The sequence below is a fragment of the Miscanthus floridulus genome, chromosome 5 (assembly GCF_019320115.1).
Source record: "Miscanthus floridulus cultivar M001 chromosome 5, ASM1932011v1, whole genome shotgun sequence".
Taxonomy (NCBI): domain Eukaryota; kingdom Viridiplantae; phylum Streptophyta; class Magnoliopsida; order Poales; family Poaceae; genus Miscanthus; species Miscanthus floridulus.
Genome location: NC_089584.1, coordinates 133,281,542 through 133,332,823, shown reverse-complemented (window position 1 = coordinate 133,332,823; position 51,282 = coordinate 133,281,542). Strand labels below are relative to the sequence as shown.

Sequence of the window (51,282 nt, the reverse complement as noted above, 5' to 3'; positions counted from 1 at the left end):
CGTTTTTTGCACGTGTCAAAATGATCAGAGTGGGCTAATCGACAGGTGGAAAGTTACTGTATACGTTGACAGCCGATGAAAATCAACTTGTAAAGATGGTTGCCAATGAATGGTGGTGATCGATGGAAAAGTTGATTTACTCGGGCGTTGCCAATATGGTTGGAGATGTTATTGTCGATGCCGATGAAGGGAGGCTTGAAGACTACTGCCGATGAAACAGGAAGTATGCCGATGGAAAGGAGGTTGGTGAGATTTCCATCGTAATTGAGGCGGACAGGGAAATAGATAGGAGTTGATTTCCTTTTCTATATTTGTTAGAGTATGATTCATGTAAAGAGTCACGTGTTTCCCTAGATATGGACTTGGTGTCCTAATTGTATTTTGGTTATGTCTCTTTAGATCAGGGTATAAATATAGATTGAGGGGCAATGTAATGGATATAGCAATCAATATCAAAACCAATTTTTACTCCTATTTGCATCTACTTACTTTTCGGCGACTTCGTCAATTTGCATATTTTTTCTTTTTACGAGTTCTCATTGATTCGGCGAGTTGCATCGCTTCAGTGCGACCTTCGGCGATTCTCGAGTTCCACGTGAGTACCTCTTGGCCGTGACTTCTGGGCGTATCGCTGTTGTCAGGACCAAAGTGCTTGTATCTTCATCCTTGTCGATTAACAGGTCAAATCGACTGGCACGCTTTGGATATCGATTCAGGTATTAGCCCTTTGTGTTTGCAGATCAACTTTTGCATCAACACATCTTTTGGCACGCCCGGTGGGACCAATCAATCTGATCAATATGTTTAATTCTGAGATCGATTCAGGGAACATTATCGCGGTATCAGAAGAAGATCTTAAGGAAGAGCAGAGGCAGGCTATGAAAAAGGCTGTAGAAGAATACAGGCAGCTTTGTCTGAAATCGTTTAGCCTAAACAAGAGTGGACAAGTCATCCAGAAGCAAGATTTGCCGTTGCCTCGGCAGGTTACCTTTGACTCCAATCCTGGTAAACTTCAAGAGATGGTTAATTCTGCAGTGAATCATGCTTTGATTAATCATTCCAATGTGCTGTCCAATACTGTTCATAATGCTGTGGTTCGAACTCTCAAAGAAGGACAAGCGTCACCGCATTACGTTGGGCCTGCCTATCACCAACCAGAGCCGGCATCTATCAATACTACATCGGCTCCCTCGGCCGTTGTGGGTACAGAAGTTACTTCCCCTCCAGTATCGGCAGGCTTACCTAATATTCAATCTACACCGATACGATCAGATCAGGTACTACCAGGAGGACGAGTTCAGCTTAATACAGATCTATTGGCATCAGCTATGTCAGGCCCTGTGTCTCAGAATAGCCAGATTCCTACTAATTGGTGGGGATATGGTATGCCTCCGGAGTCATCTGCTTTCAATTCTGGGTTACCTCAAGTGTTTGATGCAGTAGGAAAAGCTCCTATACCATCGGCTGTTTCGCCGATGGCTCAAGTGCCTCAATATGCCACAGCAACTACTGTGCAACCAACTCCAGGAGGTTTCCAGATGCCTTTGGTTCAAACACCCAATTCAAGTCCATCGGCAAGCTTACTGCCGATGCAGCAGAAAGCTCCTACTATGAGTCAAACTGGGGTTCGGTTCATGCCTCAAGCTGGTTATAATTATCCAACAATGTCAGCAAATTACCAGCCATCGGTAAGTTTTGTACCGATGAGTTCTAATAATGGTTGGTCAGGACAGTTACCTGCTCAACATACAGTTCAGCAAAATCAGCAGGTTGCAGGGATTCAACAAGGTCATATGCAAGCTGGTTTCCAGAATCAAGAATCGGCAGCTCAGCCGATGAATCCTTTCCAATAGGTTAATGGACCACAAGTAATGGCAAATATGCCGATTGCTGGAGATCGTGGGCCACAAAGATATGTGGAGGGATATCAGCAAGCCCCTCCTGTAGAAATTCAGCCAGTTCGTCAGTAGGAAGCTGATGCTTTTTGGGCCGATAAGATAGCAGAAATTATGAAGGATCAGTTTGGGATAAAGCCCAAGGTCAATACTTATTCTTATCGGACTCCATACCCTCCTGCATATGATTTAATTCCTCTCCCAAATCGGTACAAGGTACCAGATTTCACTAAATTCTCTGGGCAAGATGATACATCAACAATGGAACACGTCAATCGCTTCATTATTCAATGTGGAGAGGCAGCTAGCAGAGATGAATTAAGAGTTCGATTATTTTCATCATCTTTGTCTGGATCGGCATTTACATGGTTCATTTCATTACCACCAAATTCTATTATTACTTGGGTTGATCTAGAAAAACAGTTTCATAAGTATTTCTTTGCTGGAATCTATGAAAAGAAGCTTATCGATTTAGTAAAATTGAGACAGCGTAATGATGAATCGGTAGAAAGCTTTGTGCAAAGGCTACGAGACGTAAAAAATAAGTGCTACAGCCTGGTGCTGGATGATCGGCAGCTTGCCGATCTGGCTTTCCAAGGGTTATTGCCACATCTTAAAGACAGATATGCTTCTCAGGAGTTTGAAAGCCTCTGTCATCTTGTGCAAACGATCTCTAATCAAGATACTAGGGTTTTTGAACCTAAAAAGAATTGGAGTAAAAAAGTATCATTTGTTGAAGAAGTAGGAGATTCTGATTCTGATGAAGAACCAGTTATCGGCTTAGCTGAGTGGGTTAAGAATAAAAAACCGATATCTTGTCCCTTTGGCTAGAAAGAGCCAGAAAAGTTTACCTTTGATATCACCAAGGCCAACAAGATATTTGATCTTCTGCTTCAAGAGGGCCAAATTAAGCTGTCACCTAATCATGTGATCCCATCGGTAGAAGAGTTGAAGAAGATCTTGTACTGCAAATGGCACAATGCAACTTCACACAGTATAAATGAGTGCAAGGTGTTCAGGCAACAGTTACAATCAGCTATTGAATCTAGGAGAATTAAGTTTGGTACTTCCAATGCCTAGAAGCCGATGAAAATTGATCAACACCCTTTTCCAGCAAATACGTTGGAGGCCAAAGGGAAGACCAAGGTATTGACATCAGAGGCTGTTGAGAAAAACGCATCAGTGGATCCCCAACATCGGATAACTACCGATGATGCAAAAAGTAAGGGTTTGCTAGGAGAAAGCAGTAGTTCCAAAAACCCTCCTCGACCTGGCATTGTGATTACTCATCGAAAGCAGCAGGAGGGTTGGCGTCAGCGTAATGACCGATATCGACAACAGCAAGAAGAGAGACGTCAGGAAGAATGGTATCGGCATAAAAATCATTGGAGGTGCCCATTTTTCATCCATTGCTGGGAAGAAGATATTAAATTGCCAACTGTTGAAAATTGCCCTGAGTACAATGGTTATTATGGGGTCAATCGGTCAGAAAGGAGGTTTCAACCTGGCAATCGGGGTTTATTTATCAATGAGCCGATCAGAGGCAGAGCATCAGTGCATGATCGGCTAGGGGGCAGACTTAGTGTACATGAGAGGCTTGGTAAACGCGCTGGATATTTTCCAAGGAATCAAGAGGAGCTTGAGGAGATGGCAAACGCAAGAGTTCTCGATGAAGAAATATTCTACAGGGACCCTAATATACGCCGTGTAGAATCAACTAGAACTTGTTATCAGCCGGTTTGGAAAACCAAGTTTCCTCGATGGTGCCCGGAGGGTCTGACAAAGACACAAAAAAGGAGGATGCAACGTGAGCATCAGGAGGATTTATACCAAGAGGAAAATTTCTCCAATGAGAGGTCCGGTCATCAGCAGTGGCAGGTAAAACACAAAAATAAGGGTCCATCGGCAGATGTTAATATGGTATTCATGTTGCCGATGGAGTTTTTGGCACTATCTGATAATGAGAAAGGAGTTGTTCTCTCTGATCAAGTAGCTCAGTTGACACTAGATCCAATGATGGCTGTTTTTGAGAAACCTACCGATGACGAGAGACAGCATCTTAAGGCTTTGTTTGTGAAAGGCAGAGTTGATGGGCAGCCTGTATCTAAGATACTTATCGATGGAGGGGCTGTAATTAATATTATGCCTTATGTGATGTATCAGAAACTTGGTAAGGGAGATCAAGACTTGACCAAAACCGATATGATGCTGAAGGATTTTGAAGGCAATGTGTCACCAGCTAAAGGGGCAGTATGCGTTGAATTGACTATCGGCAGCAAAACCTTGCCAACGACATTCTTTGTTATTAATGGCAAGGGTGCATATAATTTGCTTCTAGGGAGGGATTGGATTCATGCTAATTGTTGTGTTCCTTCTACAATGCATCAATGTCTCATACAGTGGATTGGGGATAAGATTGAGGTTGTCCCTGGTGATTCTTCTTATATCATCGCATCGGCAGAATCAGATAGTTATGAGCGAACTAAATGCATATCAGGAGAAGTTTGGGAAAAAGAGTTCCTTAGAGTTGCTGATTATGAAATTCCACCGATCCAAGCAGTCGGTTCTGAAGAAGAGTTTTAATAGATAGGTTTGCCGATGATGGAAAATTAGGTCAAGGGTTCACATCGGCAGATGATTTAGTAGAAGTAGATATTGGTGATGGCGATAGGTCAAGACCTACTTTTATTAGTGCTAAGTTAGATTCCAAGTGTAAGCAGCGAATAACTGATTTGTTAAAAGAGTATAAAGATTGTTTTGCTTGGGATTATACTGAAATGCCTGGATTAGACCGATCGATAGTTGAACATCGGTTACCTATCAAATCTGGATTTCGGCCACATCAGCAGCCAGCGCGTCGATGCAACCCTAATATACTTCCTGACATTAAGGCCGAAGTAACTAAATTAATTGAGGCAAAGTTTATTCGGCAGTGTCGATATGCAGAGTGGATCTCTAATGTGGTTCCTGTTTATAAGAAAAATGGAAAACTTCGTGTTTGTATTGATTTCAGGAATCTCAACAAAGCCACACCGATGGATGGCTATCTAATGCCGATTGCTGATTTGTTGATTGATGCTGCAGCCGGACATCAAATTATAAGCTTCATGGATGGTAATGCAGGTTACAATCAAATATTCATGGCTGAAGAAGATATTCCCAAGACTACTTTCAGATGTCCAGGTCATGTGGGGTTGTTTGAGTGGATAGTCATGACGTTTGGTTTGAAAAATGCCGGCGCTACTTATCAAAGAGCTATGAACTTTATTTTTCATGAATACATCGGCACATTAGTGGAAATCTACATTGATGATGTAGTGATTAAGTCTGGAGATGACACAAAACATTTAGCCAATCTACGAAAGATACTGGAGTGCACAAGGAAGCATGGATTGAAGATGAATCCTAATAAATGTGCATTTGGTGTATCGGCAGGTCAATTCTTGGGTTTTATGGTGCATCAGCGGGGCATCAAAATCAGTAGGAAGTCTATTGATGCAATTAATAAGGTGGTTGCTCCTGCCAATAAGACTGAATTGCAATTTTTGATCGATAAGATTAATTTCATTAGAAGATTCATATCTAATCTGTCGGGTAAGATCAATGCTTTCAGTCCATTACTTAAATTGAAAGCCGATCAGGAATTTGTATGGGGAGCTGAGCAGCAGTTAGCCCTCGATGAAATTAAGAAATATTTAACAAATCCTCCAGTGCTAGTTCCACCTCAACACAGGAAACCCTTCAGGTTGTATTTGTCAACTGATGATACCGTTATCGGTTCAGCTCTTATTCAAGAATTTGAAGGGAAAGAACGTGTTATTTATTATTTGAGCAGAAGATTAGTGGATGCTGAGACAAGGTATTCGGCCATCAAAAAATTATGTCTGTGTTTATACTTTTCCTGTGTCAAATTAAGACATTATTTGTTATCTGCCGAATGTACGGTCATATGCAAAGACGACGTAGTCAAGCATATGCTGTCGATGCCGATATTAAGTGGTAGAATCGGCAAGTGGATTTTGGCATTATCAGAATTTGAACTACGTTACGAATCGACTAAGGCAGTTAAGGGGCGAGTTATGACTGATTTTGTCACTCAGCATTGTAATACAGTGGACTCTCTGGAGGTTGCTCCTTGGACACTTTTCTTCGATGGGTCTACATGTGGTGAAGGAGCAGGTATCGGCATTGTGTTGATTTCACCTCAAGGAAGGAAGTATGAGTTTTCATTGCCGATTGTTGCTACATCGACAAACAATCAAGCTGAATACCAAGCCTTGATAAAAGGGTTAGAATTGCTAAAGGAGATACGTGCCGATGCTGTTGAAATCTTTGGTGATTCTATGCTAGTTATAAATCAATTGGCTGGGATTTATGAATGTCGAAGTGAAGTTTTAATTTCGTATTATGAAAGATGTTTGCAATTGTTGAAAGGGTTTAGAGATTTTCGTCTTGAACATATTTCTCGACTGCATAATGAAGAGGCTAATCGACTAGCTCAGCATGCTTCAGGGTATCAGCCTATTCAGGAAGTGCTAACATCGGCAGTCGATACCGATGACTGGAGAAAGGAGATTGTCGATTATTTAAAGGATCCATATAAAAAGGTTGAAAGACGTATAAGGTTCCAAGCTACCAAGTATGTGCTCCTCGATGATGAATTATATTATCGAACTATAGATGGAGTTTTACTCAGATGTGTTAGCAGTGATGAATCGAAAAGTTTGATGGGTAAAATTCATGAAGGAGTGTGTGGGGCGCATCAATCGGCTTTCAAGATGAAGTGGATGATCAAAAGGAATGGATACTATTGGCCGACTATTCTTGAAGATTGTTTTAAATATTTTAAAGGATGTCAGGGATGTCAAAAGTTTGGTAATATTCAAAGGGCGCCTGCATCGGCTATGAACCCTATAATTAAACCTTGGCCGTTCCGGGGATAGGCTATCGATCTCATCGGTCAGATTTATCCACCATCAAGCAAAGGACATAAATTTATTCTGGTTGCTACCGATTATTTCACAAAGTGGGTTGAGGCAATTCCTTTAAAAAAGGTGACATCGGCTAATATGATCGATTTTGTGAAAGAGCATATTGTTTACCGATTTGGTATTCCTCAGACTATCACTACCGATCAGGGTACTATGTTTACATCGGGAGAATTTGATGAGTTTGCTGTAGGTATGGGAATTAAAGTTTTAAATTCTTCTCCATATTATGCTCAAGCTAACGGTCAGGCCGAGGCTTCTAACAAAGGGATCATCAAACTCATTAAGCGCAAAATTAAAGAAAATCCTAAGAGGTGGCATACAGTATTAAATGAAGCCTTGTGGTCATATCGGATGTCATATCATGGTGCAACCAAAGTAACGCCTTATCAGTTAGTATATGGACACGACGCAGAATTGCCTTGGGAAATTAAAACTGGCTCTAGGCGAATACGTTCTCAAAATCAGCTGACAGCCGATGATTATGATATTCTTATGAAGGATGAGTTGGAAGATGTGGCGGGTCATCGGTTAAGGGCTTTAGTTAGCATCGAAGAAAATAAGAAAAGAGTAGCCATATGGTATGACAAGAGGGTGAAGGTAAAGGAGTTTGCCGATGAGGATCTGGTCTGGAAATTGATTTTACCGATTGCGACTAAAAGTTCAAAGTTTGGAAAGTGGTCTCCTAATTGGGAAGGTCCATATCGGATAAATCAGTCTGCTCCTGGTAACGCATATATTCTAGAAACCCTCGAAGGGGTTGTGTTTCCCAGAGCATTAAATGGAAAATATTTAAAGAAATATTACCCTAGTATCTGGATGGATGCATAAAAGTATAAGTGCCGATAACAGTCCTATCGGCTAGAATTATACAAGGATGTCAATGTCTCATAAAGTGCCGATGCAATAGACAAGATTTACAAGTTTAACAAGGATTGGATAGCCAATATCGCACGTAGGCGAATCTGGTCGGCTTCCTTCATTTCTTTGATGTCTTCATCGGCAGCACCCTCCACAGGCCTGAGTTTTTTCTTCATGGCCAAGGCTTTGCGAGCTTGGATGTCTCTTTCTTGCTGAAGGGCCTTGATGGCATCGGGTAGCTGGCTTTCTTCTTGTTGGGCATGAGTTAGGGCTGCCTCGACTTCTTTCAATTCAGCCAATAGAGCCATCTTCTTTGCTGATAAATCTAAGATTTTCTGCTTAAGTTCAGCGCCCGAAGTCTACAAGTGACCGATGCCCTTGTGCTTCTCATCGGCAATCTGTTTCAGTTGTAGCATCTCTTCTTTGAGTTGAGCCTGAGCTGCTCTATCGGCAATGCGTTGAGCAGCCCGTTGATATTGCAGTTGGTGGCTTTCTAAATGGGCTGCTGGGAAGAGTGCTTCTTCAACATCAGTAGGGACCTGGCCACGGATTGTTTTGAAAATTGCCTTTGCGGGGTCCGAGTCCTCTACCAGTTGGGCGGTATCCTGCTGTAACAAGTCCAGGAGAACTTCCAACTTGGACTTAATTTCTGCCGATATTGTTCCCAGTGCAAGGGAAGAACTTGTTTCCTCTCCATCATCGTCGGAAACGTCAATGGCAAAGGAAAATAGGCTGTTTGGGGAGTCTTGTTCCTGAGAAAAAGAAAAGGATGTCAGTTAAGGATAAGTATGAATATTATAAATCGACTAGGTCAATCGGCTTACCTGTTTCAAGGCAGTTTCCTGTACTTGGCTGGAGGAGGTAGCCTGGAGTATGCCGTGTGGAGGATCGGCTGAACTTGCCGATGGGATATCCTCTGTGGCCTCATCGGTGGTTGGTCCTTGGGGTATGATGACCGATGTTATGTCCTGTACAGGAGGATTAACTGCTTGCTCAGTTGCATCGATTGATTCTGGCCGGCTTGCAGACGTTGGGGCAGATGGGGGGATCGGCATGGACTTCTATCGTTTTGGCTGTGCCTTGGCATCTGTTAAGGCTTTGCGCTTTGCTTGGGCCTCAGCAACGGTTGGCTGGGGGGCATCGGCACTTGTTGGTTGAGGAGCTTGAACATCTGGTACGCTTGCCGATGTACCCATTTGTTGCTGCAAAACAAGTGTAAGGTATGATATTTAACAGATAAAATGTAAAATCAAAGGAATACCTCTGAAGGATTGTCAGAGGTAGTAGTGCTTGATGTCGGAGGAATTGCCGATGACGATCCAGCAGCGGCTTTTACACCCTGATGATTAATGTTAATACAGTTTGTGATCGGCATGAGTAGAAATAAACAGGGTTGTTACCTTGAATGCCTTGATCAGGGTTGTAGTGGCAGCCAATGGAGTGGCCCTAGCTGTAGCCAATTTGGACTTGGAGGTGATGGTCTTAGCATGGGTCTTCGGGTGAGTCAAAGCAGCTAAGGTGGGGGCGTTGTAGCCGATCGGTGATATCGGGGAAACAGGCTGAAGATTGAAGGGTTTCCCACTTTTGCTCACAGATGGTGCTGGGTTGTTAACCTGTCACGAGAAAGTTAGTTACCGATATATGAAAGGAAAAAGCAGAAGGGAGTTAAAAGAAACTTACTGCGTCATCAGGAATGGCGTATTCAGGGTCGATCATGTGCCGATATGAGTGAGCAGATGTTGCAAACAATTGTTCCTTCCACTCTCGCCACCATTGCTTATATGATTCGGTGATGAAAGATACTGGCGTCCAGTTGGATATATCGACATCTGTAGTATCGGCATCGGGGGAAAGTCGCACTACCCTGCTCCAATCTGTTCCGCAAGTGATTGTTTCTCTGGGTTTGATCACATCGGCAAAACAAAGTTTGATTGGCAGTTGCCCAAAAGCCAATTGACGGGATACTGCCGATGGATTGTAAAATTCATACGTGATATTGGTGTTTTTCCCGCTACCGAATGTGTTTACTGGGATTGCCCTGGGAGTAATGATGGCCATCATGAGTTCATTATCCTGATTCAGAGTGTCATCGGCAAAGTTGAAAAAGAAGGGGGAATCTGTTTTCTTCGTCGATATAAGGTACCCAGGCCCTATGATCACGAGAAAGACCATTGTAGAAGCTTTGGAAGAATCTGCCGATCTGGTCTTCATTGGCCTCTGTTCCAGGGAGGACAATTATGGCTTCACCAAAATTGAGGGGTGAGCGTGTTGCCGATTCCTCATCCCCAAGCACATGGTCTTCAGCAATTTCTCGTGGGAATTGTTGGGCAAAGAAGTCCCATTGCAAACGCTTGTGCAGATGGGCATTCAGCCATATGTTGATAAACCACCACGGGCCTCCTAAGTTGCCGATGGGTTCGCCAAGCAAAAGTTTCTGAGACACTTGATGAAGAAGATGATAAGTGGAGCTCAGAAGGTATCGGCCAAGAGGGAACCTTACACCATTGGCCAAGAGTTCAGCCGCGGGGAGGAAGGCGTTGGTTGGTCCTACTGATCGACCGCAGAAGATAAATTTTTCTAACCACATATTCAAGAATGTGGCATGTTCCCTCTGGTTAACTGTCCCGATCCTCTGGCATTCTTGAATGTATCCCGTCCAACCGCCGATGTTGCGGGTATTCACCCTATATTCAGATTTTTTGCCATAGATGGAGCCTTCATCGGCAGTTGAAATGTCCAAGCCAGTGAGCATGTAGACATCGGCAAGTGTGGGAGTAGCTGGGCCATGTCCAAACATGAAAGTGTTTGTTGTGTCTGACCAGAAGTAAGCAGCTGCAATCATCATTGACTCGTTCTTTTGCATATCAGCAATGGATAGCCTAATGCATTGGTCTAGCTTCCGTTCTGCCCAGTGTACTTGCATCGGCCTGTTGACCCTCAAGTACCAATCTTTCCACCCTTTGGTGGTTTTGGGCCAAGATCGGAATGTATCTTTCCATAAATTCAGAGAGAAATTTTGGGCTCTAAAGGAGATTCTGTTAACCTCTGCATTAATCAGATCAGTTGGATCTGGGTTGCCCATTGGTCCTAGGCATTGGACATGCGGTTGACCGGTTGGAATAACTAATTTATTGCGAAGTTCCTAAGTTTAGAGGATTCGAAGAACAGAGAAAAAGAGAAAAATTACCAACTGTATGAACTCGCAAAGACCAGAGGAATCGAGGTAAAAAGTAACGGAAGTGGAATGAACCGCAGGGACGTCGAAATTGATTGCCATTATCTTGAGGTAGATGGGGGCACGAGCTGGAGACTCGAGGTTGACGCTGGAAAAAAGTTCTTGTTGGTTGAGGTCGCGCAGTTGTTCGTCGGAGTCACCGCCGGAAAGAGAGAATGCCAAAGATTGGAGTCTGAGGGTAGAAAACGAGGATTCCGGAGAAATCTATTTATAAGCCGTTTGGAGTAGGGGTATTTTGGACTTATCTCTATGCCGCGCGCATGTAGGTCGAGATGGTTCAGATGGATATGGTAACTGTTCACGCGATAGTCAAGGAATTGTACAGATGATTTGATGACAAGTAATCATGATTTGGAGGAGATCTCGGTACAGGATATTTTAATTCTGAAAATGGCGGCATTATTATGTTAGGATCTTGCCGATGGATTATTGTTTCGGTATCTTAACCATAATCAGGGCAAGAGTGGTTGGAAATTGTGCGATATTTACTGAGGTGCGTGAATCAGAACTAGATTTGATAACAAATCAAGTTTTGGCTTGGAGGATGAGTTACGGTAATTGGGCGAAGGCAAACGTTATCTGGAGTAAATTTCGGAGCATTAATGGTTTTATACTCCGAAATTGGGGGGCATGTGTTGACAACGTTTTTTGCACGTGTCAAAATGATCAGAGTAGGCTAATCGGCAGGTGGAAAGTTACTGTATACGTTGACAGCCGATGAAAATCAGCTTGTAAAGATGGTGGTGATCGATGAAAAAGTTGATTTACTCGGGCGTTGCCGATAAGGTTGGAGATGTTATTGTCGGTGCCGATGAAGGGAGGCTTGAAGACTACTGCCGATGAAACAGGAAGTATGCCGATGGAAAGGAGGTTGGTGAGATTTCCATCGTAATTGAGGCGGACAGGGAAATAGATAGGAGTTGATTTTCTTTTCTATATTTGTTAGAGTATGATTCATGTAAAGAGTCACGTGTTTCCCTAGATATGGACTTGGTGTCCTAATTGTATTTTGGTTATGTCTCTTTAGATCAGGGTATAAATATAGATTGAGGGGCAATGTAATGGATATAGCAATCAATATCAAAACCAATTTTTACTCCTATTTACATCTACTTACTTTTCGGCGACTTTGTCAATTTGCATATTTTTTTCTTTTTACGAGTTCTCATTGATTCGGCGAGTTGCATCGCTTCAGTGCGACCTTCGACGATTCTCGAGTTCCGCGTGAGTACCTCTTGGCCGTGACTTCCGGGCGTATCGCTGTTGTCAGGACCAAAGTGCTCGTATCTTCATCCTTGTCGATTAACAGGTCAAATCGACTGGCACGCTTTGGATATCGATTCGGGTATTAGCCCTTTGTGTTTGCAGATCAACTTTTGCATCAACAACGTCGTTATTTAATTTTACAGTATTGTTATCTTATCGTGCGATCCTTATGTTTTTAGTACAAAAATTTAGTTGTTCCATAGCTACGCACGGATACGAACCTAGTGATGTAAAGATTCTAGCGCCTAGTCATCCAGGCCTCTTGCTTGGTTTTAGTTTAATTTGTGTTCTTGTTGTTGCTCGTCCTGGGGCTACTAGTTCCATTTCATTTAGTGCGAGCTTAACCCTGATGGGGTTGAGGGTCTCCTCGGCCTGGCTGGACGTTCTTGTCGTGTTCTCGGACCTATCTATAAAAGACGTACCCAGTGCAGAGAGCTCTTGCTCTGTGCGGGGTCTGGGGAAGGGTGTCAGTGGCAAACCTTACCCTCGCATATGCAATGCGAGGAGACCGCGACTCGAACCCGGGACCTTTCGGTCACAGACGGTAAGACTCTACCACTTGCACTATCCATCGTCCACGAAAAACTTGGCAGCTATGCAGTGTCTGGGTTCACATCAGCCTTGTTGTAGCCCCTCTGAGCTGGCTGGAACGCCCGCATAGGGCTCGTTTGGACGTGAGAAACGGTTTCATTTCTGACGTGAATCACCAGAAACGCCTCCAGATGATTTTGTTTTTTCGCCCGAATTCAGAACAGTCGTTCCACACTTTCTTCAGCAAATTTGGAAACAGGAAAGGGTAGTTTCACATAAAAGACATTTCAGTTTCTTGAATTGAACATCACTAATCGGACATGCGCGTATAAGCTCTAAGGACTTTGTATCGGATATGGACACGTGGATCCGGTCTTCGTATCATAACCGAGTAGGACACGGACGTGTAAGCTCTAAGTGGAGTATGATTCATATCGGACGCGGACGCGTGAGCAGGATCAAGATTTGGTATCGCTAGGTAGATAATAACTTTAGAGTCTTTTTAGACGTAGAGATAATCATTTTTTTAGTGCAACAAATTTAAATGCGTTATATTTAAATTGATCTTCGTCCAAAAAGTTACTAATTTTTTGAAAACATATTTTTATTTATATGATTTCTTATGAAAATAAACATCATCCTGCGAATCAGAATCCAGCCTACTAGCCAAACATTTTTCTAAAGTAATTCTGATTCGTCACTTGAAACGTTTCTTAAAAGCTGGATCCGAAACGTTCGTACGACTCTGGATTTCTACGAAACGCGCCCAATCAGCAAGCGCGTACAAAAATTACGTATGTTACAGTAGCATGCGACGTCACGGCGACACACGATCGCATATGCAAATACGGCAATAGGATCTATCTCCACCTGAGCCGTTACAGCAGCATGCGACGCCACAGTGACACACGATTGCATATGCAAATACGGCAATAGGATCTCCACAGTCCTGCAACTGCAAGCATACTGATACAGTACATGCGTCTCAAGTGGTTCGGTTGGTTGTTAACCATGCTCCTCAATTCAGTTGGCGACTTACGTACAGACAACCCAAACATGGCTACTAGGAATCCAACCCAAGTTGACGGCTGAAGAAGATCACTGAATCCGCAAGATTCCCTCCTGGTCCTGGAGCAGGAAGTCAATTGCGCGAAAACGAAGCCGCGGAATTGCCATCGTGTCTGCATATATTGAAGGGAGAATTATTTAGTTGGCACCGAAACAAATCAGTGTTTTGTATTTGACCCTCGAAAATTTAAACTTTCTTATCTGGCATCAAGTTGAAATTTCCTTTCATAAATGGCACTGCCGTCCATTTAAGACAGTAACAGTGTTCAAGTGACTGGTAAAAAGACATGAATACTCTTGTTTGCAGCAGAAATCAACGGTGCCAAATAGGGAAGTTCAAGTATTTTCGTATGGACGATATTGCCGGAGCTCTTGCGCAGCCCCGTGCCATCGCCCTGGCGACCCGACGCATAGACCCCGTACCAACGTCCTCGCATCGCCGCCCTACCGACTGAAGGAGGCGGGACGATGGCGTGTCGCTGCCCCCACGGAAGCGTCTAGCTCGCTTTGCCGCAACCTCGCTAGTGCCACGCGCTGGTCATCGCGGTCTCCGCGTGCCGCTGTCCGCGCGAGGTCTGCCGGCACCACAGCGCCTCACCATGCACCGAAGCCGCTGTCGTGGCCCCGCACGCGAGCTCCCAGCTCGCTGCCGCATGCGAGGTCCGCTCGTGCTGCTCCCCGTGCGAGGTCTTCCCAACTCCCCGCACCAATTCCGACTCCCAACTTGCTCCCAAATCCAAACGAGAAAAGGCCCCGTGTCTGCCTGCGCCTCGCTGCGGTTTGGTTGCGCTCGCGCCCCCCGAATCCTCTGGCGTCCCGCCGCCGCCATGGACGACAACCACGACCACGACCAGGACCCCGACACGTCGCCATCGCTGGCCGCCGGGGGGCGGTGCCCGTGCTGTTGCTCCTCGTCGTCGGCCGTGCCGTGTTGGCGGTCCATGAAGCGGAAGCTGGGCACGGAGAAGGGGAAGGAGAGCAGGGAGGCGGGGGACGACGAGGCGGGCCTCGCGGCACGGGTCGAGGCGGAGGACGAGTGCGCGGCGCTGCGGGAGGCGGTGGTGTCGGCGCAATCCGCGGCGTCGGCGCTGCAGGCCGAGGTCGAGGAGCGCCTCGCCGCGGCCAGCACCGCCAGCGAGGCCATGGCCATGATGCTCCGCCTGCAGCGCGAGAAGGCCGAGGTCCAGATGGAGCTCCGCCAATTCCGCCGCTTCGCCGACGAGAAGATGGCGCTCGACGCTGCCGACATCGACCAGCTCCGCGCGCTGCTCGCGCAGCGCGCGCGCCGCCTGGTGCGCCTCCGCGCGAGGCTTCGCGAGTACAGGCTACAGTTCCTCCACCTCGGCATCCCTCTTCCCGAGGGCGAGGGCGAGGACCTCGTCGCGCAGAGCACCGCCGAGGAGGAAGAGGACCTCCTCCTGCTCGAGGGCGAGGACGGCTACGTCGATGGCGATGGCAGGTACTACCCTGAGCTCCGCTGCAACGATGGGGAGTACTACTACGAGGACAGGAAGGAGGAAGAGGATGCGGTTGCCCTCAATCTGGAGCGCCGGATCTACCGCCTCGAGCACCATCACAAAACTCGCCTGCCAAACTTGTCAGGGCATGAACGGGGTGAGGGAGAGAGGAAGGGGAGGCGATGGGAGCAACTACGACGACAGCTGCATGGGCGGCGTGGAGGTAGGTATAGGTGTAGCGGCGTGGGAGTCTTGTGTGTACAGGGGTACATCGGACGCAGGGAAAAAAACTGACATCGTCGAACCAGTCAACTAACAGATTGATCGATGAAAATGGACGGCAGTGCCATTTATGAAAGAAAATTTCAACTTGATGCCAGATAAGAAAGTTCAAATTTTCAAGTGCCAAATACGAAACACTGATTTGTTTCAGTGCCAAATAAATAATTCTCTCTGTATTGAAAGGTTCCTTTGAGCCAACCATCCGGATTAGAGTTTAGAGACACCTACCTGACTGAGACGGACCGATCGGTGACTTGTGCGTCCGGGCACAAAATTACAAGGTGTCATAGCAGCTGCAATACTACCGTTTCTTTCGCTGTTACCTGTTATGATGACTTGTGGTTTTGGTAGAGATACTCCTTGTATTAACAACCGTTGCTTGGACAAAAAGGAGACTCCAGGACTCTTGGAGCATGCATTTGTTTTGTTTGTGCTAAATTGCTGATGGCTAACTTTGACCGACCAAGGAAGTGAAAGACAACTAGCATACAAAACGCCAGTGCACACTAGCATTATTGGCCCCGTACGCTAAGCCGAAATACTATTCCGATTGATTCGTTGTGAGAGAAAAATATTGTTCCAGCTGAAAAAACAGCGATTAATAAAAGACGAGGAAAAAACACAGTGCTAGAGTGGCTGAGAAAATGATCATAACAACAATGTAAGTACCGTACTTTGTGATCACCAAAAAGGGGTACATCCTAGAAAAAGGAGCGGGAAACACTAGCTGGAACATAAGAATCTGCAAGGACATTGACGAAAAAGGATAAAGTACAACTTCTATAACAATTAAATCTTCAGTAACAACTCAGAGTGAAAAACAAACTTTTATCTAGACAACAAACAGGATTCACAACTTAAAATGATATGTTCCAACAACAAAGTATTGCATAGTACATGACGCCATACAGAATAAGACAATTATAATTAGTAAACAATAGAAAAACATAGTGAGCACTTCCACAGCAACAAACCAATCAGCTGCCTTGCATAAATCAACGTGTAAATTGAACCATTTATGCTATATATATCCAAATGAGTTTCCAAATTTCTAAGGCCTTAGTTGAAACGTTTTCTTGTTTCTGGCGGTGAGATGAGTTCCAACATTCATTAACCCTTAAAATCACTCTGAGCAGAGGAAGCAACTCGCACAGGTGTATCACCAAGATTGCTACATGTTGGGTTGCCACATGACTTACTGGATGGTATTTCCTAATTTACACCTTCCCAATCAAGATCAATACCTGATGCTTTAGTGCCTCTGCAGCCTATGCCTTCTATTCTCCTTCTGGTGACTGGTTATGCATCTCGTGCACTTCCTATGATCTACACTTCAACAGAAATGGAAATCTCATATTCTCATGCACTTGGATCTTGGAATAAACAAACCCTTAAGTTAACTTGTATGACATTGATACAAAGCAGCAAATAGACCAGACAAATGATTGTATAAATAAAATGGCTCTCTTTTCCAAGGAACATTATAGTAGATTATAGTGCCAGATACCACTATTTAATGCCAAACACCAAAGCCAAGAAAAAACGTTACCTCTGTTAGATGTATAGGAGGTGTATATGTTTTCCCTCTACTTGGAGGGCTTCTTTGCATATGTACATTGTGTATACTTGCCCTCTTGGGCCTTGCAATAGAGCTGGTCGGTCATCTTCTAACATGGTATCAGAGAGCTAGGTTTTCTTACCTCATACCAATCCCACCGATCCGTGCAAGCCGTCGCGAACCCGCGCCGCACGCTCGCGCGCCCCTGCGCACCGGTCCGCCGACGGGGAGGAGGCGCCGGAGCCTCTGCCTCTGCCGCAGCCGCCCGCTAAGCGCGGGCGCGGAAGGCCCCCGAAGCCGCGCCCCGCGGACTTCCCGCAGGCGTGCCCGGAGCTGCCCCCATCGGCGCGCCTGGAGCTGTCGCGTCCCTCGCCGCCGCGCCGCGTCGGCCGACGAAGAAGACGACTGCGCGCCGGCCCACCGCTGCTCGCGCGGCCCTCCCGCGCCACCGCGCCTGGCGTCTGCGCGTCGCTGCCTCTCGGTCGCCGTCGGGGAAGGAGGCGAGCGGGGCGCCCGGGGCGGGTGCGCGAGTCCGCGGCTCGCCTTCGACTGCGGCTGCGAGTAGCTACTTCCCAGTTCGCACACTTTTGGTCCAGTGAGCCGGCCGGCCCTCCTCTCCTCTCATTCTATTAAAAAAGAAGAAGAAGAAGAGAGGCTCGTTCTCTCCTCCATGGCGTCCCCCGGACGGGGACGCCCTGGCGCTGTTCCGGTCCCTCGGTGCCCCGTCATTTTCAATGGCACCAATTGGGGCGATTTTGTTTTCCATATGGAGGTCCACATGGATGGGCAGCTGCTGTGGAGCTACCTCACGGGTGAGCGGATCTGTCCTCCCCGTCCTCTTCTTCCCACGCCGCCCACATACCCGCCAGATGCCGATGATGATGCCAAGAATGCTTTACTTGAGGCATTTGAACTGAGATGGAGAGCTACCAGTCTGATCTCGGTGTCTATGAGACTTGGCTGCGCGAGGAAAAATCTGCTAAGGCTATCTTACTTGCGAGCATGGAGGTCGATCTCTCGTTATCCCTTAGAGGTCTTGCCACTTCACACCTTATGTGGGATCACCTCCGTCGCAGTTACGAGATTCGTAACGAAGCGATGTACCTTGCTGCTGTTGAGGAGGCTCAGTCGCTTCGTCAGCTTGACTCCACAGTTGAGGCCTTCCACCGTCAGATGACAGCTGTTTGGCATCGCCTGGACAGTTTGGGCGCTGAGTTCTGCGGTGGTGGTACTTGCCGGTGCTGTGACCGTCATCGGGACCAGAGAGACATTCTTCGCCTTCACGAGTTTCTCTCTCGGCTTCGTCCCGAGTTCGAGACTGTTCGAGCACAGTTGCTGACTCATCGTCCGCGCCCATCGCTCTCAGAGGCGATGCCTGAGTTACGAGCTGAGGAGACACGTCTTCGAGCTGGGGGTGTGACTTGTGCTCCGCCGCAGCCCTCCGTCCTAGCAGCCACACCTCCCCAGGTCTCTCCGCCTCCGTCTCAGCCCTCTCCTGTGGTGACGGGGGCACCTTCTGGTGTTCAGTGTGGCTACTGCAAGCTCTATGGCCATGAGGAGAAGGATTGTCGCAAGAAGCAGCGCGATCGATCAGGGCGTCGTGGCAGACGCTCTTTTCAGGGCTCTGGTGGTTCCTCTACTTCATAGAGCACTCGTTCCGTGTCTGCAGCGGAGCAGGAGGTTCTTGCCCTGTTTCGTCGCCTCACTACTACAGCTCAAGCCTCCAATCACGGGACTACAGCTCAGGCTTCTAGTACCGCTCCTCCTCCATCAGGTATATCATCCCCGTGGTTCCTCGACTCTGGTGCCTCTTTTCATATGACACCTCATGCAACACACTTGTCCTCTCTATCTTCCCCCGATCCACCTATTTCTGTTCGCACCGCAGATGGCACTTCTCTTCCTGTTGCTGGGAGAGGTGTTCTTTCAACCTCTTCGTTTAATGTTCCTACTGTTTCGCATGTTCCTAAGCTCACTATGCAACTCTTGTCTGCGGGTCAAATCACTGATCATGGCTGTCGCATAATCCTTGAGTCTGATTCTTGTTGTGTTCAGGATCTCCGTACGGGCCTTTTGGTGGAAACTGGGCCTAGGTGTCGGGACTCCCAACGCCTCTGGGAGCTTGATTGGTTGCGTCTTCCTTCATCCGTTTTGGCTCCCACAGCACCCAGTTCTCCAGCATCCGTGTCAGCTGCTTCGTCTACCACTTCTTTTGCGCAGTGGCATCGTCGTCTTGGCCACCTCTCTGGTTCTAGATTGTCCACTCTTGTTGGTAGTGGTGTGTTAGGTCCTGTTTCTGGTGACACTACTCTTCATTGTATGGGTTGTAAACTTGGCAAACAGTTGCAACTCCCCTACCCTTCTAGTGAGTCTAAGTCCCAGAAACCTTTTGATCTTGTTCACTCAGATGTATGGGGTCCTGCACCTTTTGTTTCAAAAGGAGGTCAATCATATTATGTTATTTTCATTGATGACTATTCGAGATTTACCTGGATTTATTTGATGTCTTCTCGTGGTCAATTTCTTTCTATTTACCAGCAATTTGCCACCATGATCCGTACCCAGTTCAACTCTCTCATTCGAGTTTTTCGTGCGAATTCTGCTGGTGAGTACATCTCCACTGCTCATCGTTCCTACCTTGCTGAGCAGGGTACTCTTGCCCAATTTTCATGTCCTGGTGCTCATGCTCAAAATGGTGTTGCTGAGCGCAAGCATCGCCACACTCTTGAGACTGCTCGTGCTCTCTTGATCTCTTCTATGCTTGCTCCTCATTTTTGGGCTGAGGCGGTTTCTACAGTTGTTTTTCTTATAAATCGCCAACCCTCTACTTGTCTTCGGGGTTGCACTCCCTATGAGCGTCTTTTCGGCACCCCTCCTTCCTATAGCCATCTTCGTTGTTTTGAGTGTCTGTTACGTCCTACTTCCACCTCGTGAGCGCACCAAACTCACTGCTCAGTCTGTTGAGTGTGTTTTCCTTGGGTACAGTACGGAACATAAGGGTTATCGCTGTTATGACCCTGTTGCTCGTCGGATGAGGATTTCTCGGGATGTCACCTTCGATGAGTCCCGGCCTTACTATCCTCGTTCCCCTTCCGGTTCTTCTGGTACTGCTGAGTCCCTCTCATTCCTCACTTTACCTGAGTGGTATCTTCCGCTGTCTCTCCATCCTCTTCACCACCTCAGGTATCTTTTACTCCGCCTCCACCACCACCACCTACTTCTCCACCTTCACCACCTCCTACCTCTCCACCACCAGTCCCTCCTCCACCATCATCGTTGCGTCCTTCTCGTGAGATCACTCACTACTACACTCGTCGTCCGCGCCATGCGCCACCACTTGACTCTTCTCCGTCCGTCCTTGGACCTCATCCTGAGTCTCCTCCCCGTTATTCTCTTCGTGACCGCAGCACCCTTCGTTCTCCCGATTGCCTTGGCTTCACAGTTGCCGTCTTGGCTGAGCCCGCGACCTATCGGGAAGCTGCCGTTCACCAGGAGTGGCAACATGCTATGGCTGAGGAGATTGCTGCCCTAGAACGTACTGGCACCTGGGATCTTGTTCCTTTGCCACCTCACGTCACTCCTATCACTTGCAAGTGGGTGTACAAGGTAAAGACCCGCTCGGATGGCTCTCTTGAGCGCTACAAGGCTCGTCTTGTGGCGCGCGGCTTCCAACAGGAGCAAGGTCGTGACTATGAGGAGACCTTCGCTCCTGTCGCGCACATGACTACTGTTCGCACTCTTCTTGCAGTTGCTTCTGTTCGTCAGTGGTCGATATCCCAGTTGGATGTCAAGAACGCCTTCCTCAATGGCGAGCTGCGAGCGGAAGTCTATATGCAGCCACCTCCAGGATACTATGTTCCTGATGGCCTGGTTTGTCGGTTGCGCCATTCTCTCTACGGCCTCAAGCAAGCTCCTCGGGCCTGGTTTGAGCGTTTCTCCTCTGTTGTCATCGATGCTGGTTTTACGCCAAGTGATCACGATCCTACTCTTTTTGTTCACACTTCCCCTCGTGGTCGTACCCTTCTTCTCTATGTCGATGACATGATCATCACGGGCGATGATTCCCAGTACATTGATTTTGTGAAGCAGCGTCTAAGTGAGACATTCCTTATGTCTGATTTGGGTCCCCTTCGTTACTTCCTTGGTCTTGAGGTCACCTCCACATCTGATGGTATCTCTCTCTCTCAGGAGAAGTACACTCAGGACCTCCTTTCCCGTGCTGCCCTCACTGATCACCGCACTGTTGATACTCCTATGGAGATTGGTGTTCACCTACGACCCACTGATGGTGTACCACTTGCTGATCCTACTCGCTATCGTCAGCTTGTTGGGAGTCTTGTCTACCTTGGGATCACTCGTCCTGACATTTCTCACTCTGTGCATATCTTGAGTCAGTTTGTCTCAGCTCCTACCCAGCTCCACTATGCTCACCTCCTTCGTGTTCTGCGATACCTTCGTGGAACTATCTCTCGGCGCCTTTTCTTCCCTCGTTCTAGTTCCCTTCAGCTTCAGGCGTATTCTGATGTGACTTGGGCGAGTGATCACTATGATCGCTACTCTCTCTCTGCCTATTGTGTTTTCCTTGGCTCCTCCTTGATTGCCTGGAAAACCAAGAAGCAGAATGCAGTTTCCCGCTCGAGTGCTGAGGCTGAGCTACGTGCTATGGAGACTGTGACTGCGGAGGTGACATGGCTACGATGGCTTCTTGAGGATTTTGGTGTGCCTGCCACTGCACCCACTCCTCTCTTCTGACAGCACCGGTGCGATCAGTATTGCTCGAGACCCAGTCAAGCATGAGCTCACCAAACACATTGGCGTTGATGCTTCCTACATGAGATCGCAGGTGCATGATCTGGTTGTGACGCTCCACCATGTGCCTTCAGAGGTTCAGCTAGCTGATTTCTTCACCAAGGCACAGACCCAGGCTCATCATAGATTCCTACTCTCCAAACTCTGTGTTGTAGATCCACCATGAGTTTGAGGGGGGGTGTTAGATGTATAGGAGGTGTATATGTTTTCCCTATACTTGGAGGGCTTCTTTGCATATGTACATTGTGTATACTTGCCCTCTTGGGCCTTGCAATAGAGCTGGTCGGTCATCTTCTAACAACCTCATCATTTTACTTAATCGTCACATTCATGTTTTATTAATGTGTCATTCTTCATTTCTTCTTCTACTACTATAGTACTATGTGAATATGCAATTATGTCATGTGAGTTTATTTTTGGGCTTCAGGGTCATATTTAGGTATATTGCAACAAGCTAAAGATAAAGTCATGGTGATGGTACATTTTGTGTGAGAAAACAAAAAAAAAACTTCAAAATAATTTCACATCTGCAGATGAACAGATGGAAACAAACACGCTGATGAAAACTGGAAGTAAATACATGTGTAAATAAATTGTTGACTGTTTAATAATCTTCAAGTATCATGAAAACATGATTTAGAGCATCTGGCTCATAAGTCATAACACTGAACATATGTGCAAAACAACAAATATGCTAAGCTGATGTGCAAAGCCTGCAAGCCTATCAAAAACCTCGAAATAGAAATATAAAAAGCACACTGAAAATTACGCATAAAAGCTGAACAATTTGAAATTGCCAAGGTCCACAAATGAAAAATATTTTTTTCTCAAACACAAAAGCCACGTATCATTATATTAAGAAGGAAAGAAAGAAAGGGGATTGACCCCGTACAAAAAACCAACTCACCCACGCCTCACACCTTTGCAGTGAATTACACACGCACAAATGGAAAAATATTAGGAGACTTACATCAGTAGAGATTACTCGGCTCCACCATGTTAAGAATTCTTGAATGTGAGAATGGTTTCCATTTTTTGGTACTATTGGATAAACTTTAAAATTGTACAGCACTCAGCCATCACAGGTTCTATGCTTCTGTGCTGAGAACCAAGATAGAGATACTGCCACATAATATCCTGTAGGCATACTGTGGGCATACTGCTTTTTTTTATCAGATCACAACTCAGTGAGGTTCGACATGCTCATCACAGAATGCCAGATTGGTAATTCACTGGATAAGGCTAACACCATCCTGGTCATTGAAAAGGAATATTCTCAATTAACACAAATATGGTACCATTCAAAAAAGTTCAAATTGTATTAGTAAATTGTTATGTTTCCAGCAGGCCAAAGGAATATGAGTAATTGAGTACCAAAGTCTTACATCCATAATAGAAAACTTCCCCTTCGTTTTGAGGTAAGGTTGCACCCACTCAGAAGTATGCACAGGAAGCACCTCACTTTCCAGCACAGAGGGAACTTCTGCTTCTTCTACTGTAAAATAAAATTAATAAGATTCTAGTGACCAAGAGAGTAAACTATAAATAATCCATAATATATTATATATTCATCAACCTATACCTTGAAGGTTTATCCTGTGCGTAACAAAGGACTGCAAAAACACAATTTTAGAGAAATTTTAGCCTGCAAGGTCATGATTATTCCAATACGTTAAAGAAGAGGGAAATTGACATTATATACATGAGTACTCATCAATAAAGATTGAATCTCAGCGTCAATTTATCAGACCTGCCATATTGATGGCATATATTCCCGATTAGAGAGAGTTCTTTCTTCCTCCTGTCTTGAATACCCCAAACCAGTTGAATCCGCCAGAATGTATTTTGAAGAAACCCTAAATACCATACAAGATACCAAACATTTTCAGGTGGGGTGCCCAAACTATATATTTTGAAAAATAAACAAGCTATCCTGGAGGCAAATGTTATTGAAATGTTCAACAACGATAAGGATCCATTAGTTCATTTTATATACTACAAAATTGCAATATGATTCGCCTCCCATCATATTCAAGCAAAGTAGCTCACGCCGTGCCAAAACCTAATGCATGAACACTCAAAGGTAGGTTCAAATAGAAAATATAATCTCAGTAGAGAAAATATCCCAAGCTTTGAGAATAAATGTTTCTGTTTTGAACAAAGAATAAATGTTTCCCAAATGATATATTGTTTGAACTGAAAACATAACCAACACTAATTAGAACAAATAGTTACAAACATTAAGACTGATATATAGCTCTGACGTCCTACAGTTACATGGCATCACAAAACACAAATTTGCAAAGTAGAATTGTTTAGAGAAAAGTGAGGCTACAATATTGATTACCGATTGAAGTCATTTGCTGTTGTAGTGCCTTCCCCATAAATGGGTGCCTTTGTGACCAAAACCAATGCAGGTTGAAGTTGTAAAAGCTTGCGTAACTCGTGGACAACACTTTCAGTAATGCTTTGCAGTGTTCTCCTGCACCAATAATTCTAATTGGCCCAAAAGCACAGAGATAAAATTCTGATATAAGCATTTTAGCTAAAAAGGAACTGTGGAACTGAACTGATACAGTTAAAAAATATAATTTGGTGCCATTGCTGCCTGTTAGCATGTCTATAACATGATATAACTATTACATTGTTTTTTATATGCAGACAGTATCAGAGTGGCCAAATTTCCTGGCCAAACTACTCTCCCTTTTCCTTTCCCAAAGGCAAGGTCTTCTACTCCCACATGTTGCAAGGAAGTTCCTTTGAACAAAGTAGAGATAAAACCTTCTTTTGATCATCCACATGTCAACATTGACTTTAACACAATAGATGAAATGATAAAATAAAATAAAAACTATGCCAAATCGACAGTTGCTGCATTGAATCTAGCATATGGAAAATCAAGCAGTTATGATAAGTATTAGTGTTTCACTGTTTCTTCAAATCACCCTTTATTCTCTCGGGCAGGTTGAGAACCACGATCTATCCAGTAGAACGCACCAATGCTGTAAAAAGGGGTAGGGTTCAACAAAAGGTTAGCCATAGATATGGGAATGAAAATCAAAAGTTATCTGCCTTAGTAAAAAAAAGGTTAAATATCACTTGTCGTTTTCTATGGAACAGCAATAAGCCAATAATTATAATAGGACCAGTTAGAGCAAAAGGTGTAACAAGTCTAACCTTGTCGGGGACCTAATACTGGGGTACCCGATGAGGGAGAATTGATAAACATCGTTGACACTTCCAATCGGACAGGAGCGCAACAACGCCTCTCGCCCAAGACCAGGGAGATCGATTCCGCCTCACCCGACCCTCAGAGACCAGGCTCCGCCTCACCCGAGGGCTAAGGGCTAGTCTCCGCCTCGCCCGACGCCTTTGGGCCAGCTCCGCCTCGCCCGAGGGCTGAGGGATAGACTCCGCCTCGCCCGACGTCCGAGGACGAACCTCGCCTCACTCGATGTCCAAGGACTGGTTTCGTCTTGCCTGACAACCTCTCCCCGTTCCCTCATGATGATAAGTACAGGGTAGGACGAGACGTGCGGGTCAACCGCGGCTTCAAGGACCATACCCTGCGCCCCGGCAGGAAAAGTACTGTCAGGGAACGACGGGATGGGTGCTTTAGACCCTTCCGGGCGTAGCAGAGCCTGAAAAGTGTTGCGGGTGCGTGCTCTTCACCCTGTAGAGTTGTAGGCGCCGCCTTCAGCTCTGGGACACGGAACCCGACGAAGATATGCGACAACCACTACAGTCCAGGAAAGGACTCGCATCCTCCACAAATGACGGATGTGCGGTCGCCACGTTATGATCACAGGGGAGCGGCGTCCGCTTCCCGGCCCCTCGGGTCCACCAGATCGGAAGAGCTCGCTTCAGCTTCCGGACGCCCTCTCCAATCGGAAAACCTTGCCCACAGCGCTACTCCGGACCCCGACTCCGCGTCCCTCCGACAGAGACTTATAGGAACCAGAAGGCGTGCGGAGCAAGGCTGGGCGAGGCTCATAAGTCAAAACCACTGTACCAGAGTCCATACCCTGCGCGGGACAGTACTCTGTAGCCATCCTGACATTCTACAGTGGCATCGACAGTATTGTAGACGCTTATCATCCTTTCGCACCCACCGGAATGGACAACAAGGCTTGGTAGACGTGAACAACAAGGCTAGGTAGCGTACACACCCAAGACCTCTCACTTGTAAAGCCGTCCCCTTCATCTATAAAAGGGGATGTGCTTCCTCCAACAAAGGGACCAACTTTTGACGGCATAACACACAACACACACAGTCAAGCTGCTACCAAGCTCTTGGCCTCTTTTCGACCCTTCCATCAGAGACTTGGGACCAGTCCCTCTCTCGATCGTTTGTACCCCTACTACGAACCGTTTTTCGGTGCTAATAACACAAGCAGCAACAGACTGGACGTAGGGATATTCGGCCCGAACCAGTATAAATCTTGTGTCCTTTAGCGCACCATCCGGGCCTAACGCGCATCACTATAAATTTACTTGCCGGTGCTTGTACGAAACACCGACAAACCTAATCTTAAATTCAGATAAAATATAGAGCAAAATACCTGTGCCTGTCTATCATAACAAAATATATACCAGCACTGGACACTTCCCTCCTTGATTGAGACTTTACAGTCTAAAGTAATGAAATCAGAAAAAAAAAAAGATGTCAGGTTTCATTTTCCACCAATGCCCCTATTAATTGCCTATATATAGTAGTATTTGAGACTTGATACTATAGTATGTACTTGTCATGGACATACTTTAAATGGCCCCGAACCCAAGCTGCACGACTATGCCAATGCCCGGCGGCCGCACCGCAAGGGCAGGGATAGAGGAGTAGGAACTCGTGATCTTTCTTGGTTAATCCAAAGGAGATACAATCTCATCCATATATAGATGAGAAGACTTGACCCTTAAGAAAATAATCTCTAGAGTTAAGGAAAAAACAACTCAATCTGATCTGGTCTAATCTAATCCCTAACTTAACAAACCCTCAGTGGAACCAGCGTAAACAGCAACGTGTGGTGCTGTTCACGTGAACAGTGTGCCAACCCTAGTGAAGCCTGGATTGACCCTTCCTCCATCCTTGGGCTCTAATGGACTGGACATGATAGTGCTCCTTTCTTGTAATGTGTGCACGGACTAAAAGTGAAAGAAGTAATTCAGAAGCAAGGAAAAAATATCTTATTTCTGGGCAGAGCTTGGACTCTAAAGCAAAGTAATATTAAGATGTTGTGCATAAGGTGGTGAGTGTGAAAACAGTTCTAGAAAGCCAGTGTTATTGACACTTCTCAAATTTGGACCTAGTAAAATCCAATTTTGTTTGACAAGACTAATAAAAGAAAAAAAAACTCAAACGATTTCAGAAGTGACTAAGTGAGAAGTGTTTGATGCTAAATGTGTAACATACAGATACAGCATAGTTGGCTGTTAGCAAATATCATCTTTTCCAAAACACACACAGAAAATTTCATGCGTGGCCAATAGAAATAAGCAATTCTGTATTCTTGCCTTGCTAACCGCAGAAACTTTTTTCCCAATTACTAACCACAAATAATCCAGCCAGTTCTTTCCAATGGTTGTATAGGTCAGCAGTAGCACTTTATGATAGACCAGTTGCTATAATTTTTTTTTTACACCAGCTCAAGCAAGTGAGGAATATATGAGCATGCCAACCAGGTAGTGATTTCCTGAGATAAAGGCCGCAAACACAGAGAACTTACCTTCAAAGCAGATATGAATTCAGGACTGTTGCAACATCGGGCATACAAGAAGCGCTGCATGCAATCAGAAAACAGTGTGTTTTCAAGAGAACACTGAAACTCATCTTTAGTGCCATCATTTTCAGGGTCTCCATTTCTAAGGTGCGCTGAACCTGTCAAATGTGAAAGGGGCTCTATGAAGATATGCAGTGCAGATTGATGAAATTATAGAGCATATAAAAGGTTTACACTGAGCCCAGGCTCTTCGATATGCAACAGCGCAAGTTAAAAATACAAAATCAAGAATGTAAGTGGAACTTACGGCAGCCCTCTGCAATACGATTCCTCAGAATTTGAGCCAGCCGTAGCACATCAAATCGGCAGTCCAAGTCCAAATACATGACCGCCCTCCCCAGCCCCCCAAAGTAGATTCCCTCCCACTCCTTTGGTAATATGCACTGCACTGCAGCCTGAGATAAGAAACTTAGTGTATTTTAGCTGTTCCAATTTATTTGAACAAGGATGGAATTTGAATGACAAATTAGTCCCGGTGTTTTGCTTTTCCAAATAAGAGTCTCTTGTTTGTATAATCTCGAAACTCAGTATCAAAATGCAAAGTGGTTTTCCTCATTTCCAGTATGAAGCATTGCAAGCGATCAAGCGCCAAGAGGATGGAACAACTGTGTTCCCTTGTTTTGAAGATATAAGGTATGCATCAACAGTGTCAGAAACTATTGTAGCCTATCAAAGTTGCCAATATTCCTAAAAGTCCTGCAAATTTCCAGTTATAAGTATAGAACCTAACCAACATTGCATTAGTACACACTCAGTTACTCATGATATAGCTTATATGTTTTTTCTCATATTATGACGATACTCTTGGCGACCATTACTGGAGACACTTCCAGCAATACTGCGAACGCGCCACCAGGTTGGCCCCATTTGCATCATATTTTGGGCCAAAGGAATAGAAACGGTGTGGATTTGCTTACCATGAGGAGGAGGTGGGACTTGCCAGAGTTGGACGGGCCGGCGATCTCGACGACGTTGCCCGGGCGGAGAGGCGAGCGGTGGAGTGGCGGCGGGAGGGTGATGGGGGGCCGCGAGGAGAGTAAACGGGAGAGGAAGGCCGCCGCCGTCTCGTCGACGGCTAGCCACGCTCGGGGGTCTCTTCCCGCCTCTGCGGCCATGGCTAGGGCTCTGGAGCTCCCGTCGCTCTTTTTCACCGGAATTTCGAAGAGCCGTTTAGGCGTGTGCCATTATATGCGTTCGGCTGACCCAAATCCGGCTTCATCCGTTTATTTTTTTTTATTTAGAACAGTATTTTTTTTCTCACAAATTCAGTCAGGAACCGTAACTTTTTCCGTCGCTACAGGAGGAAACAGGACAGAGGGAGAGAGCAGTGATGAGGCCACGGAGAGCAGAGGGCAGCACGACGGCGGCACCGGCGAGGGAAGGCGAAGCCACGTCGATGGCGGTCCTGGGCGGCCGACATCGACGATGCTCGGCTCCCAGCGCGGTGGTGGCGCGATGCAAAGCAGAGGGCTGAAGGGAAAGCAGAGAGGGAGCGCAGGGCGGCGGCGCTTGGAGCGGTGGAGCAAGGCGGGGAGGAAGAAGAAACAGAGGGAAGAAGCAGAGTAGAGGGGCGACAGCGACAGCCTTGGTGCCGACAGCGGCGGTCTCAGCTCCGACGAGGGAGGCAGGGACGGCGACGGGCAGCAGCGGAGACAGGGGCCGTTCTATCGTCTCCTCAGGTACGCCGCAGCCGCCATTCGCGAGGACAGGGGCGGTGCTCGCGGCGGTCGCCTCACCGTCCGCGTCTGTCGGCGGCAGCGACGGAGTCTCACTTCGCTTCCCGATCTCGTCGAGCCAGTAGTTGACGCGCTTTAGCTGCGGGAGCATCCTGGCCACGCGCTGGCGGTCCCACGGCGCCGACGCCGCCACGTCGGCGTCCAGGAACTGCTCCGGGAACCAGCCCCTTGACTCCTCTCCGAGCCGCTTCGCCAGCTCGCCCCTCTCCTCGGCGCCACCTCCCCTCTCCTACTCCGGCGGCGCGGGCGTCGTCGTTAGCGCTGCTGCTGCCGCCGCAGTGCCCGTCCTCGCCTTCCCCTTCACGGGGGACAGCCGCGACTTGGGGGCGGCGATGATTTCGTTGCTGTGGCCGCCGCCGGCTTCGCGGACTCGTCGACGACGACCACGGCCAGCGGCGAGGAGACGGTGGCGGGGGCCGGTTTGAGGTTGTAGATGCCGAAGACGGACAGGTCCGTAGCGAGAGCGGCCCTCATCAGGACGTAGCTCGGCGTCGGCGCTCGGCCATGATGGCAGACGCCTCCTCGTCGGTAGCGGATCCCACTGTTCCAGCGTCGCTGGCTGCCGAGCAATCTGGCGAGGCTACAGATGTGGCAGACTTGGTGAGGGTGTCGGTGATCACCGTGGCGCGCGAAAGTGCGGCGTGGAGGGTGAGGAACTGCTCTACGGCTGGCTGCGGGTTCTGCTCCTCAGTCGTGGAGCTCACCTCCGCGTACGAGAGAAGTGTATTCTGGACATTATCACTGGTCGGACCCATATGTCAGGGCTGTCAAACGGTGAAAACCTAACAGAAGGCGAACGGAATGGTGTGGAGGATAAGAAAATTTAGCGTTATGACACTAGAGTGCATGTGAACTTTTTAGTGGCACATAAAAATATGGCATCTACCACAATGACACGCAGAGGCAATGAAACGCAGAGAAAAGCCTCAATTTCGAAGCATTTCGGGGCGCTCGTTTCGATCCTGTTTGGCCTTCGGCGCCTGTGATTTTTTTTTTCTGTCTGCACGCCCTCCGCCTACTAGCCGAGTAGCTAGCAATACGGGCTGGGACTGGGAGTTGGGGACACGAGAGCGTTTTGGTTTGGACACGGGCCAGCCGGCTCAAGTTTAGCACGTAGGTGTCCAGGTCACCAGAGCATGTCAGGAGACACCAAAGTTGTCTCAGCTCTCAAGTTGAAACTCAAGCAGTGTTCGGATTTCGCGGAAGTGCTACTTTTCTAGGCTGCTATTGATTTACATTTTGGGACTATTTTGTTCATGGCCTTGGGAGGTTTATCCACACAAGTCAATTCATTCTTAGGCACTGAAAATTGACGACCTAGATGATTTGCTTGGCCAAGGCAGGTTCTCGCATTTGGTTTGTAGCACCGACCAGTCGTGGAGTGGTCCGAACCTACGTTTGAACCTGTGTGATTGTTTGGTGTAAGTCATGCAATGATCTGATCTGTCATTGGTTCATTCTTTGTAGCAATAATTACCGGGCGATTCAGAACCAACCCACGCTGTACGGAGCGGGCGCTTAAACCAAACATGTTAGTCTCTCGTACGAAACAAACCCTGCTGATGCTAATTATCTGCAATTGCAGCATGTTACGTCAATCATCTTGTATTCTTGCTAATACAACTGCCAACTTTTTATCAAGAGAGCATTTTATTGAATTCGATATAATTACATCGAGTTGATACAACTATTTTAAGATTCCTTTTGACTTTGAATAAAAATACACAACTTATAAATTCTTAAAAGTATAGATATAGACACATCAATGATTATCAATCAAAGATTAGACCGCCAGCTATATGTCTAGGTAAAAAGTCCCTTAACCATGCACTTCAATTGTCACGCTGCCACAACTAAATAATTGTTGGTAAGTAGAGGAGACAAAAAAAAATATAGATCGATATCATGTTGGTGTGTGCAGTTTGGGAGATCTAGTAGCCTATAGGAGTAGATAGAGAACCACTGTGAAATAAAAAGGTCATGTCTGGATAACGTATTGGATTTCTAAGGCCATGTTTAAATTTTCTAGCACTAAAGTTTAATCACCTAAAGTTTAGTTGTGTGTTCGGACTGTATTCTAAAAGTTTCATAAAAAATTAGTCCAACTAACTCACACTTGTCAACTCGTGAACTAGCAGTTGTTCTGAGTTGAAATCTGGACTGAAAATAAGTCAACTCATCGCCCCGTTCGCTTCGCTGAAAAAACAAGACGAAACATTGTTCCGACTGATTTGTTGGGAGAGAAAAACACTGTTTTCGTCTGAAAAAAACAAGCTGAAAAAGACAGATTATAAGATAAACGAACGGAGCCATTAGGGCACGTTTGGATATCTAGACTAAAAATTAATCCATCATACGTGACCATGAGCTAAATATATATAGATTAAACATGAACTAATTTTTCTAATAGACTTCTAGTCTCCAATTAGGACCTAGTAGCTCTTGTTAGTCAATGATTAACCTTCCGCACTAAAAACCTAGGAGATGCGAACTGATTATACATCCTTGTGTAGAACCTGCTCATCCGGGTTTAAGTCACCGACTTGGCACGGATGCTCGCATTTTTCTGGATTTATTCCATGATTTATCGTCGCTATACTTTCAGTGGTAGGCGACGTCTGTTCGGCTGTCATTATAAGCCGGCTTATCAGTCATGGTATAGTATTTTTTTCTCCAATAAATCAGCCGTATAAATCAGCACAAGCGGCTTATAGACCAGCCGAACAGAGCCCCGTCGACAGCGAGGCGCCTGTGATGGGTTCATGAATCTCGAGATCTGCCGGCTCAGTCCTTCGAAGGTGCTCATAGGGGTAGGGTTAGCGTACCTATATTCATAGGGATAAGTGTGCGTGCGAGTTGTGAGCGTCTATGTTGTACCGTATAATTAAAAAAATTGGAGATGGCTAATTTTTAGCTACTACTGGTTATTAGTCCAAACAATCTAACATAGGTCCTAAGAGCATCTCCAAGAGTTTGCCAAATTTTACTTGGCAAATCTTGTGATTTGTCAACTCCCAAAATTATATGCCAAGTAAAAAAACAATCCATCTCCAAGAGTTTGGCATTTTTGACTTGGTAAAATAAAAAAATCCGTTAACAAAACGAAGAGACCCGCTAAGCGAACGAAGAGCCCCGCTAAGAAACGAAGAGCCCCGGATGCGAAGTCGTATCCCGTGCGCATATATGCGCGCTGGGGAGGCGTTTTTCCGAACTTGGCAAAGATATGGAGGAGGGATGGGAAACTGTTGGAGGTTGTTTTTTCTCAATTTACCAAAAAATGAAGGATGGGGAGGAGGGATGGGAAACTGTTGGAGTTGCTCTAACTTAACAATTGTATTATATAGTATTCGATTATGAGGTAAGAGCATCTCCAAGAGTTTGTCAAATTTTACTTGGCAAATCTTGTGATTTGCCAACTCCCAAAATTATATGCCAAGTAAAAAAACAATCCATCTCCAAGAGTTTGGTATTTTTGACTTGGTAAAATAAAAAAACCCGTTAACAAAACGAAGAGACCCGCTAAGCGAACGAAGAGCCCCGCTAAGCGAACGAAGAGCCCCGCTAAGAAACGAAGAGCCCCGCTAAGAAACGAAGAGCCCCGGATGCGAAGTCGTATCCCGCGCGCATATATGCGCGCTGGGGAGGCGTTTTTCCGAACTTGCCAAAGATGGGGAGGAGGGATGGGAAACTGTTGGAGTTTGTTTTTTCTCAATTTGCCAAAAAATGAAGGATGGGGAGGAGGGATGGGAAACTGTTGGAGTTGCTCTAATGCGCAACCATAACAAGACTATACGAGAGTCGGAAATACCACCGATGTTGCATTGACATTTGGGACCTGTATGGCAGAATCTAGCTGACATGCTCCTATGCGATGGCATTTCCAACTCTAGCACCTTCGGAATGGAATCTATGCGCTCGTCTAGGCCTACTCGGGTCATAACATGAACATTTACGTGTATGTTCATCACATCATAGTCGCTGGGTCATCTGAGTTGATTTTAACGAAAACGAGACACACCAATCTGATTCAACAAAATAGCTCACCACCCTAAAAACGGACGTCTGTTCTTTAGGGTCTGTTTAGTCGAGTGAAATTTAGGAAATTGGCTGCTGTAGCACTTTCGTTTTTATTTGGCAATTAGTATTTAATCATGGACTAATTAGGCTCAAAACGTTCGTTTCACGATTTCCAACAAAACTGTACAATTAGTTTTTTTCGTCTATATTTAATGCTCCATCTACGTATCGCAAAATTCGATGTGATGATTACTATATCACTTTTTGGAAAAACTTTTTGGAACTAAACACGCGCTTAGGGAAACCGCATGTTTCTAATCTGTTTATATATCATTGCTACTCTGTTGTGTCACTCGTGTCAGTTGTCACGCGAGCTGTGCATGCCCTGCAACGGAAAAAGAGGCCTGGTTTAGATTGGGGTTAGAAATCAGTATTTGGCACTGTAGCATTTTTGTTTGTATTTAACAATTATTGTCCAATCCTAGCCTAACTAGGCTCAAAAGATTCGTCTCGTAATTTACAATCAAACTATATAATTAATTATTTTTTTATCTATATTTAATACTCCATACATGTGTCCAAAGATTTAATGTGATGAAGAAATAGTAAAAAAACTTGCAATCTAAACCAGACCAGAGTACCTTTCAATAAAAAGGATCTGCGGAAAGATCTCTGCTCAGCAAGCATCAAACGATGCATGGGCACATGGCCGGCACCCATCGGGCATCACCTCCTGCCGCGGCGCATAGATTTTCCGCTAGTTGAAGCGGTTAGCCAGGCACAGTCCACTAGGCTAATGCTATGCCAGTGGTATTCTGTGGCCTGGTCGCTTTGTTAAAAAGACACGATTGAAAAATACTGTTCGCTGATTTAAAAAAATATTATTTATTTGATAAAATAATACGGCTCAATAAAAAAACAGGGCCTACGTGGCGGACGGCGTAGCTCCGATTCCTTCGCCGGCAAGCGCAGCAGCCGACGGCCCCCATCGCCCGACGCGTCACGGAGGCGTCACATGCCTCTTCCCGCCACCAGCGTGCTCCGGAGTCCGGTCGGATCGGCATCGCCCGGCGGGCCAACCCAACAACAGTGGCGTGAAGCTCTCGTTCGCTGAGCGGTGGGCCCCACGGGAACTGTGGAGATAGGCCGATGGGGCCAAGTGGGTGTTCGATGGGTCAGGACGGCACGGCGACCACGCGATTGGCCCGCCTTTGCGGCCGGGCACGAATCACGCACGTGACTCCCATGCGATCGCCTCGCTACCGTGCCGCCTGCTTCCTTCTGTTCGGACGTTCCCCGCTTGCCCTCGCATTTGCTGTAGCACGTACTCCCTCCGTCCAACAAATATTTGCACTTCTAGGAATAGGCACGAAAACCAAGACAGGGGCAAAATGACAATAATGCCCCTGTAAAATATCTCATTCTCCACCAGGGCCACCTTCATGTCCTCACATGCTCAAGCTCAACCCACACATCCAACGCACATCGGCAGCCAAGCGGAAGCCGCTGTCTCGGTCGAGCTCGCCCAGCACACGACGCTGTAGCCGCCTCCGACCTTGGCCACTCGCTGCCGCCGCCTTGGCTCCTCCTCAGAGCGTGCTTCGGCCGCAACAGCCGCCAGACCTTGCCTCCGTCTTCCACGCCGATGAGGACGAGCTCTTGCCGCCTGCGCGCACCTACGGCGTTGTCATGGCTCCCGCTGGCCGCCGTTGATGCCTTTGCCCATGTCGCCGGGTGTCCGAGCAATCGATGCCGCTGCCGCGGGTGCGCGCCCACCGCGCGTGCTCGCCCACCACATCAGTCCGTCGCTGCTGCAGTCGCCCTCTGCACAAGTGGCTGCTAGAGACTCCTTGCGATGGCGGCATGGCTCATGCATGGGGATGGGAAGGGAAGGGGAAAGAGTGGGCATGCACAGGTGCATGCGGTGCTGAGGCATATGCATGAGTGGATAAGAAGCATCTCGAGAGCCTCGGGTAGATATCTCTGTTGGTTTTTTCTTTTCTTTTCATATAGTCTAGGGATAAGTGTGTGGACGAGAGGCTCGGTGTGCCTGTGCACGAAAAGGGGGTGGAGAATAAGTGGACGAGAGAGCATCTGTATCCTATAACCTTCCGTCGGTTTCCGGCTGGTTCACATGCCTGCAAGTACACTGTGCTCTGTTGTCTGTTGCACTCCGTGAAAGTGTTCACTTATTTCGGGAAAATTTTTAGTCCCAAACGTGTAAATATTTGTTGGACGGAGGGAGTAGCAGTTTACAGTTACGTGTGCCTCCATTAGCTAAAGGCCAAGCCAAACAGCTCCGCATCGCTCCCGAATTTTTTTTATTTTTTTAGCTTTTTTAAAAAAAAAATCATAAATATGCCCCTAGAGAAAAGATTTCAAGATCTGAACCTTTAACTCGACGCCATCGTTGCTGGCACCGCGCTATTAGGCTCGAAGCAGACGTGGCGGTGACATGGCAGGAAGCTCGGCGTCGTAGATCTTGGCGCCGAGCTCGATGCCAGAGTGACTGGAGCCGAGCATGTCTTACGTATGTGCCCCAATCCTTTCTCTCTTCCTCTCCCTCTCTCTCGCACCTCCCTCACCCGAGCCACGTACCTCCGCCGCCGCCCGCTCCCTCTCCCGCCCTCGGCCGGCCGCGCCTGCGCGCCCTCGCCCACGCCCACGCCTCGCCGCCACCACGGCCGCGCCGCGCCCCGCGCTCGGCCGCCTGCGCCACGTCGCCACCGAGGCCGCGCCGCGCCCCGCGCTCCCGTTGAACCGCCGTGCCCCTTGGCCGCGCCGGTCCCCGCGCCCGCGGCTCGCCCGACGTGCCGTCCGCGGCCGCGGCCGCCTTGAAGTGCTCACGTGGATGTCTCCCTCTAAACCAATCGTCGAAAAGGAGGTACATATGGTCAAACTTGTCTGCATCGTCGATCCACTGAAAAAACAACACCTCTCATGGTCCTACGCAATGAGATTCTAACAAAATATTAGTAACATACTTACACAAAATAAAGAAAAAAGATAGTGAAAATAATTTCTTACATTTAAACGACTGTATGTGTAGAAGCAACAAGTCGTTGTGTCTGGATGTTTCGATTGAAACACGTGGGCCAAGAAACCACAGTCATAGTTAGGGACGGGGAGGTCAAGAGGGACGGGGGCATCTTTGCTAGACGTGTCGGGGTATAATTCTCAAGGACGACCCCATTTTCGCCAAAACTCCCCCCGATATATTTCTTGCATCTAACAAAATGGATGTAATTTAACAAACAAAAATCAAAACATCACAGATTAATGCCAATGAAAACCATAACTACAATACAACCAATTTCGTTCTAAGAACCGAAAGCAATTAACATTAAACCCTAAACCTAGGGTTTTCAATGTTATGCACAACAATGAACCCATAAAACATAACAACATGCGCTGCGGTTACCTAGGTTTAATACAAATATTAAAAATTGCATGAAATCCTAAGTAATGACGATTCTTAGGTTTAAAAATCTAACTAATATATTGTCGGGTACCATAAAAGGGGTCCCCTAAGCAAGAACCAAAAAAATCGCTTAGACCTTGTAAATATCAAAGCCAAGAGACAACCCCCACCTTATCCGAGGCTCGACTGGACCGCCCGGCCCACCTCGAACAATATCCGGGCTCACCCAAAGCAGGCTCGGCCCAGGACGAAACCACGAGGCCTCGGACGAGGTACCGATTCTCCGACTCGCCCGAGGCCCCACGCCGCAAGGCCTCGGACGAGGTACCGATTCTCCGATTCGCCCAAGGCCCCGCGCCGCAAGGCCTCGGACGAGGTACCGATTCTCTGATTCACCCGAGGTCCCACGCCACGAGGCCTCGGACGAGCACTCAGTTACCGACTCGCTCGAGGCTAGCTCGGCAACGACCCCATCCCCGTCGCCTTGACCGACTTCTCTGATAGGACGTCACATCCAACCAATGTGTCCAACCACTCCCGCGATGTCAGCCGAACGACAGCACGATATAGCAGAGTGGCCGATGAGACGGGGGTCACATCGACGCCATGCCGTCCGGGACAGGATGGGGCAGAGGTTATCGCCCGCTGTGCTCGGCGCTGTGCTCACGACTGACACCCGTGCTGCACTGTGCTGCCTAACCCCTGCTCTAAGGACAGCGCGGCGTGGAAAGTCAAGTCCAGGTCCCTGTAGCCTCGGAATCGACGTACAAGACTAACTGCTCCCTTCAAGCCTCGGCTATCCGCTTCTAGGCTCCCGTAGCCTCGGGACTCACGACGGCCGAGCCCCCCACGACGGCCCAGCGTCTGCATCGACTAGACCTCGGCTCTCTACGTTGTCAGTGCTCTAGGACCGGCATGTCGTCCGCAACACGCGCCATGCCCTGCGTCAAGCCACAGGAGCTCCCACGTCGCACAGGATCAGACGTGACCGGCGCGTCGCTCTAGTGCACCGAGGACAAGGCCGCTCCACCGACCATGCCACCACAGTGACGAGCTACAGGGCTCGGACATACCACCTCTGCTCACAAAACGCCACGTAGCGAATACATGTACCGCCCCTGTGCCTCTCTTGAACTATAAAAGGGAGTAACCAGGGCCGCTTCTAGGGAAGGGGCATAGGTGCAAGCAACGCACAACGCTCTGTAACACACACACGCTCCCTCACTACAAGAGATCAACATCTCAAGCAACCCACGCCACTCCGCGTAGAGACCTAGGACTAGCTCCCTCTCTCGCTCAGCTTGTAAGCCCCTACTACAACCACCTCGGTGTAAGGAATACAAGATCGCTCTCTCAGACTGGACGTAGGACACCTATTGCCTAAACCAGTATAAACCTTATGTCTCTTTGCATCACCATCCAGGATTAGGGGCACGCAGTACACTTTCACTAGTCGGTTGAGGACCCGCCGGACCCAAAACACCGATAGTTGGCGCGCTAGGTAGGGGGCTTACTACGTGTCAGCTTAGTCATCCCAACAGGTTCCGGATGGCAGACCCCGTGCGACCACTGCATCTCGGCACGGTGATCTGGTTCGGGAGCCTAGAGTTCATGTCTCTAGGATATGAGTATGATATGCTACTCCACCCACCCAAAGCCCCATCGACCGACGACGACATCACGCACCAGCAGCCTAGGCGTAGGCGGCGCCTAGGTCACCGCTCTCATCGCGCTCGCCAGGCACGACGCGGGCGGGACCACCCCGACACCGCGTGAGCTCAGGGCAATGCACCGCGCTCCACCAGCGTCCCATACCCGGCTGTTGGTACAGAGTCCCTGGCTAGGGACCTGTCTAGCTTAAGCCTGGGCAAGGGAAAGACGCCGGTGGCACGCAGCACCGCCCTGTCATCAAGCTCTGCCCCGCCACCTCCTGAGGAGTCGACTCCGGTGGAGCAGAGCCCGGCGATGGCACCATCCCCATACCCTTTTGGGTTGAGCAATGCCGCCGCCGCCTATGCTTCCACCTACGCTTCCGCTCACACGGAGCCCTCAGGAGGTTCTACCCTTAAAAAATACCTATGTCGCTTCTACCCTTAAATTTCCAAGCATTGTATACATTGTTTCTCGAAATACAATAAAAAAGCGTTCTTTAGTTGTTCTAATTTTTTGAAACCCCCCCCGAGCCCATCGATGGGGGATCGGCGTTATGATAACGCTATAAGGGAGACTCGGCTCTACCTCTGCAGAGGTGCCCACCGCGGGGCTCGAACAAGACTCGGCTCTGCCTCTGTAGAACCGAGCCTCCCTCGGGGGCTAGAAGGGGGGGACCCTCCTAAGTCCCAGACACCGTTTTTAGTTGTTTTTCGAAAAAAAAAATTCTACGCCAAAGTCTCTCACGTACTCTGACAAATCGATTGTAAAAAACCTAAGGACCAAAAGTCTATCTCAGGGCCAAAAGGTTGGCCAAGCCGTGAGACGGCCTACGCCTCTGGGCTACGGCAACTCCCTCACCACCTTTTGCCCGAAGGGCAGCTTAGGCTCTGAGGAAGTTTTTTGCAAGAGATATGTTCAAAGACGAGACAGAGGGCAGAGGCTCGGAAATACAATAAAAACGATTAAAAAGCGTATACGCATAAGTACTTTAAAGAGGCCTCGACGGCCACAAGCATCATGGTACAATGATGTAAGTCCTAATCTATTTACATGGCCCCTTTGGCCCAGGTCAAAACTCCGGGTCGCCAGCGTCGGCGGTCGGCGTAGGAGGAACCACCTCCTCTTCGAACAACCTGGCCAGTGCCGTGCCAGGGGCCTCAGCCACCTCCACCAGCTTTATGACCTCCTCCTTGGCCTTCTCGTCATCATCAGCCACAATGTAACCGTCGCTGACAGCCTCGAGGTCGATGCCAGCATAGTGCGAGGAGACGACGGCCAGGGCACGCTTGACGCCTGTATGCAGCGCCCCCTGGAGCCGCCCGTGGACTCAGCCGCTCAACGTGATCAAGCGGCTCCCGAGGGAGCTACCCGACTCGACCCCCCCGACCTCCAGGGCCTCGCAGGTGGTACGGGCGGTGCCCTGCAGCGCGTTGTGCTCCCAGATCTCGGCCTCGAGCACCGCCTGCACTGCGACGGAGGCCTCAGCTACTCGGGTGACCTCCTTCTCCAATCCTGTGCCAAGACAGGCGGGATGGGGTTAAGCACGAAAGAAAACAAGCCGAACAGGGGCGCAAGCCTATCAGACTCACCCTTGGCTTTCTCCCTCTAGTTTTGGACCTCAACCCAAGAGGCCTCGGTCGCCCTGGAAGCCTCCCTCTCTAGCTCTGCGTCACATCGGGGAGTCAGGGGTCGAACGCAAGAAAAACAAATAAAACAAGGGGCGCGGCTCAACAGGACTCACCCTCGGCCTTTTCCTTCTAGGCTAAGGCCTTGACTCAGGAGGCCTCGGCCACCTTGACAGCCTCCGCCAGGGCACCTTTCGTCAGCAAGTGCGCACCCTACTCCGCCCCCAGCTACCCGGCGACAGCCTTGGTAGAGGCCGCCACTTGTTCGGCCCGGGGCCTGAAGGTGTCCCGCTCGCCGGCCACCCAGGTCAGCTCCTCCTCCAGCTCCTTGATCCGTGCCGCTAAAGGGGCGGCCTGCTCCCGAGCCATGGCCGCCTCGACCTTCATGTCAGCACAGAAGCTCATTAGCATTGGCGAGCAGGTCCTTCTGCTGCCGGAGCTGGTCCCAGACGTCTCTCTCCCACCGAAGGAACATCGACTTCCCGAGGGACCGGGCCTCGAGCTCCTAGATAAGCAGAACAAACGTCAAGCACTGCGAGAAAACTCAGGAAAAAGACGACACAGCACGAGAAAAGAAAGTGCGTACTTGGGCAACGCGGGGCAGGTCGTCAGCCACGACGGACAGCGCTATCCGCAGCGACCGCTCCGCTAGCTGGCAGAATTGCTTGAGGGAGCCCCAGCGCCTCCCCTCGCCCGCATCCTCGAGGGCGAACAGAGGCTCCCCCTCAGGGTCATCCCGGCTCTGCCACAAGACACGCGGGCTATCCCACCCGCAGGGCTCGGGTTGTACCCAGACGAGGGCCGAGCTCCCCTCGCTAGAAGGCAGAGCTGGCTGCTCTGCGGTGCTGGCCGCCTCGGTGTCCGCCACCTCCTTCCCTTGGGAAGTATCGTCGGAGGAGATTGAATGAACCTCCACCTCCCGGGTGCTCTCCTACGACGGCGGCGGGTCTTGGGCCGGGGGCGGTACCAAAGCTTGCCCCACCTCCGTCTTCATATCCTGGGCCGTCGGTTTCGCCGCGCCCAAGCCGGCCTCCGCCGCTTCAGCCTCGGTGGTCCCAGGAACTCTAGCCTCCGCCACCTCAGCCTCGGTGGTCCTCGGAGCCCCAGCATCCACCACCTCGGCTTCGGAAGCCCTGGAAGCCTCAGCCTCCGTCACCTCGGCCTCGGAGGTCCTAGGGGCCTCGGCCTCGCCCTTGGTGGCCTCAACGATCAAAGGCGCCTCGGCTTCACCTAACTCGAGGGCCCCGACCTCGTAGGGCGTAGGCGCCTCCTCCCCCGCTTGCTTCGTGGCCGCCTCGGTAGCCTCTCCTTGGGCGACTAGCTCCTTCGGGTCGGCCCTGGCCGACACCGCGCCACGCCGCAGGGCGGCCTGCGTGTCCGCCACCCATCAGGCGGTGGAGCTGGTGCTCACCTTGAGCGCCTTACGTGGCGCCAGGGCGGGCGCTTCCGCCTGATGCTTCTGGCTAAAGACAAAACACTCACGAGGTCAGCATACGACCAAAGAACGAGTGGGAGATGCTGCAAACTCCACTGACAAAACACTTACCTCGAATGGGGACACAATAGCTTCTGCACCGCGTCCCTCGTCCACGACGACGGCGGTGGCGGCGACGGTGGCATGGCCCCCGTGTTCGCCGGTACCGGCCGGCCCTTGCCAGAATCCAACGCCTCCTCAGCCCTCTGCAAAGGCAGTTGGTTGCCCCCGCCGTCGCCCGCTCCACCTCCGCCATCGAGCCCAACGGGCTGACGGCACGCTTCTCCGATGCCCGTATCTCAGGCACGTCGGCCTCGGCCCCGGGGCGGGCGATTGCCAGCCCTGAGGCGCCCTCTCCTCCTCCTCCTGGAGACGCCGGGCCCCTCGCCGACGCCCTGGGCGCCATCTCCCTGACGTTAGGGAGATGGTCCAGAGGACCCCGCCTCGCCTCGCTCTCGTCGTCATCGCTCTCGGAATCCATCGACGACGGTGATGGAGACGGCTCCTCCAGGAGACCGTCGTGCCTCTGTTGCCGGCGATGTTTCTCTAGCTCGTCGCGCTCGAGGCTCTTCCTCCTGCGCCTTGCCTCCTCGGTGTCCTTCCGCTCCTTGTACGCCTCGGCGTGCGCCCTGTTCACCGCCGCCACTCTGCGTCCTTGGGAACGGGCGGTGAGGAGGCTCGCACATCCCTCATCCCCTACAGGAACGACAAACGCAAATAAGGGAACAGATTAAGAATGTAAGGAGCAAGGAGGCCTTGGGGGCCGCAGCGACGCGTGACTCACCAGAGAGATGTACCCCCACGACGGGCGCATCGGGAACGGGGTCAGATCACTGCTCCTCTGCCGCCCCTCCACCGTCTCTCTCACCCGACGCAGAACCTCCTCATCGGAAAGGACGACGGCGGACAACCGGATGCCATCGATCGGCTCACTCGGTGTCATCTCGAACAGGCGCTGTCGCCAAGCCATCAGCGACAGCACCCTCCGGCGGTGGAAGGCCACCACGACCATGGCCGTCGTAAGGCCACGGCTGCGCAGCCTCTCCAGCGCCTTTAGGAGCGGCTGCAGCTTGGCCTGATCAGCCAATGGGATGCCGTACCTCCACCTCTCTGGCTGGCTCTCCACAACCCGCCCGGTATAGGGGGGAAGCCCACCGTCATCATTGCAGAGGTAGAACCAGCTGTTGTACCAGCGACGGTTGGATGACGCGAGCTGGGCCAGGATGTAGAAGGGCTACCTATCTTGACGCACTTGGAGAGTGCAGCCACTGGCCCTCAACGCCTTCCGCGTGCCTGTCGTGCCCGCCGGCTTGGTGTTGAGCCATGCCCGAAAGAAGTGGAGCCACAGCTCCCAGTGGGGGGCGATGCCCAGGTACCCCTCGCAGACGACGACAAAGATGGCTGCCTGCACGATGGAGTTGGGGTTGAAGTTGTGGAGCTCCACGCCATAGTAATGCGGGAGCACCCGCATGAACCGGTCCACCGACAAGCCGAGACCGCGCTCGTGGAAGGCCATGAAGCTCACGATATAGCCATCACGTGGCCTCAGCTCCGGCTCGCCCCCCAGAGCAATCCACTCCAGTCTGTTGGGGTCGATAACCGAGCGGAGGAGACCGTCATCGACGAGCGACTACAGCGTCACCACAGACACATCGGACAGGCCCCAAGGATCCGCCTGGATGACAACAGCGCCGCCGGCCATGGGTGCGGTGGAGAGTGTGGCTACGGCGGTAAGGCATGCTCTCACTATCCCTCTCTCTCTCCTTTCCTCCCCCTTCTCCCTTCTTCTCCCCGGTGCTCTCTTCCTCTGTTCTTAGCAACCGCTCGAGGGCAGAAAGGGCGAACATAGGCAGGCAAGGTAAGGAGGGGCAGGGCGTGGCTCATCCTGTATTTATGAGGGATGGAAGGGGGCGAAATGGACGGGCGACGAAACCGGGGAAGTTTCCCTCAGATCTAGCGCAGTTAATCCGTATCTGACCAAACCGCCTACGCGTCCACCTTCTTCTTATTAACCACGCGCACACAGTAACGTCCCATCCGCAGACGTCGCGTCGCATTCGACCGCAACAACGGCAGGCGCCGTTCCGTCTCCCCGAGGAACCGCCTCAAAAGGCGCACCCATCGTTGTCAGCCGATGGGAAGGGAATATCCCCCACCCGATTCCTTTTAGACTAAGGAACTGGGCACCGAGCCCGTTACGGTCCAGGGGTTCGAAGGCTGGGCCCCCGAGGGTCTCGACAGCCGCCCCAGGACAAACAGAGTCAGGGATGACTATGGGCGAGCCCGTACATGGCCGAGGTCCAAGCCAGCAATTGCTTGGGATGCCCTAAGTCGCGTTCGAGACCGGCATGGAGGTCTCTGAATGGGATCCCACCATAGGGAGGCATCGAGCCCCTAGGGCCAATCAAATGGCCCTGGGACCCACTAGAGAAGCCCTCTGGTACTTTTGGAGTGCGTCTCCGGACCGCTAGCCGACCCCTATCGAATGGGGCATGGGCTTCCACTCGGACTTACCCGGTAACAGCTCACCGGAGGTGTCACTGGTACTTTTGGAGTGCGTCTCCGGACCGCTAGCCGACCCCTATCGAATGGGGCATGGGCTTCCACTCGGACTTACCCGGTAACAGCTCACCGGAGGTGTCACTGCTCGCCCACCGAGGGTAGCCTGGCATACTCCACCCCCCTTCTGAACAAAAAGGATGCACGAGGGCCACACAAAAAAGATAGGGAAACTCCTGATCGCCCTCTTGCTCCGAGTAGAGGCTCGAGGGCTCTTCCTGCAACCAAGCCGAGTCCTAGCAACCCGAACTCGCACTCGAGGGCTCGGTAAATGCGATAAAACCCCTCACTCAACATGAGAAAAGCCCCTGGAGGAATAAATCTACTCCTCCAGGGCCTCAGGGGCTACACCCGGCGGGTGCGCTCGCGCGCACCCACCGAAGCCTCGAGTACGAAACACCATCCCGCCAGGAGCTGCCGCGAGCCAAGTCTCGTCAAAACCTCAGGCAGAGCGCTCACACTCTCCCCGAGGCTCGAGGGCTACTGTCGGGTACCATAAAAAGGGGTCCCCTAAGCAAGAACTGAAAAAATCGCTTAGACCTTGTAAATATCGAAGCCAAGAGACAACCCCCACCTTATCCGAGCCTCGGCTGGACCGCTCGGCCCACCTCGAACAATATTCGGGCTCACCCGAAGTGGGCTCGGCCCAGGACGAAACCATGAGGCCTCGGATGAGGTACCGATTCTCCGACTCGCCCAAGGCCCCGTGCTACAAGGCCTCGGACGAGGTACCGATTCTCCGATTCGCCCGAGGCCCCGCGCTGCAAGGCCTCGGACATGGTATCGATTCTCCGATTCGCCCGAGGCCCCGCGCCGCAAGGCCTCGGACGAGGTACCGATTCTTCGCCTCGCCCGAGGCCCCACACCGCAAGGCCTCGGACGAGGTACCGATTCTCTGCCTTGCCCAAGACCCCATGCCACAAGGCCTCGGACGAGGTACCGATTCTCCGATTCGCCCGAGGCCCCGTGCCGCAAGGCCTCAGACGACACCCACCGAAGCCTCGAGTACGAAACACCATCCCGCCAGGAGCTGCCGCGAGCCAAGTCTCGTCAAAACCTCAGGGAGAGCGCTCACACTCCTCGAGGCTCGGGGGCTACTATCGGGTACCATAAAAGGGGTTCCCTAAGCAAGAACCGAAAAATCGCTTAGACCTTATAAATATTGAAGCCAAGAGACAACCCCCACCTTATCCGAGGCTCGGCTGGACCGCCTGGCCCACCTCGAACAATATCCGGGCTCACCCGAAGCGGGCTCGGCCTAGGACGAAACTATGAGGCCTCGGACGAGGTATCGATTCTCTAACTTGCCCGAGGCCCCGCGCTACAAGGCCTCAGACGAGGTACCGATTCTCCGATTCGCCCAAGGCCCCGCGCCGCAAGGCCTCAGACGAGGTACCGATTCTCCGATTCGCCCGAGGCCCCGTGCCACGAGGCCTCGGACGAGCACTCACTTACCGACTCGCTCGAGGCCGGCTCGGCAACGACCCTGCCCCCGCCGCCTTGACCGACTTCTCTGACAGGGTGTTACATCCAACCAACGCGTCCAACCACTCCCGTGATGTCAGCCGAACGACGGCACGATACAGCGGAGTGGCCAATGAGACGGGGGTCACATCGACGCCATGCCGTCCGGGACAGGATGGGGCAGAGGTTACCGACCGCTGTGCTCGGCGCTGTGCTCACGACTGACACCCATGCTGCACTGTGTTGCCTAACCCCTGCTCCAAGGACAGCGCGCCGTTGAAAGTCAAGTCCATGTCCCTGTAGCCTCGGAATCGACGTACAAGACCAACTGCTCCCTCCGAGCCTCAGCTATCCGCTTCCGGGCTCCCGTAGCCTCGGGACTCGCGCCCGCCGAGCCCCCACGATGGTCCAGCCTCTGCATCGACTAAGCCTCGGCTCTCTACGTTGTCAGCGCTCTAGGACCGGCACGTCGTCCGCAGCACGCGCCATGCCCTGCGTCAAGCCGTAGGAGCTCCCACGTCGCGCAGGATCAGGCCGCGCGTCGCTCCAGTGCACCGAGGATAAGGCCGCTCCACCGACCATGCCGCCACAGTGACGAGCTACAGGGCTCGGACATACCGCCTCTGCTCACAAAACGCCACGTAGTGAATACATGTACCGCCCCTGTGCCTCCCTTGAACTATAAAAGGGAGTACCCAGGGCCACTTCTAGGGAAGGGGCACAGGTGCAAGCAACACACAACGCTCTGTAATACACACACGCTCCCTCACTGTAAGAGATCAACATCTCAAGCAACCCACGCTACTCCGCGCAGAGACCTAGGACTAGCCCCCTCTCTCGCTCAGCTTGTAAGCCCCTACTACAAGCATCTCGGTGCAAGGAATACAAGATCGCTCTCTCAGACTGGACGTAGGGCACCTATTGCCTGAACCAGTATAAACCTTGTGTCTCTTTGCATCATCATCCAGGATTAAGGGCACGCAGTACACTTTCACTAGTCGGTTAAGGACCCGCCGGACCCAAAACACCGACATATATACTGAATCGATGCGAAAAAACTAGGAGGGGAGCGAGGATACCTTGCTCTCGAAGATTTACGGATCAAATCAAAGTTTTTAAGGTCCAATATATCGATTCGTGAGGTAGGGTGAAGTGGGGAGAGAAAAAACCCAAGAGGGAGGAGAAATAAGAAGAAGAATGCTCGGACAGGAAGGTTGGGACCGGGGTTAAAACATCAGCTCGGCGCCAAGATCTACGGCGTCGAGCTTCCTGCCATGTCACCGTCACGTCTACTTCGAGCCTAAGATCTTGGACGTGTAAGCTCGGCGCCAGCAGTGATGACGCCGAGAGAAGGATCCAGATTTAAAAAAAATCTTTTCTCCAGAAACATACTTGTGAATTTTTTTCAAAAAAAGAGCTAAAAAATAAAAAAATTCGGACATCGCGCGATGGGTGTGTCTTACAGGTGGGGCCGATAAGAGATGGCCCACGGGTCAGGGTCGCTGGCGAAGTGGGGTTAGTCAGTTGGATATGTAATCATCACGGGGTTAAAGGGTTATTTGGGAGTGGTTTATGCGTGTTCGTTTGATCGTATCCGAATTATTACCAGGCGGGCGCCGGAGGGGAGGGGAGGGAGCTCGAGCTCGCTGCTAATGGCGGAGAGCGATGGTGGCAGCGAGGCGGAGAGCCCGAGCCCTGATCCAAGGTCCGGTGGCGGGGCGAGCCCTGACCCGCGCCCGCCGCGGCCGCAGCTCACCAAGTCGCGCACCATCTCTGGCTCTGCTGCGGCGTCCATACTGGCCGCTGATAGGGTAGTAGTAGTAGTAGGAGGAGGCGGCGGTGGTCTAAGGGACAGCATCCTCGTTCGCCGCTCCTCCACGGCGCCCCTCCCGCCGTCGACGGCGTCAGCGGCGGGGGCGTCCTCGGCGCCGCGGCGGCTCACCGTCGCCATGGACGACCCCTCCTACGCGGCACCCAACGGCGGGGTGCTGGACCGCGACTGGTGCTACCCGTCGTTCCTAGGTCCGCACGCCTCGCGCCCGCGCCCGCCGCGGCAGCAGCAGACCCCGACGACTGCCGACCGCCGGAGCGCTAACCCCACCGTGCCGGTGCCGCCGAGGGTGGTGGTGTCGCAGCGGGAGGAGGAGAAGAGCCTGGCCTCCGTGGTGAAGCGCCCTGCGCTGCTCGAGGAGCGGAGGCCGCTGCCTCCTATACTCCCGCCCCCGCGCGCTCCGCGATTTGATCTCTCTCCGTATCTCCCACTCGTAAGTCATGCTAGCTGTACCATACCTGCCATAAAAGCTGGTCGTAACTTTCACGAGTGATGTACTTTTTTTTTTGGACACACTGATGACCGATGTGCTATTTTGGTCCATTTCCCTTGGGTTATTGCAGCTGCTGATCGTAACTATCGCAAGCTCTACCCTCGCTATTTGGCAATGGATAAAAGTTATGGGACTCCAGGTTATCTCTTTGATCTGTGAAATTATGTGCTAACTGCTTTCCATCACGGTTCACACCACTAACAATTTAGAAGTCTTTAACATTGTGCCAGGAAAAGATCAGATCATGCAGCGCCGGCAATACTAGGGACCGTGAGGGTACTTGGATTGATGGGGACCATGGCTCTGCTTTTATCGGTTCGGGGAATTGGAATTTAGCTCCATCTAGCACCATCTTTGCTCTTGCACAAATTCCGTGAGGGGGAGAAGTGGTGAGGAAGAAGTGCCTCTCAAGAAGAGGATCACCTATAAAGTTGATGTGTTCTTCTCAGGACACCCATATGCGAAGCTTCTTGCCCTCCTGTTAGCCACCATAATTCTCATTGCTTGGGGTGGGATTGCGCTGTATGTTGTTAGTGGCAGTGGATTCCTGGAGTCTCTCTGGCTTTCCTGGACTTTTGTGGCAGATTCTGGAAACCATGCCGACCAGGTTGGCTTGGGGCCGAGGATTGTATCCGTGTCAATTAGCTCTGGGGGCATGCTGGTGTTTGCCACAATGCTTGGGCTCGTGTCAGATGCAATATCAGAGAAGGTGGATTCTTGGCGCAAGGGAAAAAGTGAGGTGATAGAGATCAACCACATACTAATTCTCGGATGGAGTGATAAGCTGGTAACATTCTGATGGAAAGCTGTTTTAGTATGTAAAAAAAGATATGATCTGATAATATGCCCTGCATTTTTGTACTGTATCCTCTAATATCACTGAAACTGTGCTGCAAATGCTAAATTCTGTCTTCTTCAAGGTTGATATGATTGAATTGTTCGTCTGACGATATCTGCACTGTGGACCAGGGCTCTCTTCTGAAGCAGCTAGCTATAGCAAATAAGAGTATTGGTGGTGGTGTAGTTGTTGTTCTAGCTGAAAGGAACAAGGAAGAGATGGAGATGGACATAGCAAAGCTAGAATTTGACTTCATGGGAACATCTGTAATATGCAGGAGTGGCAGTCCTATAATTCTAGCAGACTTGAAGAAGGTAGAATTTTCAGAGATTATTCTCATCTGGTTATCCTTGGTCCATGTTCTATGCAGCGATGATTTCATCTCATTCCATATTAAGATCTCAAATAGCAGACCTCAGATGCTTTTTTTTTTCAGGTTTCTGTTTCTAAAGCACGGGCCATTATTGTTCTAGCATCTGATGAAAATGCAGACCAAGTTAGTAATTTTGTTCTACACACATTTAATATTTTTGGGGCTAACATGTCATATTATTGCATATGCTCACATTCTCTGTGTCCCCTAGAGTGATGCACGGGCATTGCGCGTTGTGCTGAGTCTGACTGGAGTCAAGGAGGGTCTAAGAGGCCATGTTGTTGTAGAGATGAGTGATCTTGACAATGAACCTTTAGTGAAACTGGTTGGCGGTGAACTAATTGAAACAGTTGTTGCCCATGATGTGATTGGACGTTTGATGATACAATGTGCACTTCAACCTGGCCTTGCACAGGTACATCTCAGTGCTATTCTGGTCTTATAGTTACAATATTTGTGCCTACAATTTTACTTGAATCATGGTATTTTAGGATCTGTGTGATGTCATTTTTCTCTCTACACAAATTTACATGTATACAAAAGACTTTGTTGCTGTTGCTAAAGGCACAAAGTTCTGAAGTCATAATGTTAAAGGCACTACCTAGGGACATCACATATGTTAGCCATTTGACCTCCTCAAAAAAAGGAAGAAAAAAAAGAAAAAAATGTGAAGCTTGATAGCTGCTAATGTTCCATTGTTCACTGATTATACGTGACTGAAGTTTGAAGGTACCAAGGAAACCAAGTTTTATTTGGTCCTGAGTTATTTTCCCTCAGGATGGATCATAATACTCAAAATACTAACCCATCAACCACTTTTGCAGATATGGGAAGATATATTGGGATTTGAAAATGCAGAGTTTTATATTAAAAGATGGCCAGAATTGGATGGCATGCGGTTTGGGGATGTGTTGATCTCATTTCCTGATGCTGTGCCCTGTGGAGTCAAGGTTGCTTCAAAATCTGGAAAGATCTTAATGAATCCTGATGATGATTATGTTTTAAGAGAAGGTGATGAGGTCCTTGTTATTGCAGAAGATGATGATACTTATGCTCCTGCCCCTCTACCAGAGGTAAATTTCCTCACTTAAGGTTCAATAATAGTTGATTTTGTGTATTGATCATCATGCAACATATTTCCTTTCACCTTGAGTTTTACCTCATAGATGTTTATCTATTTTCAGGTGAGTAAGGGTTTTCTGCCTAACATACCAACCACTCCCAAATATTCAGAGAAAATTTTGTTCTGTGGTTGGCGCCGTGACATCCATGATATGATAATGGTAAATTTACTAAATTATGTTCCCTGACTGATGTCTTAGAAATCTTATTTTCGGTAATGAAAGCTAGTGCTATTATTTAGGTTCTGGAAGCATTTCTAGCTCCAGGTTCTGAATTATGGATGTTCAATGAGGTGCCGGAGAAGGAGAGGGAGATAAAACTGACTGACGGTGGTTTGGATATAGGTGGGTTAACAAACATTAAGCTTGTACATAAAGAAGGCAATGCTGTTATCAGGCGGCACTTGGAAAGCTTGCCTCTGGAGACGTTTGACTCTGTGAGTACAAATTACTCTCTTTTAGAGAGATTCTGCACAATCATTGTTCAATAAAATAAATAGTTGATGAATTGACACTGAGGTCACTACTCTGTTCCAAAATGGAGGTCGTTTTAGTTGTCCTATGTCCAACTTTTCTAACTTTGACCTAACATCTAAAATACCATATGAAGGGTACCAATTTGATGGTGGAAGTGCATTTTTCTATAAAGTTGGTCAAAGCAGTGAAGTTTGACTTAGGACAAAAAAACGACATGCAATTTAGAAGGGACATACTCTTCTTGATCTTTAGCTCCCATATAATCCTTTGTTTGCAATTATGTGAAATAGTCTGTTTAGTACAGGTACAAATTGCATTCACATCTTATTTTAGATCTTCATCAGATAACTGAAAGAAAATTTTGGAGCCTACTAGTACAAATTGGTCTGTTTGTATAGAAGCATTAATACCATGTTCATGTTGTGATCTATATTTCTCAAAAAATAAATCGAAAGGGCAGCAAGAGCATTGCC

General features: G+C 49.2%; 4 protein-coding genes and 1 pseudogene across 12 annotated transcripts in view; 3 read left to right on the top strand and 2 right to left on the bottom strand.

Annotated features, from left to right (window-relative positions):
* Positions 1-14,773: 14,773 nt before the first annotated feature.
* Positions 14,774-17,774, top strand: LOC136455383 (uncharacterized). Its single transcript, XM_066455429.1, has 3 exons — positions 14,774-15,524; positions 15,935-15,945; positions 17,313-17,774. Exons 1-3 carry the CDS (start codon positions 14,786-14,788, stop codon positions 17,772-17,774), a joined length of 1,212 nt encoding a protein of 403 aa, XP_066311526.1. The 5' UTR covers positions 14,774-14,785.
* On the bottom strand, positions 16,194-30,072 carry LOC136450844 (DNA repair protein XRCC2 homolog). 9 transcript variants are annotated; one of them, XM_066451481.1, is made up of 11 exons: positions 28,645-30,072; positions 27,975-28,122; positions 27,674-27,825; positions 26,513-26,583; positions 24,896-24,952; positions 24,298-24,432; positions 23,701-23,806; positions 23,533-23,563; positions 23,336-23,445; positions 22,921-23,203; positions 16,194-16,325 (listed from the first exon to the last, which is right to left on the bottom strand). In XM_066451481.1, exons 1-10 carry the CDS (start codon positions 28,840-28,842, stop codon positions 23,180-23,182), a joined length of 1,032 nt encoding a protein of 343 aa, XP_066307578.1. In that variant the 5' UTR covers positions 28,843-30,072; the 3' UTR covers positions 16,194-16,325; positions 22,921-23,179. The 9 variants fall into 9 exon arrangements, with proteins under 9 accessions (XP_066307578.1, XP_066307579.1, XP_066307580.1 ...); XM_066451482.1 differs by lacking the exon at positions 16,194-16,325 and adding an exon at positions 16,392-16,914; XM_066451483.1 differs by lacking the exon at positions 16,194-16,325 and adding an exon at positions 16,392-16,909 and having other exon boundaries at positions 23,336-23,442.
* On the top strand, positions 17,117-20,291 carry LOC136450843 (uncharacterized; annotated as a pseudogene).
* A 5,989-nt stretch (positions 30,073-36,061) lies between the features above and the next one.
* LOC136455382 (uncharacterized) lies at positions 36,062-43,169 on the bottom strand. Its single transcript, XM_066455428.1, has 12 exons — positions 42,906-43,169; positions 42,587-42,767; positions 41,928-42,349; positions 41,726-41,859; positions 41,591-41,642; positions 41,147-41,548; positions 40,766-41,050; positions 40,575-40,684; positions 40,178-40,218; positions 39,942-40,066; positions 39,672-39,863; positions 36,062-36,400 (listed from the first exon to the last, which is right to left on the bottom strand). The coding sequence occupies exons 1-12, from the start codon at positions 43,167-43,169 to the stop codon at positions 36,062-36,064; spliced, it is 2,547 nt and encodes an 848-aa protein (XP_066311525.1).
* A 4,107-nt stretch (positions 43,170-47,276) lies between these two features.
* LOC136453675 (probable ion channel POLLUX) overlaps positions 47,277-51,282 on the top strand; it is a 5,018-nt gene continuing 1,012 nt past the window's right edge. The window contains 10 exon segments of the mRNA XM_066454234.1: positions 47,277-47,940; positions 48,071-48,139; positions 48,231-48,363; positions 48,366-48,787; positions 48,970-49,152; positions 49,275-49,334; positions 49,423-49,626; positions 50,036-50,284; positions 50,396-50,494; positions 50,575-50,769. Of these exon segments, the coding sequence (XP_066310331.1) occupies positions 47,329-47,940; positions 48,071-48,139; positions 48,231-48,363; positions 48,366-48,787; positions 48,970-49,152; positions 49,275-49,334; positions 49,423-49,626; positions 50,036-50,284; positions 50,396-50,494; positions 50,575-50,769 (2,226 nt within the window). The 5' untranslated portion in view covers positions 47,277-47,328.

What these genes read in the sequence shown, in the direction of transcription:
- LOC136455383 (XM_066455429.1), top strand. Translation starts at nt 14,786, where the DNA reads ATGAAGCGGAAGCTGGGCACGGAGAAGGGGAAGGAGAGCAGGGAGGCG.
- LOC136450844 (XM_066451481.1), bottom strand. Translation starts at nt 28,842, where the DNA reads ATGGCCGCAGAGGCGGGAAGAGACCCCCGAGCGTGGCTAGCCGTCGAC. An exon ending in CCTGCCCGAGAGAATAAAGG is followed by an intron (nt 24,433 to 24,895) that starts GTGATTTGAAGA and finishes TTATTGGTGCAG; the next exon opens with GAGAACACTGCAAAGCATTA. An exon ending in ACAGCAAATGACTTCAATCG is followed by an intron (nt 23,807 to 24,297) that starts GTAATCAATATT and finishes TATGGTATTTAG; the next exon opens with GGTTTCTTCAAAATACATTC.
- LOC136455382 (XM_066455428.1), bottom strand. Translation starts at nt 43,169, where the DNA reads ATGGCCTTCCACGAGCGCGGTCTCGGCTTGTCGGTGGACCGGTTCATG. An exon ending in CCAGTGGCTGCACTCTCCAA is followed by an intron (nt 42,768 to 42,905) that starts GTGCGTCAAGAT and finishes GTGGAGAGCCAG; the next exon opens with CCAGAGAGGTGGAGGTACGG. An exon ending in ACCTGCCCCGCGTTGCCCAA is followed by an intron (nt 40,685 to 40,765) that starts GTACGCACTTTC and finishes CTGCTTATCTAG; the next exon opens with GAGCTCGAGGCCCGGTCCCT.